This window comes from Macaca mulatta, chromosome X, assembly GCF_049350105.2.
Source record: "Macaca mulatta isolate MMU2019108-1 chromosome X, T2T-MMU8v2.0, whole genome shotgun sequence".
NCBI lineage: Eukaryota > Metazoa > Chordata > Mammalia > Primates > Cercopithecidae > Macaca > Macaca mulatta.
The window spans coordinates 82,471,454-82,543,542 of NC_133426.1; the positions used below are offsets into that span (position 1 = coordinate 82,471,454).

Genomic DNA, 72,089 nt, shown 5'->3' on the forward strand with positions numbered 1-72,089 from the left:
AGAACCCTAAAGTTGATTGTAGTAATGACTATACATAAAAAAAAGTGCAAATATATTAAAAGCCATTGAATTCTACACTTTAATGGGTAAATTTTATATCTAAATCATATCTCAATAAAGCTAGTTGCCAAAAACAAGTTATTCATGAATGTTAATTGTAACATTATATGTAATAGCCAAAAGTGGACCAGTCCAACAGATAAATAAAATATCCTATGTCTACATAATGGAACATTATTCAGCTATAAAAACTGAAATTTTTGGCTGGGCATGGTGACTCATGCCTGTAATCTCAGCACTTTGGGATGCTGAGGTGGGTGGATCACCTGAGGTCAGGAGTTCGAGACCAGCCTGGCCAACATGGCAAAACCCTGTCTCTACTAAAAATACAAAAATTAGTCGAGCATGGTGGTGCATGCCTGTAATCCCAGCTACTAGTGGTACTGAGGCAAGAGGATCGCTTGAGCCTGGGCAACAGAGCGAGACTTCATCCCCCAACAAAAAAAATGAAATTTTAATATATGTTGTAAAATTGATGAATCTCAGAAACATTATGTTTAGTTTAAAAAGTCAGACACAAAAGACCACTTATTGTATGATTCCATTGACATAAAGTATTCCATAAAGGCAAATCTAGGGACATAAATTAAATGTAAATGAGATCTAGGTATCTTATTGGGAATAGGAAAATGTTCTATGATGTGATTAGGGTGATGGCTTTGACACTATGTAACTTTTCTAAAAATTACTATCCAAACTATGTAAAGAATATACAAATATTAAAACTTAATAATAGAGACAAATAACACAATTTAAAAATAGGCAAAGTATCCAAATAGATATTATCCAAGAAGATATACAAAGAAGTATTACTTTATACCCACTGAGATAGCTAATATCCAGAGACTGACAATAACAAATGCTGGTGTGGATGCAGTGAAATAAAAAGTCTCATTCATTGCTGGTGCAATGGTGCAACCAATTTGAAACAGTACTACAGTCTTTCAAAATGTTAAACATAGAGTTACCTTATAACACAGCAATTCCACTTCTAGGTAAACTCAAGAGAAATAAAAACATGTCAGACTAGAATTTAAGAATGAATGTTTATACCAACATTATCCATAGTAAACAAAAAGTAGAAACAGCTCAAATTTCCATCAGCCAGTGAATGGATAAACAACTTGTAGTATATTCATACAGTGGAATAAGAAACAAAGTAATGATCTGTGCTACAACATGGATGAAATCAAAAAACATTTTGCTAAGTTAAAAAAGCAAAACACAAAACTCTACGTACTGTATGATTTTACGTATAAGAAATCCTAGAAAAGGAAAAGTTATGGAGACAGAGAGCCAATCATTAGTCATTACTGGGCATTGGTGAAGACAAAGATTGACTAAATAGAAAAGAACTTTTGGGGGTGTTTTAAATCTGGTTATAGTGGTGGTTGCACAATTATATATATTTACCAAAACTCATTAATATATACATAAAATGAGTGGGTTTATTGTTTGTAAATTATACCTCAATACAGTTGTAAAACAAAAGTTTGTGGTCATAATACTAAATTATTTTTGTAGTGTTGTTATACAGGATTCATAACCTAAAAGGTTTAGGAATTTTTCCAGATTAAAAGACACCAAGAAGATATGAGATATTTGAAATATATGATCATGAACAGTACAAAGAATCTGTTATCAATATTATCGTCAGGTCAATTGAAAAAATAAAATACCATTGGTAATATAAAGTGTTAAATGTCCTAAAGTTGAAAACTGAACTGTGCTTATTATATAGTTGACTGCCCCGTTTTTGAAAATAATAAAATTAGTTGAAAGTTATGAAGTCTGACGTACATAACTTAATCTCAAATGGTTCAGCAAAGATAGATAGATGATAGACAAAGAGAGAGATATAGCAATATGTAAATAGAAAATAATAAACAAATGTGGCAAGCTCTTAAACAGTCAGTATGAAAAAAGAGAATATGAGAGTCATTTGTACTATTCTAGCATCTTTTCTGTAATATTTACATTACTTCTAAATAATAATACATAAAAAGTGTATGAAAATGGAATGTGTAATGACAAATTGGAAAAGGACTTACAATAGAGAATTTACGATGAGAAAGCACAATTGCTAAAAATGCATGGAAATGCTTAATCGCACTGTTAAAGATATGCAAATTAAAACAAAGAACATGAATTTATTTTTACCAAACACTCAAAGATTTTTTTAAAATAATAATCACCAATGCCAGCAGGGATAAAATGATCACATTCATACACCAATGGTGGAAGTAAATAGTTAATTGCTTCAAAATATACATTCCATAAAGATGGGAATTTTTGTTGATTTTGTCCACTTCTATACCTCTAGAGGCTAGAGCAGTTCCTAGCAAGTGATAGGGACTCCATAAATATTTGTTTAATAAATTAATAGTTTTTTCACAAGTTAAAGGATCAAGTAAAAAAATAAGAATAAAAAGGACTTCGGGCCGGGCGCGGTGGCTCACGCCTGTAATCTCAGCACTTTGAGAGACCAAGGCGGGAGGATCACGAGGTCAGGAGATCGAGACCACGGTGAAACCCTGTCTCTACTAAAAATACAAAAAAAAAAAAATTAGCCGGGCGTGGTGGCGGGTGACTGTAGTCCCAGTTACTCAGGAGGCTGAGGCAGGAGAATGGCGTGAACCCGGGAGGTGGAGCTTGCAGTGAGACGAGATCACGCCACTGCACTCCAGCCTGGGCGACAGAGCAAGACTCCCTCTCAAAAATAAAAAAGAATAAAAAGGACTTCGATAAAATAATTAACAACCCTGGTTTAATAGCTACATGGAGATCTTGATACTAAATAAATACAGAATGCAAATTTAGACAACAAAAAATGTATGTGTATGTGTGCATTATGTATCTGCGTGTATGAATGCATAGAAAAACATAAAAATACACATTGAACTATTGAACTATCAACACTACTTGCCTGGATGGGGGTATGGAGAAGTGGGTTTGGTGAAGGAGAAACTTTCTTTTATGATTTATTCCCTAACTTTACATTTTTCTGTATTATTTGAATTATTTAGAAGAAGCATGTTTCCATGTATAATTGTACAATTAGAAACACAAACAAGAAAATAGAGGAACACAAAAAGAGCCAGAAGGAAATATACCAATAGTTGGTATTAATGAGATTTGAGATCATGGACAATTTTTGTCTTCTTGTTTTCTTTTTGCTTTTATATATCGTCCAATGTTCCAACAATAAGCATGTATTACTTAAAAACATTTCCATAAAGTGTATAATGGATTACAACAGTAAGACATGTTAACCATTCCATTATATGAGGCAGTTAATGAGCCTTTATTTTCCTCACGCATTGTTAAATCACTTTCTAGTCACTATGAGGAAAATAGAAACTACTAGAAATATGTTTAAAAAGAAATATTCTGCAATCACATAGAACAAGTGGTGAAATATTACTGGATAATATAAAGAAGTTAAATCAATAAAGGAAAAAGCTACATTCTTGAATCAGAAAACTAATCATTTGGAAGATGTTACTTCTCAAATTAATATATAGATTTCAAACAACATGAGTTTTAAAAATCCTTAATGAGGGAAGGGTTGAAAAAGTAATTCAGAATTTAATCTGGCATTCCAGCCTGGGCGACAGAGCAAGACTCTGTCTCAAAAAAATTTTTTTTTATCTGGACAAATATAAAAATTATCAGTAATTTATAAAAATATTAGATATGCATTATCTTAAAAATTTTAATTGAGTTATTTTAAAGGATATTAAGAAAAGTATTTATTGAGATAGAGAGGGTAACAATACTAATTTAATTAAAAATTAAAAAGCAAAACTGGACAAAATATATAATTTTAACCTCAAAATGTCCCACCAAAACACCAGCATAGAATGGGGAGACATATCAAAATTTTAATAGTGGTAGCCTCTGAATGTTGCTTTCTCTTTTACATTTCTGAAATTTGTAATTTTTTTAATGTTATTTTTATAATGGCTAAAAATTATCTTTTAAAACTCCTAACAGAAAAATGAACAATAGAAATTAAAATATAAATTAGAGGGAAAAAACAGCCAATAAAAACATGTAAAGGTAAAGTCAAGCCAACAATTTTAAAAGACCTTTTTTTTATTTTTTATTTTTTATTTTTTATTATACTTTAAGTTCTAGGGTACATGTGTACAACCTGCAGGTTTGTTACATAGGTATACATGTGCCATGTTGGTTTGCTGCACCCATCAACTTGTCATTTACATTAGGTATTTCTCCTAATGCGATCCCTCCCCCAGCCTTTAAAAGACCATTTTTTAAAAAATATTAATCTTTTTCATCTCACAATTTGGCAAACACATTTTAACAGCATATTTTTCAAGGTAGGTTTCCAGCATTCAAAGCAGCAGAAATACTCCCACTCCTTTTTCATTCTTTTTTTTCTTTTCTTTTCTTTTTTTTTAACACAAAGGGTGGAGTAGGACTTTTTTTGTTTGTTTCTTTGTTTTTTGGGGGGATGCTCTGCTGCCATCTACAGAAAACTATGTAAAAAGCAACTAAGAAATTATTTCCTTAACCTAAAATCCACTGCAGCAGATATGCCCCAAATAAACAAGAAGTTGAAAATACTTGAAATATTTCTCTTGGGACTTTGGTTTCTCTGTAGCTACAGAAATAAAATGGAGGAGGTGAGTAAGAGGAAGATGGCTGAAAAGAAGCCTCCACCATTCATCCACACAGATGGAACATCAAATTTAAAAACTGTCCACACAAAAATACACATTCATGACAGCAAAAAATCAGGTCCGAGCTTGGTCACAGTAGGATAGAGCACCAAGAGATAGAAGCCGGACACAGTGACTCACTCCTGTAATCTCAGCACTTTGGGAGGCCGAGTTGGGCAGATCAATTGAGCTTAGGAGTTAGAGACCAGCCTGGGCAACGTAATGAAACCCTGTCTCTACAAAAAATATAAAAATTAGCCAGGCATGGTGGTACATGCCTGTAGTCCCAACTACTCATGAAGCTGAGGTGCGAGAATCACCTGAGCCTGGGGATTTTGAGGCTACAGTGAGCCATAATTGTGTCACTTCACTTCAGCCTGAGTGACAGAATGAGGCCTTATCTCAAAAAAAAGAGGGCCCTCATCGTCCCAAATTCCAGACCTTCACTCTTAGACTGCATTTCTAGACCTTCTCTGGAACAAAGAAGAGCCCACTACCCTGATGGGTAAATCCCAAGGCTGGTAGCATTCACCACGAGGTCACTGAAGAGTTCTTGGGCCTTAAGTAAACATTGGTGGTCACCTGGCAGTACTCTCCATGGGCCTGTGGTGGTGACAGCCATGAGGAGAGGCTCCTCTGTCTGTGAAAAACAAAAGGGGAAAGTGAGGACTTTGTCTCATGGTTTCAGCGCCAGGTTAGCCACAGTAGAATAGAGCTCCAGATTAATTTCTGAGGTTTTTGGCTCCACACCTTGGCTCACAGACTGCATCTTAGGACCCAGTAGAGGCCCGGGAGAACTCACCACCCTGAAGAGAAAAACACAAACCTGGCTGTCTTCATCACCTGCTCATTGTAGAGGTCCAGAGCCTTGAGCAAACATAAGTGGTAGCCTGGCAGTTGTTACAGCAGGCCTTGGGCAAGTGCAATACTGGCTTCAGTTCTGACCCAGTGTATTCCAGTGGTGGTGGCCACAGATATGCTTGTGTCACCCCTCACCCACTCCAAATAGCTCAGCAGAGAGAGAGAGAGAGACACTACTTTTGTTTGGAAGAAAGTAAAGGAAGAGAACAAAAGTCTCTGCCTGATACTCCAGAAAATTCTTCCAGATCTTAACAAAGACCAACAAGGTGATACCTCTACAAGTCTGCAAAAAACACAGTGTCACTGGGCTTGGGGTTCCTCCTAATGCAGATACATCTTAGATCACAACATGCAAGTCTCTTCAAATACCTGGCAAACCTTCCCAAGAAGGATGGTACAAAGGAGCCCAGATTGTGAAAACTATAAGAAATACCTAACTCTTCAATGCCCAGACACAGATGAACATCTACAAGCATTAAGATTATCCAGGAAAACATTACTTCACCAAATCAATCAAACACAGCACTGGGGACCAATCCTAAAGAAATAGGGATATGTGATTTTCAGACCGAGTAATCAAAATAGCTTTTTTGAGAGAACTCAAATAAATTCAAGGTAACACACAGAAAAAAAATGTAAAAAAGAAATTGAAATAGTAAAAAACATATCCTGGAGTCGAAAAGTGCAAATGACAAAGAATGCATCAGAATTTCTTAAGAGAATTCATCAAGCAGAAGAAAGAATTAGTGAGCTTGAAGACAGGCCACTTGAAAATACAGTCAGAGGAGGCAAAAGAAAAAGAATAAAAAACAACAAAGTATGCCTGCAGCATCCAGTAAATAACCCCCAAACAGCAAATCTAAGAGTCATTGGCCTTAAAAAGGAGGTAGAGAAGGAGTAAGAGTAGAACGTTTATTCAAAGGGATATCAGAGAACTTCCCAAACCTAGAGAAAGATATCAATATTTAAGAACAAGAAGGTTATAAACACCAAGAAGATTTAATCCGAAGAAGACTACCAAAGGCATTTAATAATCAAACTCCCAAAGGTTAAAAGTAAGAAAGGATCGTAAAAGCAGCAAGAGAAAAGAAACAAATAAGATACAATGGAGCTCCAATACATCTGATAGCAGACTTTTCAGAGGAAATCTTACAGGACAGGAGATAGTGGCATGACATATTTGAAGTGCTGGAGGAAAAAACCCTTATATTCTTGAATAGTATATCTGGCAAAAATGTCCTTCGAACATGAAGGACAAATAAAGACTTTTCCAGACAAATGAAAGCTGAAGGATTTCATCAATATCAGGCCTACCCTACAAGAAATGCTAAAAGGAGTTCTTTAGTGAGAAAGAAAAGGTCATTGGTGAGAAAATAAGAAATAATCTGAAGGTACAAAACTCACTGGTAATAGTAAGTACACAGGGAAACAGAATATTGTAACACTGTAATTGTGGCATGCAAACTCTTAAGTAGAAAGACTAAAAAATGAACCAATTGAAATAATAACAATAACTTTACAAAACATAATATGAAAAGATATAAAAGAAACAACAAAAAGTTAAAAAGCATGGGGATTAAGTTAAAGTGTAGAGTTTTTTATTTTACTTTAAGTTCCGGGATACATGTGTAGAATGTGAAGGTTTATTTCATAGGTATACATGTGCCATGGTGGTTTCCTGCACCCATCAACCCATCATCTAGGTTTCAAGCGCTGCACGCATTAGGTATTCATCCTAATGCTCTCCCTCCCCTTGCCCTCCACCCCTCAACAGGCCCCAGTGAATGATGTTCCCCTCCTTGTGTCCATGTGTACTCATTTTTCAACTCCCTCTTATGAGTGAGAACATGCAGTGTTTGGTTTTCTGTTCCTGTGTTAGTTTGCTGGGAATGATGGCTTCCAGCTCCCTCTTATGAGTGAGAACATGCAGTGTTTGGTTTTCTGTTCCTGTGTTAGTTTGCTGGGAATGATGGCTTCCAGCTTTATCCATGTCCCTGCAAAGGACATGAACTCATAAAGTGTAGAGTTTTTATTAGTTGTATTTTCACATGTTTGTGTGTTTGTTTATGCAATTAGTGCAAATTTTAATCAGTTTTTATAAATTGGTTTTAAGATAACATTTGGAAGTCTTACGATAAACTCAAATCAAAAAACATACAAGGGAAACACAAAAAATAAAAAGAAATAAATCCTACCATCAGAGAAAATCACCTTTACTTAAAGGTGATCATAAAGGAAGGAAAAGAAGATCACAAAGCAACCAGAAAATAAATAACAAAATGGCAGGAGTAGATTCTTACTTATTAATAATAACATTGGAGGTCAATGGACTAAACTCTCCAGTCAAAAGACATAGATGCCTTAACGGATTTGAAAAAACACTCAACAATCTGTTGCCTACAGGAAAAACACTTTACCTATGAAGACACACACAGACTTAAAAAAATAGAAAAACATATTTCATGCCAATAGAAACAAACAGAGAGCAGGAATGGCTATACTTATATCAGATAAAACAGATTTCATGATGAAAATTATAAGAAGAGATTAAAGAGATAATAACACCAATAACATTATCACTATATAATGATGAAAGGGTCAGTTCAGCAACAGGATATCAAGTGTAAATATATGCACACTCAACACTCAAGTACCCAGATATATAATGCAAATGTGATTAGAGCTAAAGAAAGAGACTGACCCCACTACAATCATAGCTGAAGACTTTATCACCTCACTTTCACCTTTGGACAGATCTGTCAAACAGAAAAACAGAGATATCAGATTGAATCTGCACTATACACCAAAAGGACCTAATAGATACTTACAGAACATTTCACCCAACAGCCATAGAATACACATTCTTCTCTTCAACACATGAATTATTCTTAAAGACAGACCATATATTAGGTCACAAAACAAGTCTTAAAACATGCAAACAAATTTAAAATAGAAAGTCTTCTCTGACAATGACGAAATAAAACTAAAAATAAAAGAAGAAGAATTTTGAAAACTATACCAACAAATGGAAATTAAACAATATTCTGAATGACCACTGGGTTGGTGAAAAAAATTATTTGCTTCAAGGAAATTTTCAATTTGCTTCAAGGAAATTTTCAATTTCCTTGAAGCAAATAATAATGGAAACACAATACATCAAAACCTATGGGATAAAGTGAAAGCAGTACAAAGAAGGAAGCTCCTATATCAAAAAATTTTGAAAAACTTGAAATAAACAGCCTAATACATCTTAAAGAATTAGAAAGGCAAGAGCAATCCAAACCCAAAATTGTAGAAGAAAAGAAATAATAATAAAGATGAAAGCAAAAGTAAAATATAAATGAAGAAAACAATACAAAAAAATCAATGAAAGAGAAAGTTGGTTTTTTGAAATGTTAAACAAAATTGACAAAACTATAGCCACACTAAGAAGGAAAGAGAGAAGACAAAGAAATAAAATTGGAGATGAAAAAGGAGACATTACAACTGATACTTCAGAAATTCAAAGGACCATTAGTGGCTTCTATGAGCAACTATATTCGAATAAATTGGAAAATCTAGAGGATATTGATAAATACATAGGCATGTACAACATACCAAGGTTGAACTACGAATAAATTCAAAACCTGAACAAACCAATAACAAGTATCGAGAGAAAAGCCATAATAAAATGTCTCACAGCAAAGAAAGTCTGGGACTCCATGGATTCACTGCTAAATTCTACTATAAATTTAAAGAACAAATTATACCAATCCTACTCAAACTATTCTGAAAAATAGAGAAGAGACTACTTTCAAATTAATTCTCTGAGGCCAGTGTTGTGGTTTTGTTTTGTTTGTTTGTTTGTTTGTTTGTTTGTTTTGAGACAGAGTCTTTGCTCTGTCACCCGTGCTGGAGTGCAATGGCGCGATCTCAGCTCACCGCAACATCTGCCCCCCTGGTCAAGCGATTGTACTGCCTCAGCCTCCCCAGTAGCTGGAATTACAGGCGCAGGCCACCATGCCCAGCGAATTTTTATATTTTTAGTAAAGATGGGGTGTTGGCATGTTGGCCAGGCTGGTTTCAAACTCTGACCTCTGCTGATCCCCCACCTCAGCCTCCCAAAGTGCTGGGATTCCGGGTGTGAGCCACCGCACGCGGCCAAGGCCAGCATTACTGTGATACCAAAACCAGGAAAATACACATAATAAAAAGAAAACTACAGGCTAATATTACTGATGAATATTGATGCAAAAAATCCTCAACAAAATACTAGCAAACTGAATTCAACGACACATTAAAATGATTATTTATTATGACTGAGTGAGATTTATCCCAAGAATGCGAGCATGGTTCAACATATGCAAATCAATCAATGTGACACATCATGTCAGCCTAATGAAGGACAAAATTCATAGGATCATTTCAGTTGATGCTAAAAGAGCATCAGCATCCCTTTATGATTTGAAAAACCCTCAGAAGTCCGGGCGCGGGGGTTCAAGCCTGTAATCCCAGCCGAGACGGGTGGATCACGAGGTCAGGAGATCGAGACCATCCTGGCTAACTTGGTGAAACCTCGTGTCTACTAAAAAATACAAAAAACTAGCCGGGCAAGGTGGCGGGCGCCTGTAGTCCCAGCTACTCGGGAGGCTGAGGGAGGAGAATAGCGTAAACCCGGGAGGCGGAGCTTGCAGTGAGCTGAGATCCAGCCACTGCACTCCAGCCTGGGCGACAGAGCGAGACTCCATCCCAAAACAACAACAACAACAACAACAAAAAAAAAAAAAAAAAAAAAAAAAAAAAACCAAAAAAAAAAAACCCCTCAGAAAACTGGGTATAAATGGAATGTGCCATAATAAAATAAAAGCCATATATAACAGACTAGTATCATACTGAATGGGTATTAACTGAAAGCCTTTCCTGTAAGATCTAGAACAAGACAAGAATGACCACTTTAACCACTGTTATTTAACATACTACTGGAAGTCTCAACTAGAGCAATCAGACAAGAGAAAGAAATAGGCCTGGCGCGGTGGCTCAAGCCTGTAATCCCAGCACTTTGGGAGGCCGAGGCGGGCAGACCATGAAGTCAGGAAATCGAGACCATCCTGGCTAACACGGTGAAACCCCCTCTCTACTAAAAATACAAAAAATTAGCCAGGCGTGGTGGCGGGCGCCTATAATCCCAGCTAGTCAGGGGGCTGAGGCAGGAGAATGGCGTGAACCCAGGAGGCGAAGCTTGTAGTGAGCCGAGATCGCGCCAGCCACAGCACTCCAGCCTGGGCGACAGAGAAAGACTCCACCTCAAAATAATAATAATAATAACAACAAAATAAAAATAAAAGGCATCCAAATTGAAACGGAAGAAGTCAAAATATCCTTGTTTGCGGATGATATGATCTATTATTTGAAGAAACCTAAACACTCCACCAAAAAGTATTCGTTCTGGTACACAAACTCAGTAAAGTTGCAGGATACAAAATCAACATATAAAAATCAGTAGCATTCCTATATGCCAACAGCAATCAGAGAAAGAAATAAAGAAAAATTCACATTTACAATAGCTACAAATAAAATTAGATACCTAGCAATAAACTTAACCAAAGAAGTAAAAGTTTTCTATATTGAAAACTATAAAACACTGATGAAAGAAATTGAAGACAATACAAAATAATAGAAAAAATATTCTATTGTTTATGTAATGGAAAAATCAGTGTTGCCAAAATGTTCCTACTACTCAAAGCAATCCACAGATTCAGTGCAATCTCTATCAAAATACCAATGGCATTCTTCACAGATATAAAACAAAATAATTCTAACATTTATACAAAACTACAAAAGAATTAGAATAGCCAAAGCAATTTTGACCAATCCTGAGCAAAAAGAACAAAATTGAAGGAATTACATTTTCTGACTTCAAATTATACTTCAAATTAACTTCAGATTAAACCAAAACAGTATGTTACTGTCATAAAAACAGATACATAGAAAAATGGAACAGAATACAGAACTCAGAAACAAATTTGTACATCTACAGTGAACTCATTTGCAATGAAGTTGCCAAGAACATACATTGGGAAAAGAACAGTTTCTTCAATAATTACTGCTGAGAATACTGAATATCCATATGCAGAAGAATAAAACTACACCCCTATCTCTCACCACATACAAAAATCAAATCCCAATGCATTGAAGACATAAATCTAAGACCTCAAACTGTGAAAGTATACAAGAAAATACTGGGGAAGCTCTTCATGACATTCACCTGGGCAAAGATTTCTTGAATAGTACCCCACAAGCACACACAACCAAAGCAGAAACGAACAAATAGAATCACACCAAGTTGAAAAGCTTCTGCATGATGAGGCAAACAATCAACAAATTGAAGAGACAACCTTCAGAGTGGGAGAAAATATTTGCAATCTACCCATCTTACAATGGATTAATAACAATAACATATAAGAAGCTCAAACAACCCTATAGGAAAAAATTAATAATCTGATTTTAAAATGGGCAAAAGATCTGATTAGGCATTTTTCAAACGAATACATACAAATGGCAAACAGGTATATGAAAATGTGCTCAACATCCTTAATCATCAGAGAAATGCAAATGAATACTACAATGAGATACCATTTCACTCCAGTAAAAAATGGCTTTCATATAAAAGACAGGACAATAGAAATGCTGGCGAAGATATGCAGAAGAAAGAACCCTCATAGACCGTTAGTGGGAATGCAAATTAGTATATCCCCTACAAAGAAACAGTTTGGAGGTTCCTAGAGCTGCAATATAATCTAGGAATTCCAGTGTTATGTATATACCCAAAAGAAAGAAAGTTTGTTTATCAAAGTGATATCTACACTCACATTTTTATTGGAGCATTATTTATAATACCCAAGATTTGGAAGCAACATAAGTGTTCATAAAGTTAAAAATGTGGTACATATAAACAATTAAGCCACAAAAAAGAAGGATATTCTGTCATTTGCAACTACATGGATAGAACTGGAGGACATTATGTTAAACAAAATAAGTCAGGCACAGAAAAAGAAACTTCACGTGTTCTCACTTATTTGTTGGAGCTAAAAATTGAAACAATTTAACTCATGGAGATAGAGAGAAAATGGATGGCTACTAGTGGCTGGGAAGGGTGTTTGGGGTGTGCAGCCGAAGTGGGGATGGTTACCAGATACAAAAAATGGTTAGAAAGGATAAATAAGACCTAGTATTTTATAGCAAAACTGAGTGACTATGGTCAATAATAATTTAATTGTATATTTTAAAATAACTGAAAGAGTATAATTGGATTTTTTGTAACACAAAGGATAAATTATTGAGGTAATAACCTATTTCTGCTGATGTTATTATTACATATTACATGCCTGTATCAAAATGTTTCATGTGTCCCATAAATATATACACTTACTATGTACCTACAAAAATTAAAAATAGAAACATTTAAAAATAAAATGGAGATGGTGAGGTAGGAGGTCTTAGACCTACATTGCAAATATTCAGTTCTCAAATTAATGCAGGATGGGTATTGATAAAAGTAGGAAAAAGTCCATGAAGAATATAAATCAGCTCCTGGGCCATAAAACAAAGTTCAATAATTTTGAAAGAATTGAAATTATACAGAGCACATTGTCTAATCAGAATGGAAAAAAACTAGAAAACAACAGATAGAGAAAAAGAAAATCCCTCAGAGCTTGGAAAATAGACAACACACTTACAAATAACCAATGATCAAATAAAAAAATCTTAAAGGAAATCAAATATGAGGAGAACTTAATGAAAATATAGATGCGGCATATCAAAATATATGGGATTCAACTAAAGTCGTTCTGAGAAGACAATTTACAGCACTAAATCCTTATATCAGTAAATAAGAAAGTTCTCAAATCTATAATCTAAGTGTCTAACTCCAGAAACTGGAAAATCAAGAGCACAATAAACACAAAGAAAGCAGAAGAAAGCAAATAAAGAGCAGAAATTAATAAAATTGAAAACAGACTTAGCTGTAAAAAAAAAAAAAAAAGAAATACTGTCATTTGCAGCAACAGGGATAGGATTGAAGGTCATTATGTAACGTGAAATAAGCCAGGTGCAAAAAGACAAATGTCACATGTTTTTTTCTTATATGTGGGAGCTAAAGATGTGCATCTCATGGGGATAGAGAGTAGAATGGTCATTACCAGAGGCCAGGAAGGGACGGAGGGAAGAAAAGATGAAGAAAAGTTGTTTAATGGGTACAAAAATACAGTTACATAGAAACAATAAGTTCTGGTATTCAATTATATGGTAGGGAAAATATAGTTAACAAGAATGTATTGTATATTTCAAAATAGCTAGAAGAGAAGAATTGTAATGTTTCCAACAGAAAAAAAAAAGATAAATGTTTGAGGGATGAATATTGCAATTATCCAGATTTGATCATTACACATTGTCTACAGGTTTCAAAGTATCACATGTACTCCCAAAATATGTACATCTATTATATGTCAATAAAAAAGAAAATATAAAGGAAATCAATTTTAAAAGGCTACTCCTTCAAAAAGATGCTTTATATTTATAAATCTATTGCAAGACTGACAAAAATTAAAAGAGAAAAGATAAATTATCTTAGACATAATACAAAGGATATCACTACAGATACTAGAACCATTATAAATATAATAGAGGTAATACTATGATTAATTTTAAACACAAAATTTGATAATTTAAAACAAATGAAATAATTCCTCAAAAACCACAAACCATAAAACTCAATAAAGATGAAATAGACAACTTGAATAGTTCAGAGCTAAGGGTAGCCATTTGTCATGAAAACCATGTTTCACTAAATGCAGAATATTAACAAAGAGATAGAAAGTATGAAAAAGGAACCAAAAAGAAATTCTGGAATTTAAAAGTAGAGTAATTAAAACGAAAAATACACTAGATGGCCTCAACAGTGGATTTGAGCCACTACAATGTGAATGAACCTTGAAACACTTATGCTAAGTGAAAGAAACAAGACATAAAAGGAAACAGCTTATAAGAGTCTATTTATATTATACATTCAGAAAAAGCAAGTCCATAGAGGCAGAAAGCAGACTGGTGGTTGACAGGGTGTAGGGACAAAGAAGAATGAAGAATGACTATGATATGAATTGGGTGTTTTGTCTCCTCCAAATCTCATGTTGAAATGTGACCTCTAATGTTGGAGGATCACGGGGAATCAATGTTTGAAACATGGGGGTGGATCCCCCATGAATGACTTAGTGCCATCTCCTTGGTAAGGAGTGAGTTCTCGCTGTTAGTTCACATGAGATCTGGCTGTTTAAGACTGACACCTCACGCTTCTCTTTGTTGCCCCCCTCTCTTGTCCTTCTCTTGCTATATGATTCTCTGGCTCTCCCTTCACCTTCTGCCATGATTGTAAGCTTCCTGAGTCCCTCATCAGAAGCTGAAGAGACGTTGGTGCCATGCTTGTACAGCCTGCAGAACCATGAGTCAAAATAAACCTCATTTCTTCATAAATCACCCAGCCTCAGGTATTGCCCTATAGCAATGCAAATAAACTAATACAGAATACTAATGGGTATTGGATTTCTTTTAGTGGTGATAAAAATTTCTGAAATTAGATAGTGGTAATAGAAGGACAACCTTGTAAATATGCTAAACACTCTACTGAATTGTATACATTAAAATGGTGAATTCTATAGTATGTGAACAATATCTCAATAAAAGAGAAATACCACTATTGAAATAGCTGGCATAAAATTAGTGATAACATATGTTGATGAAGATGTGGAAAACTGGATCACTCATACATTAGTAGTTGGAAGGTAAAATGCCCCAGTAATTCTTGAAAATTATTTGGCAATTTCTTATAAAACTAAATACATGACAACTATATGACCCAACAATTGCACTATGGGGCATTTATTTTGAAGACAATAAAACGTTTTTCCCCACAAAAACCTGTACACAAATGTTTAGAGCAACTCTATTCCTAAGAGCCCTAAACTGGAAACAACACAGATTGCTTCTTCGATGAGTGAATGCTTTTTTTAAAAAAAACTATGGTACACATACCACGGAATACTAACCATCAATAAAAACAATAAACTATTGATATAACCAACTTGGTTGAATCTCAAGACTACTATGCTGAGTGAAAAAGTCAACTTCCTAGTGTTACATACTGATATGGTTTAGCTCTGTGTCCCCACTCAAATCTCACCTTGAATTGTAATAATCCCCATGTGTCAAGATCGGGACCAGTTGGAGATAGTTAAATCATGGAGGTGGTTTCCCCCATGCTGTTCTCATGATAGTGAGTGAGTTATCACGAAATCTGATGGTTTTATAAGAGGCTTCCCCTTTGCTCAGCGCTCATTCTCTCTCCTGCTGCCCTGTGAAGTGGTGCCTTCCACCATGACTGTAAGTTTCCTGAGCCCTCCCCAAAACTGTGAGTCAATTACACCTCTTTCTTTTATAAATTACCCAGTCTTGGGTATGTCCTTATTGCAGCATGAAAATGGACGAATACACATACTCCATATATATACTCCATTTATACAACACATTTGACATGTCAAATTTATAGAGACGGTGAAGAGATTTGTTGCTGCCAAGTGTTAGGGACAGGGGCAGGAAGTAAAAGGAATGGAGGCAATTATGGTTATAAAAAGTCAACACTTGGGGAATCTTTGTGGTGATGGAACTGTTCTATATCTTGACTATGGTGGTGAATTCACAAGCCTACATATGATAAAATTGTTTAGAACTAAATAGATACACATTCACAAATGAGTACTATACATATATAATTTTAAAAATCTGAATTAGATTAGTGGATTACATTAACATCAGTTTGCTGGTTGTGATATTGTACCATAGCTTTGGAAGATGTTATCATTAGGGAAATCTGGATAATACATGTTCTCATAAAACTGCATATGAATCTACAATTGTCTCAAAATTTAAAAATTGTAGAAAAATTACGCATAACTTAAGAGATTCCTAAGCAAGTCAGGTTATAATTCATTGGAGAAAAAAAAGTTACATTCAATTCCATAAAATTAATAATTTTAAATGGCAAAATATTCAACCCAATTTTTAAAATATACGAAGGGTATCAATTATCCATTCACAGATTAACAAATTCAAAACGCCCAGGAAGCATATGAAAAGGTGCTCATTCTCACTAATAGAGGAATACGAATTAAAGCTAAACTTAGATGTTCTTTCTAACCCTTATTATTGGCAAAACGTTTCAAGTGTGATAATATTTAGCTCTGAAGGTAAGGTGGGTCTTGGTGAAAATGAGTATTGTTACATCTTTGTGTATGTATATGTAAATAATCTGGTAATGTTAAATACTAATACTATAAATACTCTTCCACATAGCAACCCTATGACTTGGAATTTATCCAAAAAAATGAAGAATGTTTATTGTAACATTATGAGTAGTAGAAAAACAAAAAAGGTAGAAACAAAGTGAATGTTAATAAATGGGGAAAGGATTGAATTAAACTGAGGAATAGCCATACCGTGGAGTATTTTCTGTGGCTATATGATGACTTTGAGAAATTGCTAAGAAAGCAAGGCAAGTCATGGACACAGCTCAGATTATAAAAATAGCTTATAAGAATTTTGTGGCTATTTAAAAGAGTGAATACTCTTATCAGTTGACTTTGAGAAAATTCTAAGAGAGTAAAGGAAGTCATGGACACAGCTCAAGTTATACTAATGGTAACCTGGAACTTCCTGAAGACAGGAAGCACTAGCAGAACATTTGTAACTTCTTGGCTCATAGACCAAATGTAAAGCTTTAAGTATAGAATAACTCTGGCTTGCACGAGTTGGTTTAGCAACACATACTTATTATATTCCTACTTTCCTAGAAATTAGTTCTCACCCACAGATAATTATAAGGCATAACTTAGCATTTTTATAAGACATGCCACTCTGCTGGTGTTGGACTTCCTGTGGCAGATTTGGGGAAACCCATTTACTATCTGTGTGGCCCTGGGCTAGATACTTAACCTCTCCCTCACGTGTAACATAGGGACAATAGCAGTATCTATCTCATAGGGTTCTTCTGAAGATTAAATTAGTCAATATGTGCAACATGCTTAGAATCGTGCCTGAGACAAAGTAAGCACTAAATAAATATTGATGTCTGTTTTATTATTATTTCCACCCAGATGATTAAAATAGGATTTTTACTCAATTGCCTTCCTTTTGGAAGGAAGCCTCTCCTTCCTTCAATCTCTGGTCATATCTGGTAGGGTCTATGTAATGAGGATAGTATTGTTAAGGGGAAAGAGACCAGCAGTCACAGATTCCAAGGGAGACGCTGGACCCCTAGTCCAAAGCCTGCTTGGTTATTCTTCTTTGTCTGATTGTCTATTTAATTGATATCCCTTCCCTTCTATTTCCTATGAGATTTCTAATGTGTACTGTGTAGTAGGAGAAAAAAGGTGTCCTAACAGTGAAGGATCAAGGGGTCTAGTTCCAATTCAACAAACATATGGACTGATAAAGAGAAAGATAGCACAAATTACCTATAATATAATTTCTAAAGCAGAGAGGGAATTAGGGGTTTAGGAAAGTCTAGCAGAAGTGAAGTCTACAGCTTTAAATATTTTCCCCATGTTGCTGATCTCCTAAGCAACCATAAGCCCCACACTCTGGGATGTATTATAAGATTGGTATAGTGGTTTCAAGGATGGAATTGGGAAAATTTCTTGTGATGCAAGTCTGACTATTCCTGGGTGGTCTAGGTAGGCAGGTTTGTTCTTTGAATGTATACAGAGACTAACATTTTCTTTCCCTCCTTATTCATCTTAGTCTTGCCCCTTACCAATATCCTGATATAGGGACCTAAAGTATAACAGGCAAAACACAAATTTCCTAGCCTTTGAAAACTAAAAAAAAATTGTTTTCTACAGATATGTGAAGTGCTCTAGAACTGAAGGCTCTATTAATCATTCTACACAGTGTTGACTATTGCCTTTGTTAAAATTTTTAATGATTTAACAAATAAAAAAGCATTATTCTATTACAGCTTAATTTGTCATTTTAAAAAATTACTTCTGAGATTAAGCATTTTCTTCCACTGCTTATTGTCTATTTGGCTGTCTTTTCAATTGAAATGCCTACTTTTATCCTTAGTCAATTTTTCTATTAGGGTTTTTATGGTCTAATAAAATTTATTACCTCCTCCACATTAAACTAACATGTCATTATTGTTGAGAATTTGAAAAATTCACCAACGCAGAAGCTAGAGTGAAAAATAACTCATGATCACTCACTATTATTATTTTGGTGGATTTCTTTTTTTTTTTTAACTTAACAAACTCTTAAATTTAATTTTCTAGAAAATTACAAATAAATAACTGGAGAGAATTTTCTACTGTAAGATGTAAAATATAGGTCTAACTAAGAGTGTTATCCTGAAACCCGGAAGATAAAGTAATCATTTATATAATTAACTACAACAAAACTAATAAGTAGAAAATTTAAGTTTATACTAGTACTAGTTAATGTCTATTTAGTTTTTTTGAACATTACTTCCCATTTTAGACAATGTGTATATTTAAATGTCATTCTATTGTTATTTCTCCCTAAATGGTTATAAAAACTCCTCATAAGGAATGACCTAAAAATAACAAGGTAATATAAACCACTTAGGGTTAAGACAATGTATCATAATGATATTATATAATACTATTGATTTGTTGTGACTCCACATCTTCTACATTTCAATTACTGTAAAGTTGTGTCATCAGGTTTTTAATATTTTGCATGAGAGGTGTTGATAATAAGCACTGGAGTGTTTCTAAATATCTCTAAATGAATAGATTGTCTTCTTTCTATTTCACTCTTTAAACAACAATTTAAATAAATCAATTTTTTTTATTATTATTACACTTTAAGTTCTAGGGTACATGTGCATAACGTGCAGGTTTGTTACATATGTATACTTGTGCCATGTTGCTGTGCTGCACCCATCAACTCGTCAGCACCCATCAACTCGTCATTTACATCAGGTATAACTCCCAATGCAATCTCTCCCCCCTCCCCCCTCCCCCCTCCCCATGATAGGCCCCGGTGTGTGATGTTCCCCTTCCCGGGTCCAAGTGATCTCATTGTTCAGTTCCCACCTATGAGTGAGAACATGCGGTGTTTGTTTTTCTGTTCTTGTGATAGTTTGCTGAGAATGATGGTTTCCAGCTGCATCCATGTCCCTACAAAGGACACAAACTCATCCTTTTTGATGGCTGCATAGTATTCCATGGTGTATATGTGCCACATTTTCTTAATCCAGTCTGTCACTGATGGACATTTTGGTTAATTCCAAGTCTTTGCTATTGTGAATAGTGCCGCAATGAACATACGTGTGCATGTGTCTTTATAGCAGCATGATTTATAATCCTTTGGGTATATACCCAGTAATGGGATGGCTGGGTCATATGGTACATCTAGTTCTAGATCCTTGAGGAATCACCATACTGTTTTCCATAATGGTTGAACCAGTTTACAATCCCATATTTTGGTGGATTTCTATGGTGTTTTTTTAATATAATTTTCTCTATTGGCATATAGTTCAGATAATTACACATACATGCACCCATATACATAATGAAATGGTGGCCATATTTTATAGATTTGTATGTGATGTTTTGAATTAATGAACATTTTTTCATCTCTTAAAAAATTCTTCCAGAACATACCTCAACATAATAAAAGCCATGCATATATGGCAAACCAACAGCCAACATAATACTGACTGGTGAAAATTTGAAAGAGTTCCCCCTCAGAACTAGAACATGACAAGGATGCCCACTTTCACCACTTCTACTTAACATAGTGCTGGAAGTTCTAGCCAGAGCAATCAGACAAGAGAAAGAAATAAAGGGCATCCAAATAGGAAGGAAGGAAGTCAAACTATCTCTGATTGCTGATAATATTATTCACAGAATTAGAAAAGAGCAATCCTAAAATTTAATGGAATCAGAAAAAAGCACAAATAGCCAAAGCAAACCTAAACAAAAAGATCAAATCTGGAGGCATCACATTACCGGATTTTAATTATATTACAAGGTTACAGTAACCAAAATAGCAGGGTACTAGTATAAAAGTAGATACAGAGAGCAATTGAACAGAAAAGAGAACTTAAAATAAATCTAAATACCTGCAACCAGATGATCTTCGACAAGGCATACAAAAACATAAATTGAGGAAACAATACCCTATTAAATAAATGGCGCTGTGAAAACTGGATAACCACATGTAGAAGAATGAAGCTAAATCCCCATATCTCACCATATACAAAAATCAACTGAAGATATATAAAACATGTAAATCTAGGATCTGAAACCATTAAAATTATAGAAGAAAGCCTAGGAAAAACTCTTTTGAATATTTGCCTAGGCAAAACATTTATGATTAAGACCTCAAAAGCAAGAGGGTCCAAGATGACTGATTAGAAACAGCTGTGGTACATGGCCCTCAGGGAAAGGAATAAAAGGAGCAAGTGAATTTAGCACCTTCAACTGATATATCCGGGTTCTTGCATTGGGACTGACTAGGCAAACAGCTCGATCCATGGAGAGCAAAGAGAAGCAGGGTCGGGTGATGGTCCACCCAGGAGCAGCATAGAGCCAAGTGAACCCTCAACCCCAGCCAAGGGAAGTGGTGAGTAACTGAGCGATCCCACCCGAGAAACCATACTTCTCCCATGGATCTTTGCAACCCACAGATCAGGAGATCCCCTTGTGAGCCCACACAACCAGTGCCTTGGGTCCAATACAGGAGCTGTGCAGAGTCTCGCCAAAGTGGCCACTCGGGCACACACAGAGACCCAAAAGTTTTGCACACACCAGCCCCAGGATCCACGGCAATGTGGGAGATCCATCCATGCATGTTCCCAGGAAGGGGTCTAAATCTAGGGAGCCAAGTGACATTGTTCTGCAGTCAGCTCATGAGTTGAGACTCACTGGCTTGGAATTCTGGCCAGCCGGTGGCAGCAGGCTGGAGTCTGCCTGAGTTGGGACCAAGCTCCTGGGGGGAAGGGCAGTCGCCATCTCTGCAGTTCAGTAGACTCAGTCGTTTCAGCCCACCAGCTTTGAAGAATACAGGCAGTCTAGACAAATACGTGTCCCCCCAGCACAGCACAGCTGCCTTGCCAGATTGTGGCTAGACTGCTTCTTTAAATGAGACCCTGATCCATCCCTCCCCAGTGGGCGAGACCTCCTTGCAGGGGCTTAGCCACTCCAGCAAGGGTTCTAGAGACAGAGCTCTGAGCCCTAGTGGACAGGAGCAACCACAACCTCTGTAGTTCAGTAGACTCAGCCATTTCAGTCTGCCAGCTTTGGAGAATACACACGATCTGGATGAGGAACGGTCCCACCCAATGCAATGCACCTGCTCTACCAAAGGGCAGCCAGACTGCTTCTTTGGAGGGGTTCCTGATCCTGTTTCTCCTGGCTAGGTAAGACCTCCCAGCAAGGGTCTCCAGCACCTTCTAGAGGAGAGTTCAGGCCAGCAACAGGTCAGTTCTCCTCTAGGTTTGAGCTGCCAGAAGAAGAAGCAGGCTGCTATCTGTGCTGTTATCTTTGCCTTCACTAGTGATAGCAAGCTGTTATATTTGCTTTCACTGGTGATACCTCCAGGTATGAGAAAAACTGAGGCAAGCAGGGTCTGGAGCAGACCTCAAGCAAACCACAGCAGCCCTATGGAAGAGGGGCCTGACTGCTAAAAGAAAACCAAATAAACAGAAAACAACAACAACATCAACAATAAAGACTTCACAAAAACCTCATTCAAAGGTCAGCAACCTCAAGGATCAAAGGGAGAGAGAAGCCCACAAATATGAGAATCAATGCAAAAGCTCTGAAAATGCAAAAAGTCAGAGGGCCTCTTCTCCTCCAAATGACCACAACACCGCTTTAGCAAGGGAACAAAACTGAGCTGAGGATGAGATGGCTGAATTGAAAGAAGTAAGCTTCAGAAAGTGGGTAATAATGAATTTTGCTGAGCTAAAGGAGCATGTTGCAATCCAGTGCAAAGAAGCTAAGAATCATAATAAAACAATGCCAGAATGGATAGTCAGAATAGCCAGAGTAGAGAGGAACATAACTGACCTGGTGGAGCTGAAAAACACATCATAAGAACTTCACAATGCAATCACAAGTATTATTAGCAGAATAGACCAGGTGGAGAAAAGAATCTTAGGGCTTGAAGACTATCTTTCTGAAATAAAACAGGCAAACAAAGAATACAGTAAAAAGAATAAAAAGGAATGAACAAAACCTCCGAGAATTATGGGATTATGTAAAGAGACTGAACTTACAACTGACTGGAGTACCTAAAACAGATGAGGAGAATGGAACTAAGTTGAAAAACATACTTCAGCATTTCATCGTGGAGAACTTCCCCAACCTAGCAAGGCAGGCCAACATTCAAATTCAGGAAATGCAGAGAACACCACTAAGATACTGCACGAGAAAATCAACTGCAAGACACATAATAATCAGATTCTCCAAGGTCGAAATGAAAGTAAAAATGTTAAGAGAAGCCAGAGAGAAAGGCCAGGTCACCTAAAAAGGGAAGCCTATCAGACTAACAGCAGATCTCTCAGTGGAAACCCTACAAGCCAGAAGAGATTGGGGGCCAATATTTAACATTCTTAAAGAAAAGAATTTTCAACCCAGAATTTGACATCCTGCCAAACTAAGCTTCATAACTGAAGGAGAAATAAGATTATTTTCAGACAAGCAAATGCTTAGAGAATGTATCACCACCAGGACTGCCTTGCAAATGCTCCTGAATGCGGCACTAAATATTAAAAGAAAAAACCATTACCAGCCACAGCATAAACATGCTGAAGTACACAGACCAGTGATACTATGAAGCAACCACATAAACAAGTCTGCAGAATAACTGGCTAACATCATGATGACAGGATTACGTGCACACATAACAATACTAACCTTAAATGTAAAATGGGCTACATGCCCCAATAAAAAGAAACAGGATGGCAAGCTGAATAAAGACATACATAGGCTCAAAATAAAGGGATGGAGAAAAATTTACAAAGCAAATGGAAAACAGAAAAAAGCAGGGGCCACAATCCTAGCTTCTGACAAAATTCTTCAAACCAACAAAGGTTAAAAATGACAAATAAGGGCATTATATAATGGTAACAAGTTCAATTCAACAAGAAGAGCTAACGATCCTAAATATATATGTACCCAGTACAGGAGCACTCAGATTAATAAACCAAGTTCTTAGAGACCAACAAAGAGACTTAGATTTCCAGAAAATAATAGTGGGAGACGTCAACATCCCATTGTTAATATGAGACAGATCACCATGACAGAAAATTAACAAAAATATTCAGGACCTGAATGCAGCTCTGGATCAAGTGGACCTGATAAATATCTACAGAACTCTCCACCCCGAAACAAGAGAATACATATTATTCCACATGGCACTAATTCTAAAATCGACCACATAATTGGAAGTAAAACACTCTTTAGCAAATGCAAAATAATGGAAATCATAACAAACAGTTTCTCAGACCACAGCACAATCAAATTAGAACTCAATATTAAGAAACTCACTCAAAACCACAAATGTACATGGAAATTAAGCAACCTGCTTCTGATTGACTCCTGGGAAAATAATAAAAATCAAAAAGTTCATTGAAACCAATGAGAACAAAGAGACAATGTAGCAGAATCTCTGGAATGCAGCTAATGCAATGTTAAGAGGAAAATTTATAGCACTAAATGCCCACATCAAAAAGATAGAAAGATCTCAAGTTAACAGCCTGACATAACAACTAAAAGAAATAGAGTACCTAGAGCAAACACACCCCAAAGCTAGCAGAAGACAAGAAATAACCAAGATCAGATTGGAACTAAAGAAGATAGAGACATAAAAACCCCTTCAAAAATCAATAAATACAGGAGTTTTTAAAAAATATATAAAATAGACCACTAACTAGTCTAATAAGGAAGAAAAGAGAGAAAAATCAAACAAAAACCATCAGAAATGATAAGGGGTTTATCACCACTGACCCTGCAAAAATACAAACAACCACCTGAAAATACTATAAAAACCTCTATGCACATAAACTAGAAAATCTAGGAAAAAAAATGGTTAAATTCCTGGACTCATACACCCTCCCAAGACTAAATCAGAGATAAATGGAATCCCTGAATAGACAAATAACTTGTTCTGAAATTGAGGCAGTAATAAATAGCCTACCAACCAAAAAAAGTCCAGGACCAACAGATTCATAGCTGAATTGTACCAGCGGTACAAAGAAGAGCTGGTACTGAGAGACAAGACTAGCTGGATTTCCTAGACCAACTAAGAATTCCTAAGCCTATCTGGAAAAGGTGACCACACCTACCTTTAAGCACAGTGCTTGTAACTCAGCTCACACCCAACCAATCAGGTAGTAAAGAGGGCTTACTGAAATACAAATTAGGCCAAAGCAGGAGGTAAAGAAATAGTCAAATCATATATCGCCTGAGAACACAGGGGGAGGAACAACAATTGGGATATAAACTCAGGCATTAGAGCAGGGAGGGGCAACCCCCTTTGGGTCCCCTCCCATTTTATGGGAGCTCCATTTTCACTCTATTTAAATCTTGCAACTGCACACTCTTCTGGTCCGTGTTTGTTATGGCTTGAGCTGAGCTTTCACTCGCCATCCACCACTGCTGTTTGCCACCGTCACAGACCTGCCACTGACTTCCACCCCTCCGAATCCAGCAGGGTGTCCACTGCACTTCTGATCCAGAGGCGGCGCCCATTGCTGGTCCCAATCGGGCTGGAGGCTCGCCATTGTTCCTGCACAGGCTAAGTGCCTGGGGTTCATCCTAATCGAGCTGAATAGAGCTGTAACACTCACCGCATGGCCCAAGATTCCATTCCTTGGAATCTGTGAGGCCAAGAATCCCAGGTCAGAGAACAAGAGGCTTGCTGCTATGTTGGAAGTGGCCCACGACCATCTTGGGAGCTCTAAGAACAAGGACCACCCCCGGACCAACCCCGGTAACAGTACCATTTCTACTGAAACTATTCCAAAAAATTGAAGAGGGGGAACAACTCCCTGACTCATTCTATGAGGCCAGCATCAGCCTGATATGAAAACCTGGCATAGATACAACAACAAAAAGAGGAAACTTCAGGCCAATATCATTGATGCACATCAATGCAAAAATCCTCTATAAAATATTGGCAAACTGAATCCAGTACCACATCAAGGAGCTTATTCACGACCATCAAGTTGGTTTCATCCTGGGATGCAAGACTGGTTCAACATATACAAATCAATAAGCATAATTCATCACATAAGCAGAACTAAAGACAAAACCACCTGATTATCTCAATAGATGCAGAAAAAGCTTTCAGTAAAATTCAACCTCCTTTCATGTTAAAAACTCTCAACAAGCTAGGTATTGATGGAAATATACCTCAAAATAATAAGAACCATTTATGACAAATCCACAGCCAATATCATACTGAATGGTCAAAAGCTGGAAGCATTCTCCTTGAAAACCAGCACAAGAGAAGGATGTCCTCTCTCACCACTCCTACTCAACATAGTATTGGAAGTTCTGGCCAAAGCAGTCAGGGAAGAGAAAAGAATAACGGGTATTCAAATAAGAAGAGAGGAAGTCAAATTGCCTCTGTTTGCAGATGACATGATCCTATATCTAGAAAAACCCATCATCTCATCCCGAAAGCTTCTTAAGCTGATAAGCATCTTCAGGATACAAAATCCATATGCAAAATTCACTAGCATTCCTATACATCAACAATAGGCAAGCAGACAGCCAAATAATAAATGAACTCTAATTCACAATTGCTACAAAAAGAATAAAATACCGGCTGAGGTTGGGGGCTCACTCCTTTAATCCCAGCACTTTGGGAGGCCGAGGTGGGTGGATCAAGAGGTCAGGAGTTCAAGACCAGCCAGGCCAAGATAGTGAAACCTATCTCTACTAAAAACACACACAAAAAAATTACCAGGCTTGGTGGCAGGCACCTGTAATCTCAGCTACTAGGGGGACTGAGGCAGAGAATTGCTTGAACCCAGGAGGCGGAGCTTGCAGTGAGCCGAGATCGCGGCACTGCTCTCCAGCCAGGGCGACAGACCGAGACTCTGTCAAAAAAAAAAAAAAAAAAAAAAAGGAATAAAATACCAAGGAATATATTTGACAATTGAAGTGAAGGACCTCTTCAAGAACCACAAACCACTGCTCAAGTAAGTCAGAGAGGACACAAACAAATAGAAAACATTCCATGCTCATGAGGAGGAAGAATCAATATCATGAAAATGGCCATACTGCCTAAAGTATTGTATAGATTCAATGCTATTTCCATTGAGCTACCACTGACATTCTAGACAGAATTAGAAAAAACTATTTTAAAATTTAGATGGGACCAAAAAAGAGCCTAAACAGCTATAAACAATTCTAAGCAAAAAGAACAAAGCTGGAGGAATCAGACTGCCTGACTTCAAACTATTCTACAAGGCTACAGTAACTAAAACAGCATGGTACTGGTACAAGAACACATAGACCAATGGAACAGAATGCAGAACTCAGAAATAAGACTGCATACCTACAACCATCTGTTCTTCAACAAACCTGACAAAAGCAATGGGGGAAATGTTGCCTATTTAATAAATGGTGCTGGGAGAACTGGCTAGCCATATGCAGAAAATGTAAACTGGACCCCTTCCTTACATCATATACATAAATTAACTCAAGATAGATTAAAGACTTAGATGTAAAACACAAAACTATAAAAACCTAGAAGAAAATCTAGGCAAGACCATTCAGGACATAGGCACAAGCAAAGGTTTTATAATAAAAATGCCAAAAGCAATTGTAACAAAAGCAAAAATTGGCAAATGAGATCTAATTAAACTAAAGAACTGCTGCACAGCAAAAGAAACTGTCATCAGAAAGAGCAGACAGCCTACAGAATGGAAGAAAAGTTGTGCAATCTATGCACCTGACAAAGGTCTAATATCCAGAGTCTACAAGGAACTTAAACAAATTTACAAAAAAAAAAAAAAAAAAAAAAACTAAAAAGTGGGCAAAGGACATGAACAGACACTTCTCAAAACAAACATGTGGCCAAGAATCATGGAAAAAAGCTCAACATCACTGATCATTAGAGAAATGCAAGTCAAAAATGAGATACCATCTCATGCCAGTCAGAATGGTGACTATTAAAAAGTCAAAAGAAACAGATGCTGGTGAGGTTGTGGAGAAAAAGGAACACTTTTACACTGTTGGTGGGAGTGTAAATTAGTTCAACCATTGGGGAAGACAGCGTGTGGCAATTCCCCAAAGACCTAGAGGCAGAAATACCATTTGACCCAGCAATATCATTACTATCTATACACTCAAATGAATATAAATCATTCTGTTATAAAGATACATGCACATGTATGTTTATTGCAGCACTATTCACAAGAGCAATACATGGAATCAACCCCATTGCCCATCAATGATAGACTGGATAAAGAAAATGTGGTACATATATACACCATGGAATACTATACATCCATGAAAAGGAAGGAGATCATGTCCTTTGCAGTGGCATGGATGGAATTGGAAGTCACTATCCCCAACAAACTAATCCAGGAACAGAAAACCAAACACTGTATGTTTTTACTTATAAGTGGGAGCTGAATGATGAGAACACGTGGACACATGGGTTGGGGGGAAATACACATCTGGTCTGTCAGAGGGGGTGTGAGGGGAGGGAGAGCATCAGGAAGAATAGCTAATGGATGCCGGGCTTAATACCTAGGTGATGGGATGATCTTTGCAGCAACCCACTGTGGCACACGTTTACCTACGTAACAAACCTGTGCATAAGGCACATGTACCACTAAACTTAAAATAAAAATTGAAGGAAAAAAGAAAAGAGAAATTAAAAAGACCCCAAAAGCAAATGCAACAAAAAGAAACATAAATAAATGGGACCTAAATTAAACTAAAAAGTTTCTGCCCTACAAAAGAAATAATCATCAGAGTAAACACACAACCCACTGAATGGCAGAAAATATTTGCAAACTATGCATCCAACAAAGGACTGATATCTAGAATCCACAAGGAACCCACACAAATCAGCAAGAAAAAAAAAACCCAAATAATCCCATCAAAAAGTGGGCAAATGACACAAATCCTATCAAAAATTGGGCAAATGACACGAATAGACACTTCTATAAAGAAGATATACAAATCACCAATAAACATATAAAAAATGTTCAGCATCACTAATTATCAGGGAAATGAAAATTAAAATCACAATTAGATACCACCTTACCCTAGGTACATTGAATATTATTAAAAAGTCAACAAAACAATAGCTGTTGGCATGGATATGGTGAAAAGCAAACACTTTTACCCTGTTGGAAAGAATGGAAATTAGTACACCCTCTATGGAAAACAGTATGGAGATTTCTCAAAGAAGGAAAAGTAGATCTAACATTCAATCCAGCAATCCCACTACTGGGTATCTACCCAAAAGAAAAGAAGACATTATATCAAAAAGACACTTGCAAATGTATGTTTATCACAGCACAAATCACAATTGAAAACATATGGAACCAACCTAAGTGCCCATTAACTGATGAGTGAATAAAGAAAATGTGGTATATATACACACACACAAACAAACACACACGATGGAATACTACTCAACCATAAAAAAATAATAATAATAATGTATTTTGCGGCAACATGGGTGGAGCTGGAGGCCATTATTCTGAATGAAGTAACTCAGGAATGGAAAGCCAAATACCTTATGTTCTCAATTATAAGTGGATACTAAGCTATGGGTATGCAAAGGCAGACAGAGTAGTATAATGGACACTGGAGACTCAGAAGCAGAGATGGTGGGAAGGTGTAGGGAATAAAAAACTACATATTTGGTACAATGCACACTACTCAGGTGTTAGGTGCACTAAAATCAGACTTCACCACTATACAATTCATGCATGTAACCAAAAACCACTTGTGCCCCAAAAGCTATTGAAATAATATATAATAATAAAATTCAAAAATTCTTCCAGAACAGTATTTCTAAAGGTTGTCAAATAATTCACCTGCCGAAGATCCATATCCTATCATTTATTTGCTCACTGTCTTATCACACATTTAGCTATTCGTATTTCATTATTATTAATAAAGTACAATGACTATCATTTTCTACATAATTATTTGGGAATGTACTTTAGTTGGTAAGATCAACTACACAATAAGGATATCAATTTTGTATCACGTATATTGCAAAGTTTTCCAACTTTATCATTGTCTTTTTATTTTATTTATTTATTTATTTATTTATTTATTTATTTATTTATTTTTGAGACGGAGTCTTGCTATGTCACCCAGGCTGGAATGCAGTGGCGCTATCTCGGCTCACTGCAAGCTCCGCCTCCCAGGTTCACGTCATTCTGCTGCCTCAGCCTTCCCAGCAGCTGGGACTACAGGCGCACCCCGCCACGCCTGGCTAATTTTTTGTATTTTTAGTAGAGACGGGATTTCACCGTGTTAGCTAGGATGGTCTCGATCTCCTGACCTCGTGATCCGCCCACCTCGGCCTCCCAAAGGGCTGGGATTACAGGCGTGAGCCACTGCGCCCGGCCCATTGTCTTTTTAACATAAAACTTACTGAAAAGGTAATATATTTCATGTATCAGAAACCAAATAGAAGAATTATAAAGTATCTCTTCCAACTTAATCTCCCATATACCCATTTTCCACCTTCTCCACCCACACAGTTAACTATTTTTATTCATTTATTCTGTAAACTTTGTGTGTGTTTACATAAGGAGATAGTCCCCACCCACTTTTTCTTACAATTTGTAGCATATGATATACACTTTTTAAAATTTTATTTTGTTTTTTATTTTTATTTTTATTTTTTTTTTTTAAGACGGAGTTTCCCTCTCGTTGCCCAGGCTGGAGTGCAGCACGTGATCTCGGCTCACCGCAATATCCGCCTCCCCAGGTTCAAGCTATTCACCTCCCTCAGCCTCCCGAGTAGCTGGGATTACATGTATGCGCCACTATGCCTGGCTAATTTTGTATTTCTTTTTTTAGTAGAGACAGGGTTTCACCATGTTGGTCAGGCTGGTCTCAAACTCCCGACCTCAGGTGATCCACCCGCCTCCACCTCCCAAAGTACTGGGATTACAGGCATGAGCCACTGCGCCAGGCACAATATACACTTCTTGAGTCACTTAAAATATATCTTATTGGTCTTTCCATGTCAGTACATCGAACACTTCCTTGTTCTTTTTTATAACTTCATTGTATGGTTGTACCATAATTTATTTAATGTGTCACTCTGATGATCCACATTAAGGTTTTGCTCTTACAAACAATGCTGCAGTAAACAACCTGGCACATATTTTTTTTAAAAAAATATATAAATACCGGCATGTCTGTGGGATAAATTTCCAGAGGTTAATTTGTTTTGTTAGAACCTTATGCATTCATAATTTGATAGACTCCCTAAATTGCCTTCAACACGTGTGCCAAATTATACTGTCACCAACAATGTGTGAAAATTTCCCATAGCCTTGCTAACAGTATTTTATCAAACTTTTGGGTGAATTCTTTTGTAATTACAATTGGTGAAAAATTAGTCACATAATCTTTGATTTTTATTAATGGGTTTCCAGCTTAAAATGGTCTTTAATAAGCAGTCTTGATGTTGCCTTTCTCGGTTTCTGACTAACATACAAAAGATCCAGAAGAGGAGGAAAGCTTGCAGTAACTCTGAAAAGTAAGACTGAGAAGGAACCCATTGCCAGAATATATGAAATATTCCCATAAATTCTAAAGTGAGTGATGTAGTACTCAATTATTGAATACTCACTATATGTGGAGGAACATATATCTGTTTGTGTACATACACACACACGCACACACACACACACACACACTTCACTCATTTCTCCCTTGGGACTCTTCACAATGATCCTGTGAGTATGTGAAATTATGAGCCATATTTGACAAGTGAAGAAACTTTGTCTCGGAAAACTGAAGTGACTGACTTGCCTAAGACCATGTAATAAGAGGCACATCTGAGGTTCAAACACAGGCCTGCCAGACTCCAAAGTATAACAGAATTCTTTTCAGTATTTCACAGGCTTTATCCCTCTCACACTTTGATTCCTGGCTCAGCAACAGAAAAGTTATACCAGTTAGAAAATTTGCCATCTCCCTCAAAACTTTGTAAGCACTGATATCTGAGGTAGTTCAAAATACCTTTCCTTTTTCTATTCCTTCCCACAGATAGTATCTTCCTTTCTATATCAATAAAGAAACTAGAACTTGGAAACTCCAAGTGTATGTGCAAGATAGGAGGATAGATGCAGAAGTGACAATAGGGTTGCAGCTGACAGCCCATTGCATTCTGGCAAGTGGAGAAGATAACCCAATATAATAATAATAGTTAATATAGATTGAGCTTTTACAGTGGTCAGGGACTTTGCTAAGTGTTTTCCAGGCATTAGTTTATTACAACAGCTTCTTGGGGTAGGTACTATTATTATCCCCTCATTCTAGATGAGGAAATGGAAGCTTGAGTAAGTGAAATTACTTGCTGGGATGTTTGTAAAAAGATCTTCCCTCTGGAAGTCAGGAGGCTTCTGTGATACTGCTGCTAGTTTTCTTTATAATTTTGTATAAATGTCTGTCCCTTTCCTTGCTTCAGTGTCTGAACCTGGAATTTTTTTATGTGGTTTCTGAGACTCTAAGGTCATTGGGGTGGAATTTGGAAGGGTGGTCAAGTATGAATAGGACTAGAAGGGAACACAATTTTTTTTTGCTCAAGACATTAGTCTCAGCTGTACCTCCATATGTCTTTGCCCTGCTTTATCCCTTCTTACTTGTTCTCCTGCTCATGGCACTCATTCTCTTCCCTAGTTGTAGATTTAAGTTAAGTCCAATAGGAACTTGACACACTCAGAAAATGGAGGAAAACCCAAGGGGTTGCTACTTTTGGGACCATTGTCTGAGCTTTTTTTGGTTATTGCCACCTATCACAGTTTAAGAGATGTGGAAAGCCACTCATGACTGTCAGAGGCTGTGTCAAGGAAACAATATTCTGGTAATGATTTTTATTTACCATGAATGAGGGTTTGGTTTCCTCTTCTGGTGTCTACTTGGACTTCCCTAAGAATTAGTTACCTTGGTTCTTGGGCTTGGCATCAACCCACAGGGCATGGAGCCAATCAAGTACCATAAGTCCTGTAGAGATTTAAATTTCCTGCTGGCAGCATTTCTGGCACGGGCTTATGTTTTCCTATGGTTACTTAAGCCCTTTATTAATACACTCTGAGTTTCTCTCATGGTTTGGCTCCTCAAGAAGTCAGGCAGTAGTGTTCAAGATAGGGAGAAGGTATCAGGTCAAGACAGAAATATTTGGCAGCTTTGGGGATTTTCTGTTTCCACTCTTAAGGTGTTCCCTGAATAAGAGCTGTAGAGTCATCTGGGGCTGACTTCTTTGAGGCCCCAAAGAGTCTGACCTGGGCTTCAAGGAATCTGAGACCTATAGTGTGCTCAGCCATGAACTACCTGGGTGACCTTAGGCAGACGACTTCACTTCCCTGAATCTCTGTTTCCTCAAACCTCTTCCATCTCAAACATTCTATAATTCATGAAAGCTGAATAGTAGTGGAAATTCTGCTCAGGATGATAATGATTTGAGCAGAGAAATGAGCAGGCTGGGTAAAGTGTGACCTTCCCAGGGTACATAAAATGTTTTTCCAATTAAAAGCACATTTCCAAAATCAGTTCCCAATTAGTAGAGCTGCTGTGTGTTAGCCTTGTGATGGGGCTGCATAAATAGCAATTCAGAATACAGGAAGAAGGTGGCCAATAGGCCCACTCTGCTTCTTACCTGTAAGGAGTATGGTGCTCAGAGCTGAGCTTCACATTTTAGAGAGGACACCATGAGGCTGGAACTATTTCAGGGCCATAGCTAAGTTGATGAGGGAACTCTGAACTATGCCATATGAGGAAGAGCAGAATAGCCTGAGGATAAGTAACCAAGAGAAGACCTCCAGCAACATCTAGGCCCCTGTTTTTGGCTGCTATGGGGAAGAGGGTGTATGAGTTTGTTTTCTGTTGCCAATCAAAGTGCCTGAAATTGGATAATTTATAAAGAAAAAGAATTTATCTCCTACAAGTATAGAGGCTGAGAAGTCCAAGGTTGGGGGCTCTATCTGGTGAGGGCCTTCTTGCTGGTGGGGACTCTCTGCAGAGTCCTGAGGTAGCATTAATGAAGGGCATAAGGAACCCCAGAAAAACATCACATGGTGAGAGGGCTGAGTGTGCTTGCTCAGGTCTCTCATCCTCTTCTTATAAAGCTACCAGTTCCACTGCCATGATGATCCATTAATCCATTAATCCATTAATGGATTAATCCATACATAAGGGCAGAGACCTCATGACTCAAACACTTCTTAAAGGTCCTATCTTTCCATACTGCCACATTGAAGATTAAGGTATAATACATACAGTTTTGGGGATACATTCAAACCATAACAGAGGTGTGTTGTGGGGAAAATGGGGAGACTTCAAACCTGACTCAATAGCTATAGTGCAGTAAATAGATGCTACCAAGCGACAGATTTCACACCAAAGTGTAGGAAAATTTTCAGAGTAAAATCAAAGTTTTATGTGGAATTAGATGGTTATAGATATATAAACCAGAAGAAGATAATCTGAATTTCAGCTGGAGGAAATTTTGGACAAAAGCCTGGATCTGTCTAAGGGCATGGTCCTTGCACTGTTTGACCTCTAGGGAGAAATACAACTGAATTTGTACAAATGGTGGGTGCACCAGGTAGCAGATGAGAGTGTTGTGACAAAGTGAGCTACGTAACCATGTGTGGGAGTTCTAATGCATCTCTCTCTTAAGTATGTGAAAGCCCTAAGAAAACTTCAATAAATACTCCTGAGACTTCATTGGGAGGATAGAGATCGAGGTCTTCAAATATTGCATGGGAGAGAAATAAGAGGGATATTACAATTTCAGAGACCTCTCCAAAATTCCAATAATATAAACTTTTATGTTTAACTTATGGGTTTAATTAATCTCCACATCTCAAATATCATTAATTCTAGAATACAGCAAGGCATGTCACTTCACAGTTAGTACAAAAGTGCCTATCAAATCACATCAAATAGAAAATCCCAAATGATTGTGTCTCAGTGATATTCAGCATTGTTATGGCATACAATAATCCCTCAGGCTACTTAGGTAGTTCTTTCACTAGAAATACATATCACAAGCATGTCCTTGTGGACTTATTTAGTGTGGCTGCCATTAGTTTTGTGTCCAACACATAAAACTTATGTGTTGCCTTACCAGCCTAGATGAATAGAACACTTACTGACATATTACTGATCTGCTTGACTTCTATGCAAGGCCTTCTTGGGAGACTCTGGAGTTTTTAGTTGAGCTGTTCTACATATGGGCCTGGGTTTTGCCCATGTTCGCCTCAGCTTACCTCTAAGCAGAACATAAGGATCACAGTTCCCACATAGGGAATACCCTGGGGAAAGAACACATATTCTAGGACCTGGGACTCAGGATACTGAGACAGACTCTTCACTCAGATGCCTAGAACACAGGAGATGGCAAACTTAGGCTGAAATAAGGCAGCCTACATTTTTTTGGTATGACCTCATTCTGCATCTGTTAAAACTTCTTTTGGCTACAGTGACCAAATGGATGGTCATTGACCTGCAGGCCTGTATTAGACAGTTCAGGCTGCTATAACAAAGCAAAGTGGGTGACTTATAAGAAACAGACATTTATTTCTCACAGTTCAGGAGGCTAGAAGTCCAACATCAGTGTTTTGGTGAAAATCCTCTTCCAGGTTGCAGACTGCTGACTTCTCATTGTATACTCACATGGTTGAAAGAGAGAGCTAGCTAGCTCTCTGGCCTCTTCTTATAAAAGCAGTACTCTCATTCACAAGGGTGCCACCCTCATGACGAAATTACTTCCCAAAGACTCCACCTACAAATACCGTTACACTGAGAATTAGATTTTAGCATACAAATGCTGATGGAATATAAAAACTCAATCCAAAACAAAACCTCACCAAAGTATTGCTGCTGAGTCACTTAGAAAACCTTTGTCTGACTGAGTTCACCTTTTTTATTCTTTCTGCAAACTGGGTAGTAATTTGGAATGTTGTAGAGATATGCATATTAGTTTTTGCCCAGAGCTAAGGTGTGAGATAGATCACCCAAAGTAAAAGAAGAATTTAGAATAAAAGCAAGATGCTCAAGTACTCCAAGTTCATGAGCCACATATTTCAGAAGAAAAATTGCAAGGTCATTCCAACACAAAGTGAAACCTACACCGCATCTGAATCAGGAGACATGCAGCTAAATTCCAAAACTAGTTTAACGATAATGGAAAGCAAGGCAAAGATAAGCTGTCCCTAGACTGATTAGGCTGATAAATCAGGCTTGTCTTGAATAACAAAGCTAAAGGAAAGAAGACGAGAAAGAAACATACCTAAAGTGATTTAAAGCCAGGATGTGATATAAAACAATTTATATACACTTATTGATAAATCAAATAGGAGACGTTTCCCAGGTAGTAAAAGGAAGAGTAGAGAAGAAAGTGTATATATATATATATAAGTATATATAAGTCAATTGTAGTTGGTGCCCACTAGGACTTGCTTTGGATAGAAATAAATAAGAAGGCAAACACTGAGAGGGTTCAAACTGATCAGGCTAGAGAAAGATGCAAAAAAAAGTTTCACAGATTCTCATTAATACAGGACATGTAAGATGAAAATAAACAAAGATAATCATTTTTGTGAAAAGACCCAGTAGATAATCTCACAGCTTCTTTTTCCGGCAGAAAATATGGATGTGCTAGGATTGAAGGTACTTGTCATCACCAATCTAATGGGCTCAACTGGGACAAGTGATTGCATTTTTTTCTCAGATGGTGGGCTACATAACAAGAATTTAGCATTAAACAGACAGGTGTGCCAGTGTTGCTGCTAGTAGAAAGTGCACCAATATACACGCTACTTCAGGATAAGATTGGCAGACATGCTTTGGTCCACCATTGGCATGCAAAAGGGACGAACAAACGTAGAGAACCATCATATCTTGCCACCAAGAACAAGATTTAAGGAAAGATCTGTGGCCGTGGTCATGTATGATGTAGCTCAATCACCCCAGAAACAGAAGATGTTATGAAAAGTGTAAGCTGATTCCAGTTTGGCTCCGGCAGAGTGAGGGCAGAAGAGAGGACAGCATGTTGGAAGGGAATCCAGAGAGTTAACCAGAGATTAAATCCTGTTGGATCTTACCAGACAAGGACTGGGCTTTTACTCTGACTGAGATCAGAAGCCATTGCTGGGCTGGGACCGGAGGAGACACACGGCTCACAAAACACGTCTATACAGAGAATTCAAACTTCTGAACAACATATTGGATGAAGGAATCAAGTCCAAATTAAAATGAGGAAGTCTAATCAGATGACGAACTTGAAAACAAAGAGCATGCCATTGAGCACTAGTTGGCCACAGATGTGGATTTAAGTTTTCTAGCTGCCAAAATGTAAAGAAGGAAACATGATCTGCTGCAGGACTCAATAGTATCCCTGAGATCGTATCTGACAAACTGCTCAGAAGGGACACCTGTGCTTTTCCCTGAGATGACTGTCTCCCATCGTCAGATGTCAGATTCTGGATCTATTTTGACAAGAGAGCTCAAAGGATTTCTTCACAGATGGAAATGAGGGGTGAGTAAAACGGTGGTGTGAAGGATCACCCTCAAGTCTATAGCATGAACAATTGGAAGGATAAGAGTGGCCTTAACTGTGAGGGATGGGGTGAGGGGGGACGCTGCAGTGGGAGGAGGTTTCTAGGGGAAGATGGGAGAGTTCGATTTTTGACTTGTTAATTTGGGTTGACTCTTAGGCAATTTTCTCAGCGAATTAGAAAGGAAGGTCAGAAGCCAAATGTGAGGAGTGGGGAGGCAGTGTTGGAGGCTTGCCGAGAGAAAATAAGTTGTGAAATGGAAGGGTGAACGGAGTAGTAACTGGAAGATTTGGACTACAAACCTGGCAGAAAGATGTTTTGGTTTAAATAGATAGAGACACTGAGTGTTTCCAGATCAGACAATGTTCATTCTTTATGATCCAGCCAGAAAACTGTGGCTTTTGCTAGCCTTTCCCACCTCAGAACACAGGTTTCCCCTTGCTGGTGAGGGTGGCGTGGAGAGATCCGAGTGAGGAAATAAGTTATAAGAAATAAGTGTTAACGCTTATTTCTTCAGTCACGCCGGAGAGGCACAGATAGGCCGAACACGTAACAGGATAGAACACAATCCACCCGGACTTCCGCCTTATGCACAACTGCACTTTGAGTTTTGCTCATAGAGATAGAGCTCACACAATTAGGTAATTGGGCCCAAATCTGAAAGTGAGAAACAAGCCAGAAAGGACACTCAGAGGATGAAAAGGGAAACCAGTAAGTCCCACTGTTTTATACGCCAATGTCATCATGGTTTTACCTTCATGCTGAGCCACAGAATTCCTTAAACTATCACAGCCCTGGTCACTTGTGCCAATTCTATAAGGCCTCCAAAACTACATAGGAGATACTGTATCGTGGGCCCATTCCAAACTCTTATTCGGAATTAAAATTCCACGGGCTTTCCATTGATAGCACTGGAGGTCTGTCTGTGACACGCTGCTCCATTACAGCAAAGCAAAGCCCCATAATGACCTAATAATCTGGAAGGATAAGATCCCAGGACCCATAGAACAAGGAGGCCATAGGGAAGGCAGATCACAAAGAAGGAAACCAGACTTCCCCACCCCTCTGGGCTCCTGGGGGGGGGGGGGTCAGTGGAAAAAGCCCTTTAACCTAAGTGCTCAAGGCCCTAACCTAACAGCTTTTGTTGTTCACGCTGGAGCGCTGGCACTTCCTGACCCCGCTTAGCACTTCTATTAGAATTTTGTACTCTGATGCTAGTTTTCAGAGTATAGGAGCAACTGCAGGGAATGAAGCAGCAGACCTATCTATATTTTGTGGTGATCTAAGTCTCTGTTAATAAGCCTGAGACAAGGCAAAACCAGGAAGAAGCCCTGACCCTTATCAAGGTCATCAAAGCCACACAGGACCTTTCCTAATGTCTTCAACTGTCATTTTTGAAAGAAGCCGAATCTGACCACCAAATATAAATGGGTATAACATCCACCGCATTTCTTTGTCATATTGTTACAGGAAAGGGGTCTTGATCCAGACCCCAAGAGAGGGTTCTTGGATCTCCCGCAAGAAAGAATTCAGGGGAGTTCACAGTGCAAAGCAAAAGCAAGTTTACTGAGAAAGCACAGTGGTGAAAGGACAGCTACTCCATAGACAGAGCGGGACGTTCCCAAAAGTAAGAGGAGGAACGCGTCCACCCTAGGTACAATGCTTGTTATATGAGGAGATGTGCTCTGCTCCAAGGGTTTGTGATAGAGGATTAATTTCCTTAATTACTATGTTTTGCAAGAATCGGTGTTATTATCTTTAAAGCAAAGTTAGGAATGCCTTTCTTCTCCAGATATCGGGATATCTGGACACTCCAAGTCTGGGTCTGTTTAGTAAACGTTATTAATTTGTTCCCTTAACCGTCAACATCTAGAGGCTGGGAATACCTAACTTTCTGGGAATGCAGCCCCGGAAGCCTCAGCTTCATTTTCCTAGCTCTCACTCAGAATGGAGTCGCTCTGGTTCAAACGCCTCTGACAATATCACCCCCGTTTTCTTTTCTCACTATCACTTACCACTATCTGAAATTAAGTAGCTAATTTATTTGTTTACTGTCTGTCCCCACCCACTAGAATGAGAACACCGCCCTCGCATCCTTACGTGTGTCTGGCACACAATGGGTGCTCAATGATTATCTGTTTCATGGATGAACGGATTTATGGATGGCTGGGTGGATGACGCCCTTAGAATGGCTGCCAGGGCTAGCTGGCTTTCTGTTTCTTCCACTCAAGCACCCAAGCCCTGACCCACAAAGTAAAGGAACAGGCGCAACTTCTGGCCAAATAGCTTCAAGGCAGAAACTACGCAGCTGGCTTGGGAATTCCGTACAACGCGAATGCGCATGCACAGGCAGGACTGAGGTGTCCATGTTCGCATTACTCCCGGAGGTGACTCCCCCAAAGGGTCCGAGGACTAACGTCTTTCTCTTCCTCGCCCTCATTCCTCCCAGTAACCGTCCGCTACCAAAGAAACCGTGCACAAAATAAACTCGGGCGGCGGGTAGAAAGGAGCGAGCCGAATTCCGTACACCCATGATCAACACGCCCACACCTCCCATCAGGCACGGCGCTGCCGCCTCCCCGAAGAGGCGATGGAAGCGGGGGGACGGGGCAGGGGCGGGGGCACCGGGGCAGGAGGAGGGGAAAGGAGGGGGGCGGGAACGTCCTGCTGTTACTGCTGTGGCTTCCGGGGCGGGACTTCGGAAGACCGCCCGCCTCCCAATTGCAAATCGACTTCCGGGGCACCCCCACCGGCCGCGCTGTGGGTTCTCTGCTCCGACTTCTGTCGCTTTTCCCTTCCCGTTTATCTTGTTCAGGTCCCTCAGTGGGCTGCTCCGGATCTAAAGAGCAGAAATTGGGCCGCAAAGAGAACGTCCTCCCAGACTTTCTCCGTCGCGGTGAAATTATGTCCGTTTGGTGGCAGTATGTACTCACAGATGCCTGCAGCTCTGCTCTTACCCCGCCCTTCGCGTTTAGAAAAAAAGCGCTTTCCTCAGAGTCAAAACAAAGTTTCTTTCCGCTGTGGAGACACAGCTTTTAAGGTGGCCTGCTAACTCCCGCTTTTTCTTTTCAGAAATCTCTGTGCCAATCTGATGGACAGAAGAGCGACAAAAAATATTTTTAACGTGAGATTCTTTGGTGACTAGCCTGCTTGTAAACTTTCTGACATATGCCCTTTTTTTCCCCCCCATAGGGCTGTGAACCCCTGATATGTGAGACGTGTCCCTGTCAATTTAGAAAGTTTATTTTGTCAACGTTAAGGACGCGCCCATGACAGCCTCAGGAGGTCCTGAAGACATGTGCCCAAGGTGGTCAGGGCACAGTATGCTTCCATACGTTTTAGTGAGACATGAAACATCAATCATTTTATATAAGATGTACACTGGTTGGGTCTCTAAAGGTGGGACAACTTGAATTGGGGAGGGGACTTCCTGGTTATAGGTCCATAAAGACACACTGGTTGCATTCTTTTCAGTTTCTGATTAGCCTTCCATAGTTTTCAAATTGGAAAATACCCAGTTAATGTCATAACTGTTATTTAGTTTGCCATAACTTTAGATTCTAAATTATAACAAGTTTCGTTTAAAATCATTTATCTCATTACGTTTACCTACTTAATAGTTTACCTAGATTATTTATGAAACTGCGATAGTCATTTTATTTTCTTTTCAACCATTTTATAGACTGAATTTCAGGTGTTTGCCTAAGAACCTTAAGATTAAATATATGGTTATTTTACTGAATAATTGGATATTTAGCGATTTTCATTAATCCAATATTAGTGTATTTTTATCAGAAATTACACAAGCAAAAATTCTGTTTTTGCCGGATTTATAGTTTTGTAACCCTCATGCCAAATTTTGATAAGTATGAAATTGCTTGATTAATAAATGCAGGCAAAAATGTATGCTGGCAATTTTTAAGAAATTTCTGTTATTAGTTTACCAATAATTTTTAAGCAAGCATATGATAGATTTTACTTAAGTCATGTAAACATGAAAAGCATTTGGGCTTATTGTTTATGAGTACAGTGTGGTACCTTGTGGCCAGAAACACAACAAAATACATATACATACACATACACACACACACTTATACAGCTGTTCCCGGTCTAAACTGAGGGTCAGCCTACTTATTCTTGCGACTCAGTAATGAGATGCAGATGAACTGGGAAAGAAGAGCATTTTTATAAGCTCGGAAAACTTTGTAATTTTGAGTTGGTCTGGCGATATTTTTGAGACCACCTCCCTGTGGAGAGACTATCGTGAGACCAACTCAAAATTACAAAGTTTTCCAGAAGTTATATACCTTCTAAGCGTTATGTTTACGTGTAACTGTGCATTCATCTAAAGACATAAGTTACTAACTTCTAATCTACAACTAAGTTCTCAGTTTTGGAAACCTTCCTCTGAAGCCTCAATAAATTTACTTAATCTAGATGGGTCCAGGTGTTTGGGGTAATTACCCTTATCTTGTCTGCTGCTAAATCATGGAGGTTTTAGAAGTTCCTTTAGACCACCAGTAAAGCTTGTTTGTGGAGGTCTGGGGAGTTTCTTCAGACCTCCAATAAAAACTTGTTTAATCCTAAAGGGATCCTCTTAAGAATTCCTTTATCTTGTCATGCTTCAAGACCCAGGAGGACCTAGGCAAAACTCTTGCTGGGCTTTTGTTAAATCCCAGCCTTTGTATAAGGGCACTTTCAGCTTTTAATATTTAACCAGTCAGTCAGTGTTGAAACAGTTGTTAAGGAGGCCTCCCTGTTCAGCTGTTAGTGAGACCTGGCGTGCCACACAACCAAAAATCCTATAGCTTTTACTTCAGAACTCTAGTCATGAGATATTAATACAAACTCATTGGTTTACAAAAACAATAACAAAATGAAATGGATGGATGCAAATGGTGGATTTTATCTCAGTAGAAACGTAACAGCACACTTAATGCAGGCAGAAAAGAAAGCAGAGCCATTCACAGAGAACTTAGGAAGTTTATACTCGCAGGCGGACCTTTGGGATCTGAATTTTCCTGCTATAATTGTGCACAAAAGGACCACAGTATGTCAATTTTACACAAACACTTGCAAGAAGAGGCGCCATAAAACCAACGAAGTGCCTGAAAGGGGGTCATTCCTGTTTTTCCTTTTTCTTAAATTTACTTTTTGAAGGAAGGAACTTAGATGTGGCCTAAGGTTTCAGTGGCCTGGGTCCAAGTATCCTGGTTGTGGGCGGGACTCCACAGTGTGTCACCAAGCAGTAATTTCCGCCTTATGTGTCTCATTTTCTCTCTCTGGAGGTCTAGCACCTAAGGGAGGGGTCAAAGCAGAGTGGCGAGCTCTAATAGGCAATTCCTGGATGAGCTTTTTAAAACTATTTTGTTGTAGGTTCCCTGTAGGGCTGCTGGTTGTCACGGGGGTCAACACCTCCAGACACTCCCACTCAGCCCCCAGTCAACCAGGGGTGCCTTTCTGCTGGGAGGAGTAAAATGCCCTTTCTCTTTGGAGGTCAGGAAACTCAGTCTCTCATTTATGTATGAAAACAATAGTACAGCTCCTCACGCGGAAGCACACAGAAAACAAGAAGATTAATTTGGGAAGGAAAAGCAATGGAGAAGACACTTTACAATGCATCGCCGAATTACAATTCGGATCCTAAACAATAACTTCCTGAGAGGGGAAAAAAGGGGGGGGGGGGCAGCTTCCTGTAAACTGTCTTCAGCCACTTGTAATTTTGTAGCTCTCATCTACCATTACACACGCCAAGATCAAATCCTCTCACAGTACAAGGTCCTTTCCAGACCCAACCAGTGTACATCTTATATAAAATGATTGATGTTTCATGTCTCACTAAAACGTATGGAAGCATACTGTGCCCTGACCACCTTGGGCACATGTCTTCAGGACCTCCTGAGGCTGTCATGGGCGCGTCCTTAACGTTGACAAAATAAACTTTCTAAATTGACAGGGACACGTCTCACATATCAGGGGTTCACAGCCCTATGGGGGGGAAAAAAGGGCATATGTCAGAAAGTTTACAAGCAGGCTAGTCACCAAAGAATCTCACGTTAAAAATATTTTTTGTCGCTCTTCTGTCCATCAGATTGGCACAGAGATTTCTGAAAAGAAAAAGCGGGAGTTAGCAGGCCACCTTAAAAGCTGTGTCTCCACAGCGGAAAGAAACTTTGTTTTGACTCTGAGGAAAGCGCTTTTTTTCTAAACGCGAAGGGCGGGGTAAGAGCAGAGCTGCAGGCATCTGTGAGTACATACTGCCACCAAACGGACATAATTTCACCGCGACGGAGAAAGTCTGGGAGGACGTTCTCTTTGCGGCCCAATTTCTGCTCTTTAGATCCGGAGCAGCCCACTGAGGGACCTGAACAAGATAAACGGGAAGGGAAAAGCGACAGAAGTCGGAGCAGAGAACCCACAGCGCGGCCGGTGGGGGTGCCCCGGAAGTCGATTTGCAATTGGGAGGCGGGCGGTCTTCCGAAGTCCCGCCCCGGAAGCCACAGCAGTAACAGCAGGACGTTCCCGCCCCCCTCCTTTCCCCTCCTCCTGCCCCGGTGCCCCCGCCCCTGCCCCGTCCCCCCGCTTCCATCGCCTCTTCGGGGAGGCGGCAGCGCCGTGCCTGATGGGAGGTGTGGGCGTGTTGATCATGGGTGTACGGAATTCGGCTCGCTCCTTTCTACCCGCCGCCCGAGTTTATTTTGTGCACGGTTTCTTTGGTAGCGGACGGTTACTGGGAGGAATGAGGGCGAGGAAGAGAAAGACGTTAGTCCTCGGACCCTTTGGGGGAGTCACCTCCGGGAGTAATGCGAACATGGACACCTCAGTCCTGCCTGTGCATGCGCATTCGCGTTGTACGGAATTCCCAAGCCAGCTGCGTAGTTTCTGCCTTGAAGCTATTTGGCCAGAAGTTGCGCCTGTTCCTTTACTTTGTGGGTCAGGGCTTGGGTGCTTGAGTGGAAGAAACAGAAAGCCAGCTAGCCCTGGCAGCCATTCTAAGGGCGTCATCCACCCAGCCATCCATAAATCCGTTCATCCATGAAACAGATAATCATTGAGCACCCATTGTGTGCCAGACACACGTAAGGATGCGAGGGCGGTGTTCTCATTCTAGTGGGTGGGGACAGACAGTAAACAAATAAATTAGCTACTTAATTTCAGATAGTGGTAAGTGATAGTGAGAAAAGAAAACGGGGGTGATATTGTCAGAGGCGTTTGAACCAGAGCGACTCCATTCTGAGTGAGAGCTAGGAAAATGAAGCTGAGGCTTCCGGGGCTGCATTCCCAGAAAGTTAGGTATTCCCAGCCTCTAGATGTTGACGGTTAAGGGAACAAATTAATAACGTTTACTAAACAGACCCAGACTTGGAGTGTCCAGATATCCCGATATCTGGAGAAGAAAGGCATTCCTAACTTTGCTTTAAAGATAATAACACCGATTCTTGCAAAACATAGTAATTAAGGAAATTAATCCTCTATCACAAACCCTTGGAGCAGAGCACATCTCCTCATATAACAAGCATTGTACCTAGGGTGGACGCGTTCCTCCTCTTACTTTTGGGAACGTCCCGCTCTGTCTATGGAGTAGCTGTCCTTTCACCACTGTGCTTTCTCAGTAAACTTGCTTTTGCTTTGCACTGTGAACTCCCCTGAATTCTTTCTTGCGGGAGATCCAAGAACCCTCTCTTGGGGTCTGGATCAAGACCCCTTTCCTGTAACAATATGACAAAGAAATGCGGTGGATGTTATACCCATTTATATTTGGTGGTCAGATTCGGCTTCTTTCAAAAATGACAGTTGAAGACATTAGGAAAGGTCCTGTGTGGCTTTGATGACCTTGATAAGGGTCAGGGCTTCTTCCTGGTTTTGCCTTGTCTCAGGCTTATTAACAGAGACTTAGATCACCACAAAATATAGATAGGTCTGCTGCTTCATTCCCTGCAGTTGCTCCTATACTCTGAAAACTAGCATCAGAGTACAAAATTCTAATAGAAGTGCTAAGCGGGGTCAGGAAGTGCCAGCGCTCCAGCGTGAACAACAAAAGCTGTTAGGTTAGGGCCTTGAGCACTTAGGTTAAAGGGCTTTTTCCACTGACCCCCCCCCCCCCAGGAGCCCAGAGGGGTGGGGAAGTCTGGTTTCCTTCTTTGTGATCTGCCTTCCCTATGGCCTCCTTGTTCTATGGGTCCTGGGATCTTATCCTTCCAGATTATTAGGTCATTATGGGGCTTTGCTTTGCTGTAATGGAGCAGCGTGTCACAGACAGACCTCCAGTGCTATCAATGGAAAGCCCGTGGAATTTTAATTCCGAATAAGAGTTTGGAATGGGCCCACGATACAGTATCTCCTATGTAGTTTTGGAGGCCTTATAGAATTGGCACAAGTGACCAGGGCTGTGATAGTTTAAGGAATTCTGTGGCTCAGCATGAAGGTAAAACCATGATGACATTGGCGTATAAAACAGTGGGACTTACTGGTTTCCCTTTTCATCCTCTGAGTGTCCTTTCTGGCTTGTTTCTCACTTTCAGATTTGGGCCCAATTACCTAATTGTGTGAGCTCTATCTCTATGAGCAAAACTCAAAGTGCAGTTGTGCATAAGGCGGAAGTCCGGGTGGATTGTGTTCTATCCTGTTACGTGTTCGGCCTATCTGTGCCTCTCCGGCGTGACTGAAGAAATAAGCGTTAACACTTATTTCTTATAACTTATTTCCTCACTCGGATCTCTCCACGCCACCCTCACCAGCAAGGGGAAACCTGTGTTCTGAGGTGGGAAAGGCTAGCAAAAGCCACAGTTTTCTGGCTGGATCATAAAGAATGAACATTGTCTGATCTGGAAACACTCAGTGTCTCTATCTATTTAAACCAAAACATCTTTCTGCCAGGTTTGTAGTCCAAATCTTCCAGTTACTACTCCGTTCACCCTTCCATTTCACAACTTATTTTCTCTCGGCAAGCCTCCAACACTGCCTCCCCACTCCTCACATTTGGCTTCTGACCTTCCTTTCTAATTCGCTGAGAAAATTGCCTAAGAGTCAACCCAAATTAACAAGTCAAAAATCGAACTCTCCCATCTTCCCCTAGAAACCTCCTCCCACTGCAGCGTCCCCCCTCACCCCATCCCTCACAGTTAAGGCCACTCTTATCCTTCCAATTGTTCATGCTATAGACTTGAGGGTGATCCTTCACACCACCGTTTTACTCACCCCTCATTTCCATCTGTGAAGAAATCCTTTGAGCTCTCTTGTCAAAATAGATCCAGAATCTGACATCTGACGATGGGAGACAGTCATCTCAGGGAAAAGCACAGGTGTCCCTTCTGAGCAGTTTGTCAGATACGATCTCAGGGATACTATTGAGTCCTGCAGCAGATCATGTTTCCTTCTTTACATTTTGGCAGCTAGAAAACTTAAATCCACATCTGTGGCCAACTAGTGCTCAATGGCATGCTCTTTGTTTTCAAGTTCGTCATCTGATTAGACTTCCTCATTTTAATTTGGACTTGATTCCTTCATCCAATATGTTGTTCAGAAGTTTGAATTCTCTGTATAGACGTGTTTTGTGAGCCGTGTGTCTCCTCCGGTCCCAGCCCAGCAATGGCTTCTGATCTCAGTCAGAGTAAAAGCCCAGTCCTTGTCTGGTAAGATCCAACAGGATTTAATCTCTGGTTAACTCTCTGGATTCCCTTCCAACATGCTGTCCTCTCTTCTGCCCTCACTCTGCCGGAGCCAAACTGGAATCAGCTTACACTTTTCATAACATCTTCTGTTTCTGGGGTGATTGAGCTACATCATACATGACCACGGCCACAGATCTTTCCTTAAATCTTGTTCTTGGTGGCAAGATATGATGGTTCTCTACGTTTGTTCGTCCCTTTTGCATGCCAATGGTGGACCAAAGCATGTCTGCCAATCTTATCCTGAATAGCGTGTATATTGGTGCACTTTCTACTAGCAGCAACACTGGCACACCTGTCTGTTTAATGCTAAATTCTTGTTATGTAGCCCACCATCTGAGAAAAAAATGCAATCACTTGTCCCAGTTGAGCCCATTAGATTGGTGATGACAAGTACCTTCAATCCTAGCACATCCATATTTTCTGCCGGAAAAAGAAGCTGTGAGATTATCTACTGGGTCTTTTCACAAAAATGATTATCTTTGTTTATTTTCATCTTACATGTCCTGTATTAATGAGAACCTTTCATCTTAGCATATTTATATTGCCTGCTAGAAAAAAAATCTGTTAAACCACCTACTTGTTGCCATTCATCTCTGCTTTTGTCTTTGCATCTGATTCCAACACACTTTCATGTTGTATGTAGTTAGACACGCATGAGAGGGACAGGAGAGTGCTTTCTCCCCAGCATCCACCAGGAATGTCACTTGATTGGGTGATGGTTCAACAATCATCACATTGTCTGTCTAAAAATAGTAATTTGGCACCTGGAGTCAGGGAGAGATAATCTCCTGCTGATCTACAGCTGTTAACATTAACGTGGTTAACTGAATGCCAGGGAGAAACAAAAAGGGCTTCCAATAAAATCAGGTATTGTGGGAGTGAGCTCAAGCATGTGAATTAAAAGACAAAATGACAGAGTATGACCTTCCTATTGACACTTCACCAGAAAGGTGAAGAAAGCCTCAGGCGGGAATCTGTATAACTTCCTAAACCCACTATGCATGCTCGCCTCCCAAGGGTAAGGAGGGTACTGTGCATGGGGCAGCCTACCCTAAGGGAAGAATCATGGGAAATGAGCCAGTCTATAAAGTTCTAGGATCAAGGTTAAACACCACACTTGACGTTCATTTGCCCACTTGGGCCTCTTCCAAGTGTACTTTCTTTTATGTTCTAAACGCTTTTTAAAAAAATTTCCACTCCTGCTCTGAAACTTGCCTTGGTCTCTTTTTCTGCCTTCTGCCTTCTGCCTCTCAGTGGAATTCTTTCTTTTGAGGAGGCGAGAATTGAGATTGCTGCAGACCCGTATGAATTTGCTGCTGGTTGTAGCTCAGATACCTTACCCCAGTCACATTCACGGTTCCTTTCTCCTGACTAAACTGTTTTGGCTGTCTACTCCCTGTTTGTAATATCTCCAGCAACCTTATCTGGGTTTTAGAAATGCAGTATCAAATGTACCAATGGCTAGACTTTCAGCGGCACTGTGACACTTCTAAGACATCGCTATCTTGAAAAATCCAACCTATTGATATCACACATCTACAATTATCTGATCTTCGACAAACCTGACAAAAACATGCTATGGGGAAATGATTCCCTATTTAATAAATGGTGCTAGGCAAACTGGCTAGCCATATGCAGAAAACAGAAACTGGACCCCTTCCTTATACTTTATACAAAAATAAACTCAAGATGGATTAAACACTTAAATGTGAAACCTAAAACCATAAAAACCCTAGAAACAGACCTAGGCAATACCATTCACGACACAGGCCAGGACAAAGACTTTATGACTAAAATGCCAAATGCAATTGCAACAAAAGCCAAAATTGACAAATGGAATATAATTAAACCAAACAACTTCTTCACAGCCAAAGAAACTATCATCGGAGTGCACAGGCAACCTACACAATGGGAGAAAATTTCTGCAATCCATCCATCTGACAAAGGTCTAATATCCAGAATCTACAAGGAACTTAAACAAATTTAAAAGAAAAAAACAAAGAAACCCATCAAAAACTGGGCAAATTATATGAACAGACACTTCTCAAAAGAAGACATTTATGCAGCCAACAAACATATGAAAAAAAGCTCATCACCACTGGTCATTAGAGAAATGCAAATCAAACCACGATGAGATACCATCTCATGCCAGTTAGAATGATGATCATTAAAAAGTCAAGAAACAACAGATGCTGGTGAGGCGTTGGAGAAATAGGAATGCTTTTCCACTGTTGGTGGGAGTGTAAATTAGTTTAACCATTGTGGAAGACAATGTGGCGATTCCTCAAGGATCTAGAACCAGAAATACCATTTGACACAGCCATCCCACTACTGGGTATATACCCAAAAGGATTATAAATCATTCTACTATAAAGACACATGCACACATGTGTTTACTGCAGCACTGTTCACAATAGCAAAGACTTGGAACAAACCCAAATGCCCATCAACAATAGACTGGATAAAGAAAATGTGGCATATACACACCATGGAATACTATGCAGCCATAAAAAAGAATGAGTTCATGTCCTTTGCAGGGACATGGATGAAGCTGGAAGCCATCATTCTCAGCAAACTAACACAGGAACAGAAAACCAAATACCATATGTTCTCACTCATGAACTGAGCCCATGGTTTTTCTGTCTATAGTCACTGTTTTCTCCTTCCCTTCATTGGCTTTGTTTACTCTGTCTCAATGCTCCCTTTCTTCTTTCTTTCTTGTTTTACTTTCTTGTAGTCACAGAGCAGTTTTTCATAGAAACATAAAACATTTTTAAATACTATTTAAAATGAACAATGAGAACACATGGACACAGCGAGTGGAATATCACACACCAGGGCCTGTCGGGGGGTGAGGGACAAGGGGAGGGAGAGCATTAGGACAAATACCTAATGCATGCGGGGCTTAAAACCTAGACGAGGGGTTGATGGGTGCAGCAAACCACCATGGCACATGTATACCTATATCACAAACCTGCATGTTCTGTACATGTATCCCAGAACTTAAAGTAAAATAAAAAAATAAAGAAAGAAAAAATAAAAGGAAAGAAAAATCCTGCCTATTGGGCTCATTTATAGAACCACTTAAAAACCGCCCTTGTCAAGTAAAAACTTTCCAATAAGTAACCCCTTAGCAATGCAGAATTCTGGTATACACATTATAGGATTTCATCAGTGTACAGGTGCACCAGGTAGCCTTGGGGTAAAGATAGATTAAAGATCATGAATAATTACCTGCATTTCAGTGATAAGGCCCAGAAAGCTTCTCTTGCTTCCTTTTACCTCAGTGAATGCCCTCAGGCAATGCTTCTGGAGCCAGCTTACTCAATCTTTTCTCACCAGTAATGCCAGCCCTTTATTCCAGATTTTGTTGTTATATTTAACCCATCATATGCACTTGAAATCTTGAGAAAACTTGGAAAGTAGGGGAAGGTTTTCACAATAAATGAAAAGGTTGCCATAATTCTACAACCAATATATAATGACTCTTAGTTCTTTAATTTACTTCCCAATTGACTATTTTCTATCGGAGTAAAATAATGTTGTATGCATGCTACTATGATGATATTAAATGGTGTCACTTGCTACATTTCAGGTATTGTTGGGTATGTGTGGTTACTATCATAAATGACTTTCCTGCTTTCTTTCACTCACCCATCTTTCACAGAAAAAGATACTTAATATCAAAGTTAATCAGGTAATAAAAATTTTAATCATGGTGAGATACTATTTCTTTTCTGTCAGATAACTCTTTGATTTGGGAACTAAAAAGGGTACTAGAAAATGACATCCTTAGGAAGTAATATCCAGGAAGCTCAGCTTGGCCCACTACATAACACTGTGGCTGTTTGAGGAAAGTGATGATTTTTGAAGAGAGGACTACATTGCCTTCTCAGGTGTGTCTCCTTTGCCCAGCTCCCATGGGATCAAATATGAATCCAGTGAGGGCTACAAGTTATATTTATGAGTTCAGAAACAGTGCAAGTCACTTGGCACAGCCTAAATAACTCCATCTCAAAGCAGTTGGTCAGTGCAACTGGTGGGCCTGTGGTCAAAACAAAGGTTACTCTTGTGCCACCAGCACGAAGGAGCCATTCTTAGAGAAGTCTGGTTATTCCTTGGTCCAGAGCCCTGAATTATCCTGTAGATGTGTCTGAATCAGAACAGAGTAAATACCAAGTCATCAGGAAAAGCTCATCACTACTCTCATTCCTCTCTCTCCTCTGGCTGCTCACCTAGTGAGCTCTGCAGCAATATACTTAGTAGCCCCAGCCAGGGTGTGATGGCCACCAATGTTATCACCAGGCTTAGACAGAGGAAGGCTTGATGTTATATTCTGACATACAGTGCCATATCTTTACCTGAGAATGGAATGGAATGACAAAGGAGATCTGAATTATGGGTGTGAGAAAAGTTTCAGACAATTCTGAGTGAAAAATTAGTCCAATTCCTAAATGACCAAATTGTTCTGATTAGTTTGAAAAAAAGCACAACTGAGGCAGAAACTTTTCTGCATTTCTAGCTGAGAAAATTTAAAGATGGGGCTTGAATTACCAAGTGTTAATAGTATTTAAAAATGTTTTATGTTTCTATGAAAAATTGCTCTGTGACTACAAGAAAGTAAAACAAGAAAGAAGGAAGAAAGGGAGCATTGAGACAGAGTAAATAAAGCCAATGAAGGGAAGGAGAAAACAGTGACTATAGAGAGAAAAACCATGGGCTCAGTTCATTTTCCTCTTTAAAATCCAGAGCTGCCTGCCTCTAAAATTCAAAGTCTTGTCTATAACATCCTGGTGTTGTGCTTTCTGAGTGGGGCTTTCAGAACGTCCCTTGGGGAAAGCCTATGATGCACTGCAAAGAGATGGGCATGTCTGGGGTCAATGCGCATCCAATGTGATAGTCCCAACTCACCACAGTATCAAGGAGTTGCAGCTAGACCCACAAGTACTAGGCTAACATATGCCTATTTCTCCCCCATGCTCAACCCAGGTATCTCCCTTCACAGATGTGGAACAAAATAACCTTTGCAGAAAATAATATTAGAGCTTAAACCTGACCTATGTCTGGAAAGTCCATGGCATTCTGAGTGATCTATAATTTACTGAGCATTTGGTATATTCTAGTCCCTGTGCTAAGAGCCCATACATTCATGTCTTATATAATTCCATCATTAAAATAAGCACATAAGTCAAGTGTGGCTGTAATCTTCACTTTCAAAGTGAGGAAGCCAAAACTCTGCATTTAAGAGACTTGCCTAAGGCCACATAGATAATAAAACTCAGTTGCCTCTGAAATAAAAGATGACATAACTTTAACCACAAACCATCATGGCCCTAAGACTGAGTATGAGAGTCAGGTTGGTAACTTCCAAGGAGGAAGTGAATTTAAATCTATCCTGATTCCAGATCATTTGTACTGCCCCTGGTATAGTTGGAGAGGTGTCACTCTTTTTCTTTTCTTTCTTTTCTTTTCTATTTCTTTTTTCTTTTTCTTTCTTTCTTTCTTTCTTTTTTTTTTTTTTTGAGATTGGGTCTCACTCTGTTACCCAGGCTGAAGTGCAGTGGCATGATCTCGGTTCACTGCAACCTCCACCTCCCGGACTCAGGTGATCCTCCCACCTCAGCCTCCCAAGTATCTGGAACCACCACACCCAGCTAATTTTTTGTATTGTTAGTAGAGATGGAGTTTTGCCATGTTGCCCAGGCTGGTCTCGAACTCCTGAGCTCAAGTGACCCACCCGTCTTGGCCTCCCAAACTGCTGGGATTACACTCTTTTTCTTAAGTGCATTCATGCATATGTGCACACACATACTCATATACTAACACAGACTGGTATGGGACAGTCTGAGTCTCATGTGATCCATAGTCAGCAGTTAACAATAGTTATTTCTGTACCCTTACCTATGGAAGATATTCAGTCAAAAGTGATACCTGCTAAGGTTTTCATGGGAACTTAACGTATCAGGAGCTTTTAACCTTAACCTTAAGATGTATTCACTTCAGGAGTCAAGCGTGTTCCAGAATGCTCACAGGATAGGTTTCATGTCTTTGTCTTCCAGTAATGCTTTGAATGTATTGTCATTAATCCATTCATGCCACAAAAAGTCATGGCACTCCTCTAATATGTGTCAGCCACTGTGCTATTCCTTGGAATCGCTATCATTATAATTACTACTGTCTTTTTTTTTTTTTTTTTTTTTGTAATGGTCAGTTTTAGTATAACAATATATCTCACTAGGATGAGTGCATTATGAGAGGGTACTGTACATTTTTCATCACTACATGTCTAGGTCTTAGACACATATGGGCATAGCTCTGAGTAGGCAATCAACAAATATTGGGGATTGAATGACAAATTTAATGGGGTGTATAGTGTATGTAAGAAATAAGGAAAACAGGAGCCCTGGCTGGCAAGATGGCTGAGTAGGAACAGCTCCAGTCTGCAGCTCCCAGTGAGATCAATGCAGAAGGTGGGTGATTTTTGCATTTCCAACTAAGGTACCTGGTTCATCTCACTGGGACTGATTGAACACTGGGTGCAGCCCAAGGAGGGTGAGCCGAAGCAGAGTGGGGTGTCACCTCACCAGGGAAGTGCAAGGGGTCTGGGAGCTCCCTCTCCTAGCCAAGGGAAGCCATTAGGGACTGTACTGTGCACTTCGGCCCAGATACTGTGCTTTTCCTACAGTCTTCACCACCCACAGACCAGGAGATTCACTCTGGTGCCCATGCCACCATGGCCCTGGGTTTCCAGCACAAAACTGGGCAGCCATTTGGGCAGACACTGAGCTAGCCGCAGGAGTTTTTCAAACCCCAGTGGTGCCTGGAATGCCTGCAAGACAGAACCGTTCACTCCCCTGGAAAGGAGACTGAAGCCAGGGAGCCAAGTGGTCTGGCTTGGTGGGTCTCAACCCCACAGAACCCAGCAAGCTAAGATCCACTGGCTTGAAATTCTCGCTGCTACCACAGCAGTCTGAGCTCGACCTGGGATGCTCCAGCTTGGTGGGGTGAAGGGTGTCTGCCATTGCTGAGGCTTGAGTAGGTGGTTTCACCCTCACAGTGTAAACAAAGCCTCCTAGAAGTTCCATCTGGGAGGAGCCCAGCACACCTCACTCAGCAAGGCCACTGCAGCCAGACTGCCTCTCCAGATTCCCTCCTCTCTGGAGGGCGCATCTCTGAAAACAAGGCAGCAGCCCCATTCAGGGACTTATAGATAAAACACCCACCTCCCTGAGACAGAGCACCTGGGGGAAGGGGTGGTTGGGGGCACAGCTTCAGCAGACTTAAACGTTCCTACATGGCAGCTCTGAAGACAGCAGCGGATCTCCCAGCACAGCGTTCGAGCTCTGATAAGGGACAGACTATCTCCTCAAGTGGGTCCCTGACCCCCATGTATCCTTACTGGGAGGCACCTCCCAGTAAGGGCCGACAGACACCTCAAACAGGAGAGCTCTGGCTGGCATCTGGCAGATGCCCCTCTAGGAAGAAGCTTACAGAGGAAGGAACAGACAGCAATCTTTGCTGTTCTGCAGCCTCTGCTGGTGATAACCAGGCAAAAAGGGTCTGATGTGGACCCCCAGCAAACTCCAGCAGACCTGCAGCAGAGGGGCCTGACTGTTAGAAGGAAAACTAACAAAGAGAAAGTAATAGTGTCATAGTCAACAAAAAGGACGTCAATTCAGAGACCCCAGCCTAAGATCACTGACTTCAAAGACCAAAGGTAGATAAATCCACGAAGATGGGGAGAAATCAGCACAAAAAGGCTGAAAATTCCAAAAACCAGAATGCCTCTTCTCCTCCAAAGGATCACAACTCCTCTCCAGCAAGGGAACAAAACTGGATGGAGAATGAGTTTGATAAATTAACAGAAGTAGGCTTCAGAAGGTGGGTAATAACAAACTCCTCCGAGCTAAAGGAGCATGTTGTAACCCAATGCAAGGAAGCTAAGAACCTTAAAAAATGTTAGATGAATTGCTAACTAAAATAACCAGTTTAGAGAAGAAAATAAATGACCTGATGGAGCTAAAAAACACAGCACAAGAACTTTGTGAAGCATACACAAGAATCAACAGCTGAATGGATCAAGTGGAAGGAAAGATATCAGAGATTGAAGATCAACTCAAAGAAATAAAGTGAGAAGACAAGATTAGAGAAAGAAGAGGGAAAAGAAACAAACAAAGCCCCCAAGAAACATGGGACTATGTGAAAAGACCAAATCTGTGTTTGATAAGTGTACCTGAAAGTGACAGGAAGAATGAAACCAAGTTGGAAAACACTCCTCAGGATATTATCCAGGAGAACTGCCCCAACCTAACAAGGCAGGCCAACAATCGAATTCAGGAAATACAGAGAACACCACAAAGATACTCTTCAAGAATAGCAACCCCAAGACACATAATCGTCAGGTTCACCAAGGCTGAAATGAAGGAATAAAATATTAAGGGCAGTCAGAAAGAAAGGTTGGGCTATCCACAAAGGGAATCCCATCAGACTAACAGTGGATCTCTTGGCAGAAACCCTGCAAGCCAGAAGAGAGTGGGGGCCAATATTCAACATTCTTAAAGAAAAGAATTTGCAACCTAGAATTTCATATCCAGCCAAACTAAGCTTCATAAGTGAAGGAGAAATAAAATCCTTTACAGACAAGCAAATGCTGAGAGATTTTGTCACCACCTGGCCTGCCTTACAAGAGCTCCTGAAGGAAGCACTAAACATGGAAAGGATCAACCAGTACCAGTCACTACAAAAATGTACCAAATTGTAACGACCATCGACACTATGAAGAAACTGAATCAACTAATGGGCAAAATAACCAGCTAGGATCACAATGACAGGATCAAATTTACACATAACAATATTAACCTTAAGTGTAAATGGGCTAACTGCCCCAATTGAAAGACACAGACTGGCAAATTGGATAAAGAGTCAAGACCTATCACTGTGCTGCATTCAGATGCATCTCACGTGCAAAGACACACATAGGCTCAAAAGAAAGGGATGGAGGAATATTTACAAAGCAAATGGAGAGCAAAAAAGAAAGCAGGGGTTGCAATCCTAGTCTGATAAAACAGACTTTAAACCAACAATGATCAAAAAAGACAAAGATGGGCATCACATAATGGTAGAGGGATCAATGAAACAAAAAGAGCTAACTATCCTAAATATATATGCACCCAAATACAGGAGCACCCAGATTCGTAAAGCAAGTTCATAGAGACCTACAAAGAGACTTAGACTCCCACACAATAATAGTGGTAGACTTTAACACCTCAGTGCCAATATTAGAAAGATCAATGAGACAGAATATTAACAAGAATATCCAGGACTTCACTCAGCTCTGGACCAGGCAGACCTAATATATATCTGCAGAACTTTCCACCCCAAATCAACAGAATATACATTCTTCTCAGTACCACATTGCACTTATTCTAATACTGACCATATAAATGGAAGTAAAACACCCCTCAGCAAATGCAAAAGAACATAAATCATAACAAACAGTCTCTCAGACCACAGTGCAATTAAATTAGAAGGTAGGATTAAGACACTCACTCAAAACCACATAACTACATGGAAACTGAATAACCTGCTCCTGAATGACTACTGGGTAAATAGCAAAATGAAGGCAGAAGTAAAGATGTTCATTAAAAACAATGAGAACAAAGACACAACGTACCAGAATCTCTGGGACACAGTTAAAACAGTGTTTAGAGGGAAATTTATAGCACTAAATGCCCATAAAAGCAAACAGGAAAGATCTAAAATCAACACCCTAACATCACATTTAAAACAACTAGAGAAGTAGGAGCAAATAAATTCAAAAGCTAGCAGAAGTTAAGAAATAACTAAGATCAGAGAACTGAAGGAGATAGAGACACGAAAAACCCTTCAAAAAAAAATCAATGAATCCAGGAGCTGGATTTTTGAAAAGATAAAAAATATAGACCACTAGCCAGACTAATACAGGAAAAAAAAAAAAGAGAAGAATCAAATAGATGCAATAAAAACTGATAAAGGGGATATCACTGCTGATCCCACAGAAATACAAACTACTATCAGAGAATATTATAAACACTGCTATGCAAATAAACTAGAAAATCCAGAAGAAATGGGTACGTTCCTCAAAGCATACACCCTCCCATGACTAAACCAGGAAGAAGTCGAAACCCTTAAGAGACCAATAACAAGGTCTGAAATTGAGGTGGCAATTAATAACCTACCAACCATAAAATGTCCAGGACCAGACACATTCACAGCCAGATTCTACCAGAGGTACAAAGAAGAGCTGGTACCATTCCTTCTGAAACTATTCCAAACAATAGAAAAGGAGGGACTCCTCCCTAACTCATTTTATGAGGCCAGCATCATCCCAATACCAAAACCTGGCAGAGACACAACAAAAAAAGAAAATTTCAGGCCAATATCCCTGATGAACATCGATGCAAAAATCCTCAATAAAGTACTGGGAAACCAAATCCAGCAGCACATGAAAAAGCTTATCCAACACAGTCAAGTCAGCTTCATCCCAGGGTTGCAAGGCTGGTTCAACATAAACAAATCAATAAACGTAATCCATCACATAAACAGAACCAAAGACAAAAACCACATGATTATCTCAATAGATGCAGAAAAGACCTTCCATAAAATTCAACAGCCCTTCATGCTAAAAACTCTCAATAAACTAGGTATTAATGGAAGATATCTCAAAATAATAAGAGCTATTTATGACAAACCCACAGCCAATGTCATACTGAATGGGCAAAAACTGGAAGCATTCCTGTTGAAAACCGGCACAAGATAAGGATGCCCTCTCTCACCACTTCTATTTAACATAGTATTGGAAGTTCTGGCCAGGGCAATCAGGCAAGAGAAAGAAATAAAGTGTATTCAATTAGGAAAAGAGGAAGTCAAATTGTCCCTGTTTGCAGAGGACATGAATGTATATTTAGAAAACCCCACCATCTCAGTCCAAAATCTCCTTAAGCTGATAAACAACTTCAGCAAAGTGTCAGGATACAAAATCCATGTACAAAAATCACAAGCATTCCTATACACCAATATAACAGATCAACGGAGAGCCAAATCATGAGTAAACTCCAATTCACAATTGCTACAATGAGAATAAAATACCTGGGAAAACAACTTACAATGGATGTGAAGCACCTCTATAAGGATAACTAAAAACCACTGCTCAAGGTAATCAGACAGGACACAAACAAATGTAAAAATATTCCATGCTCATGGCTAGGAAGAATCAATATCATCAAAATGGCCATACTGCCCAAAGTAATTCATAGATTCAATGCTATGCCCATCAAGCTACCATAGACTGTCCTCACAGAATTGGAAAAAAACTACTTTCAATTTCATATGGAACCAAAAAAGAACCCGTATAGCCAAGACAATCCTAAGAAAAAACAACAAAGCTGGAGGCATCACACTACCTAACTTCATACTATACTATAAGGCTGCATTAACCAAAACAGCATGGTACTGCTACCAAAACAGATATATAGACCACTGGAACATAACAGAGGCCTCAGAAATAACTCCACACATATACAACCATCAGATCTTTGACAAAACAAGCAATGGGGAAAGGATTCCCTATTTAATAAATGGTGTTGGGAAAACTGGCTAGCCATATGCAGAAAGCCGAAACTGGATCCCTTCCTTACACATTATACAAAAATTAACTCAAATGATTTAAAGACTTAAACGTAAGACCTAAAACCATAAAAACCCTAGAAGAAAACCTAGGCAATACCATTTAGGACATAGGTATGGGCAAAGACTTCATGACTAAAACACCAAAAACAATGGTAACAAAAGCCAAAATTAACAAATGAGATCTAATTAAATTAAAGAGCTTCTGCACAGCAAAAGAAACTATCATCAGAGTGGACAGGCAACATACAGAATGGAGAAAATTTTTTGTGATCTACCCATCTGACAAAAGGCTCATATCCAGAATCTACAAAGAACTTAAACAAATTTACAGACAAACAAACAAACAAACAAAAAAACCAACTTCGTCAAAAAGTGGGCAAAGGATATGAACAGGCACTTCTCAAAAGAAGACATTTATGCAGCCAACAAACATATGAAAAAAAGTTGATCATCACTGGTCATTAAAGAAATGCAAATCAAAACCACGATGAGATACCATCTCATGTCAGTTAGAATGGCGATCATTAAAATGTCAGGAAACAACAGATGCTGGAGAGGATGTGGAGAAATAGGAACGCTTTTCCACTGTTAGTTGGAGTGTAAATTAGTTCAATCATTCTGGAAGACAGCGTGGTGATTTGTCAAGGATCTAGAACTAGAAATACCATTTGACCCAGCAATCCCATTACTGGGTATATACGCAAAGGATTATAAATCATTCTATTGTAAAGACACATATGCATGTATTTTTATTGCAGCACTATTTCCTACTTTTGCTATCTCTCTTCATTCATGAAGTTTCTTTGGAGATAGACCTAGCTTATCCTCCAGGAAAGTATTTTGCATAAGGCCAGTTACTCAGTACTCTTAAGTTTCTCTAAACTGAAAATAATTTTTAAAGTGCCTGGGTTCCCTGAAACATTAAAAATAAGACCCATTAACCATATGATTAATTATATGATCCAGTGATCCTAATTCTGGGTAAATATCCAAAAAAAAAAAAACAAAAAAAACCAAAAAACAAAAAACAAAACCGAAAGCAAGGTCTCACAGTGATATTTGTGCACTCACGTTCATAGCAGCATTATGCACAATAGCCAAAAGGTGAAAGTAACCCAAGTGTTTATCAATGAATAAATGGATAAACAAGATGTGGTATTTACATACAATCTTTTTTTTTTTTTTTTTTTTTTTTTTTTTGTGAGACAGTCTCACTCTGTCACCCAGGCTGGAGTGCAGTGGTGCGATCTCGGCTCACTACAACCTCTGCCTCCCAGGTTCAAGCAATTATCCTGTCTCAGCCTCCCAAGTAGCTGGGATTACAGGCACCCGCCACCATGTCTGGCTAATTTTTTTGTGTGTTTTTAGTACAGATGGGCTTTCACTGTGTTAGCCAGGCTGGTTTCGAACTCCTGATCTCAAGTGAGCCGCCTGCCTCAGCCTCCCAAAGTGTTAGGATTACAGGCATGAGTCACCGCACCCGGCCTTAATGGAATATTATTCAGCTTTAAAAATGTAGGAAATCCTGTCATATGCTACAAAGTGGATGAAACTTGAGGACATTATTCAGTCCCCAAAAGAAAAATACGGTATGACTCCAGTTATATGCAGTGTCTAACGTAATTAAATTCATAGAAAATAGAATGGTGGCTACCCGGGGCCAAAAGGAGAGGAAAGTGGAGAATCGTTCTTTAATGCATACCGAGTTTCAATTTTGCAAAATGAAAAAGTTCTGGAGATCTGTCACACAACAATGTAAATATACTTAACACTACCTAAGTGTACACTTAAAAATGATTAAAATGGTAAATTTTTATATTATCTGGTCTTTACCCCGATTTTTTAAAAAAGTCCCTAGACCTCATGTTTCTTTCTAGCTGCACCTGTTTTGGAAGAACTTTCCATGATCACTAACATCTCTTTTTTATCTCCCACTCCCTCTTCAACCCACTACCATCTGACTTCTGCCCTTGTTCAGGTTGTCAATGACCATTCTACTAAACCTGCTCTTGCTAAGGTTGTCAACCTCCCTATATGTTTATGCTTAGTATACTCAACTGAGAGTACTGGGTTCTGCTCACCACTTATTTCTAGAAGCTCTTACATCCTTTGGTTTCTGTGAGGCTTCGCCTTGTTCTTTGACAGACAACTGACAACTTTTTTTTAAGTCTTTTTTTTTTTTTGCTGCCTTTTTTCCTTCATAAATGCTTGACCTGCTGCTTTTTGTGTCTTTACAGTTCTTTATAGATTTCTTATGAAAGCTCAACTAAACCTGAAGTACCAACTATCAAATTTATCTCCGATCAGATCTCCCTCTGCCTGGTCAATTCTATCTGAATGCCCCATAGGCTCTTCTAAACTTAACTTCTCAAATTAAACTCATCATCTCTCCTCTGTGTTCCCTTGCTCAACGATATTTATCCCCAAATCCTATTCTGAAATCTGGGAGTCATAGTAGAATCCTAATTCTCCTTTATGCTCTACATGAAATTAGTCAAAAAGTTCTATTGATTATAAGCCCCATTAATTCTCAAAATTCATCTCAACTGTCACTGCTTTAGTTTAGATTTTCATCACCCACTGCCTTCAAGCTGGTGTCTCTGTCTCCAATTTCGTCTTCCTCAAATTAATCTTCCATGTTGTGTTACAGAGATCAGAAAAGTTAAGTCTGACCATGAAGCTGGCCTACTTAAAAATCTTCAGTAGCTTAGTGTTGCTCTAAGGGTAAACTCTCTACTCCCTAACATTCAGCATACCAAAGGCCCTGTGCTCCCTCGATGACTCCACTCTGGATTCAGCTATACTGTTTTTGTAATTCCCAGCAAGGTGCCATTAATGGCTTTGTTTGTGCTCTTCCCTCTGCCTGGACTGTCTTTCCCCGTCTGCTTGGCTAAGCTCCCTTCATAATTTGGCTTAGGTATCACCCATTCATGCTCCCACAACATCCGATGCTATGCTGTGAGCACTACTGTGTCCGGTCCCTCACTATATCTAGTTCTTCCAAGGCAGGTACTAAATTCTTCATCCCTGCACTCCGCCCCCTAGCACCATGCCTTTTCGTGAATCACTCCCTGGTTGTGGGTACTGGGGTGTATGTGTATGCGCATGTGCGTATATGCGCACTTGAATGGAGAGTGAATTTGAATTTTGGCTGGGCACACGGCACAGTGAAGACACGAAAGGGGCACTATTTTAACTCAACCTTTTCCCGTGATCACCACCGAAATTACTGATCAGTCAATCACCTCAGATCTCTCAAGCAGTCCAGCCTACGCACCAGTACTCCACCTCTGCGCCTGCGCGGGGAGGGTAAGGCGGGGCCAGCAACTTCCTCGCGGGGAGGGAGAGTGCACAGTGGAGCCGCCAGTTGAGAAAGACTCTGATCCGGCTCAGCTTTCCAATCAGCTGCGGAAGGAGCCACGCTTTCTGGTTTGCAACATGGCGGCCACCAGTGGAACTGATGAACAGGTGAGACGCTGCTCTGGGGTCGGGTGAGTGGGGAGGTCGAGCCAGGTGGAGCCTTTTTTTTTTCTTTTTTGAGACAGGGTGTCACTCAGTCGCCCAGGCTGGAGCGCAGTGGTGGGATCACGGCTCACTGCAGCCTCGACCTCCGGGATTCAGGTCTTCCGCCCACCTCAGCCTCCCGAGGAGCTGGGACTACGGGCCCGTGCCACCACGCCCAGCTAATTTTTTTTTGTATTTTTTGTAGAGACGGGGTTTCGCCATGTCACCCAGGCTGGTCTTAAACTCCTGGGCTCAGGCGATCCGCCCGCCTCCAGCCTCCCAAAGTGCTGGGATTACAGACACGAGCCACCGTGCCCGGCCTTGGGTGGAGCCTTGAACTCTTTTTCCCCCTTTCTAGGTTTCCGGGGAGTTGGTGTCTGTGGCACATGCGCTTTCTCTCCCAGCAGAGTCGTATGGCAACGATGTGAGTATGACTCACCCACAGCTCCCACCCACTCAGCTAGCCTGGGATCTCTGCAGGACCTGCCGCTAAGTTACAACTTCATGTCCTGATAATCTACCGCAGACCCTCTCCGCTTACACCAGAAACCGCACCTGCGTTCAATTCGTTTTAATCTTAGTACGCAAACGCAGGACTAACGCCTGTGAAAGTGGTTCCCCAAGTTGGCCACGCTTTAGAATTACTGGGGAGCTTTTAAACGTCCCGCTGCCTAGATTGCTGTTCATACCATCTAAATCAGAATGTCTGGGGAATGAGAGCCAAGAATCAGTATTTTTAAAGGGTCTCTGAGGGATTCCATTGTGCAGCAAAGTTGGACTGGCTTATGTGTGTCTGGTTTAGAAAATTACTGAGAAAGTATATGACGTATTTTCCAAAACAAGACAAGGGGATGTGAGAATAGTGAAAACACCCAAATAAGAATGTGATACATATAATGAGTGGGTCAGGCCATAAGATCCAAATAATTTAGCTGAAGGAGAAATCCCTAAGGGGTCAAGGAAGTAGAAGACTTGACTGAGGAAATGGAGCTTTAACTGTATCCTCCAAGTGTAGGTGGACAAAGGACATGGACTGGCAGGTAGGAAAAGTGCATGGTCTAAGGCATGGAGATAACAAATGCAAATGGCTTTTTCTGGAGTCAGTGAAATAGCTCGGTCTCGTTGGAATGGGAGATTCCAGTGGAACAGGTGGGTGCTTGGTAAGACTTACTGTAACCTTGATCTGTTTCATGTGCTAATTCATTTCTAGGTGTTACAGTATGGGGAATTGGCTGGCAAACAAAAATGATTACGACATGCTTCAATCTTAAAAATGAAAAGTAATTTTCATCTTGATTCTTTGTTCACCCAACAACTCAGTGGAATTGATGGGTGTATTATTTCAGTTTTACAATGATTTAACTCAATCCCGAGAAGGTGATTTGTCTACTGCTTTATTTAGTCTCCCAGCTTTCACTAGCAGCTGGGAAGAGATAGGCAGTGGCTCACTGTGTTCATTACACTGTGTAGGTAGCTTCTTTTGGTTGTCATACGGACAAAAGAATTATTGTCCAAATTTATTACTCCAGTTTTTATCATTTGACAGTAACATCAAGTTTGGTAGCCCTCTTGAGCATTAACTAGACATCCACATACTTCCTTAATTTGTTATTCAGTAGTAGGATGGGGAGATTTATGACCTGGCATTCTTCACTCCTTTGCAGCCTGATATTGAGATGGCTTGGGCCATGAGAGCAATGCAACATGCTGAAGTCTATTACAAGGTGAGTTGTCTGTCTTCATCATTAAGCAGAATTAAACATGTAATTATAGCATATGATGCTCTGCTTATCACTATTCTCAGCAAGTTAAACAGTTGTGTTTTGGAGATAGTTTTTATTAATGTAAGTTCTTACCCACAGACAACAGAGGAGTGAAGGCAAATTTGTTTCTACAATGAGTTCTGCTGCTTTACCCAGTGTTGTAATGCTAACTGACAAGAGGGCGTCTGGCCCATACATAGTAGGCACTTAATAAATGTTTGTTGAATGAACGAGCAATCCATGGAGGGCAATAGCCAGGCAGTACTATGGTTAAATAAGCCAACTGCCAAATTGGTGGAAGGGATTGTAATAATATGTTATGGCCTTAAACTGTCATGATTTCATCCAGGATGTAGGCTGTCGACACTTCTTGAAGAGATCTTCTGCCCTGAGAACCATAAAGGTTTTCTGGCGGGAATGGGGAAGATAGAAGTATAGTAAATTACAAACTAGCATCTGTATGTTGTCTTACTGTTTGGCAGCTGATTTCATCAGTTGACCCACAGTTCCTGAAACTCACCAAAGTAGATGACCAAATTTACTCTGAGTTCCGGAAAAATTTTGAGACCCTTAGGATAGATGTATTGGACCCAGAAGAACTCAAGTCAGAATCAGCCAAAGAGGTAAAAATTCTCTTTCTTAAATATTACTTAGCATTTAACCAACAATTTTTGATTGTGAATATGTTTTTTTACATTTAAGCTCTTTTTTTGTTTAAGAAAAATATGTGAAGAACCAGAACTACTTTTCTAGTTTTAATCAACTAAGTTAGGAAATGAATGTTTTTCCAGTTTATGGACTTTTCATGTTGTTGAGTCTATTTTTTTCTCCTTTTTGTCTTGGATATTTTAAATCTCCACCCATCAGCCCTTTCAGAGGAGGATGGATCAGTTTATTTAAGTCGTATAGCCAGAAGACTTGGATGGGGAGTGGCAAATAGGGTATAGGAAGGTGTTTGATTCTCTGGATTTAAGTTCATGTGATTACAGGCCATGGATAACTGGAAAACTTTTGTTTTTCATTGCTTATGTGATTATCCTATACTTTGATAGGATACTAACACTTTTACAGTTAGGAAAAAAAATTTTTCCTTGAGAGTAAACCCTTGGCTAATGAAGAATCTAAAGTTTTTTTTTTTTTTTTTTTTTTTGATATAGGGTCTCACTCTGTTGCCCAGGCCATCTCAGCTCACTACAACCTCCACCTCTCAGGCTCAAGCAGTCCTCCTGCTTCAGCTTCCCTAGTAGGTGGGACTGCAGGTATATGCTACCATGCCCAGCTAATATTTTGTATTTTTTGGTAGAGGCGGGGTTTCACCTTGTTGACCAGGCTGGTCTTAAACTCCTGAGCTCAAGCGATCTGCCTGCCTCGGCCTTTCAAAGTGCTGGGATTATAGGCGCGAGCCACTGCACCCAGCCAAGAATCTACACTTTTAACTTCTAGCAGGCAGTTAGTGATCTTTGTCTTTGGAAAATTGTCACTACTGAATGGACTTCTTTATTAAAATCATTTGTGTTTTAGTGGGGATAGATGACCATTTTGGGCTGAACTGACCAGTAACTTCAAAACAAAACAATTTACTTAAGAAATCATATTTTAATTCTGCAGCAAAGGATTTATGTATTTTTCAAGTAAAATATTGTTCATCTTGGGAAATACCAGTCTAAAGACACAGTAGGTAGCACAAAAACGCATTGCTAGTTTCACTGTGAAACCAACAATCACCTCATTCCTAGTCTCACAGTGATTATTTTCCTTACTGGGGAAATGGAAGTCCCTCTCCTGGCCTTAGTACATCAACCTCTTGCATTTGTCAGCTAAAGCATTGTATTTGCCTTTATAGAAGTGGAGGCCATTCTGCTTGAAGTTTAATGGGATTGTTGAAGACTTCAACTATGGTACTTTGCTGCGACTAGATTGTTCTCAGGGCTATACTGAGGAAAACACCATCTTTGGTGAGTTTCTTCCCTCTGGAATTGTTTCTCTATAAGGAGACTGAACAGTCTGGTTTTACTGATGAATCAGTGACACGTATAGTTAGGTCACCTTATCTTGTTTCATCTTTAAAGATCTTGTTGCTATTTTTTACGTAACTTGAAGATAGTTAAGTATTTTCAATCTCATTAATATGAGATTGGAATTAAAGGTCTCTGAAGTTTATGACTATACTCGAATGGTTTGCATGTTATTTCAATTTTGTCAGATTTCCAGCATATTTAGGGAGCAGGCCAGGCACAGTGTCTCATGCCTTGTAATCCCAGCACTTTGGGAGGCTGACATGGGCGGATCACTTGAGCTGAGGATTTTGAGACCAGCCTGGGCAACATAGGGAGATCCCATCTCTACAAAAACATTTAAAAAATTAGCCTGGTGTAGTTGTAGTGGTGAGTGTTTGTAGTTCCAGCTATTCAGGAGACTGAGGCAGGAGGATTGCTTGAACCAGGGAAATTGAGGCTGCAGTAAGCTGTGATTGTGCCACTGCAGTCCAGCCCTGGTCATCAGAGTGAGACCCTGTCTCAAAAAAAAGAGATTTAGGGAATAAACTGAGAGTAGGATGATAATCAATTCTGTTCATTTTTCAGCCCCCAGGATACAATTCTTTGCCATTGAAATTGCTCGGAACCGGGAAGGCTATAACAAAGCTGTTTATATCAGTGTTCAGGACAAAGAAGGAGAGAAAGGAGTCAACAATGGAGGAGAAAAAGGAGCTGACAATGGAGAAGAAGAGAACACCAAGAATAGAGGAGAGAAAGGAGCTGATAGTGGAGAAGAAAAAAAGGAAGGAATCAACAGAGAAGACAAAACTGACAAAGGAGGAGAAAAAGAGAAAGAAGCTGACAAAGAAATCAACAAAAGTGGTGAAAAAGCTATGTAAGGTATACAGGGAACAGCACTCTAGAAGCTTTGACTTAATTGAGTCTACAAGTGCCACGGTGCTACTTGCATAGACCCCTTTGGTAAAATGTAAATTCATGTACAATTGAAGGATACTCAGGAGGACATCTTTCTAGTCTAACAGTCAGGAACTGCTCTGGTCATTCCCTTGTATGAACTGTTCTAAAGACTATTAGTGGGGTGTTAATTGATTTTTCCTGGTATACTGTTGCTTGGATGACACCACTGGTCAAGTAAGAAATTTGTAAATAAATTTCTTTTGGTTCTTATTATCTATATCTGTGACTGATTTTAAAAAGGTATTTGACACTTGAAATTTTTTTCAAATATATAATCTCATCACCATGTCTTATATATAATAATTTACTCCTGTTTCTTACTGCATCTCACTGTTTCCTGTAGTAAAGTTCTCTAAACTTGTTAAGTTATACCCGGTGTTGGGATTAGAAGTCCTTATGTAAGAATTGACTCTTAATCTCTGAGTGACTATAACTCCCTGATTTCTTTGCTATATATGACTAAAGATTTGATAAATATCTGCAACCTGAACCTGTCAGACTAGTGAATGCAGCCCAGTTCATATTAGAAGAATTAGAAGAGCAAGAGACTGGACATGCTTCAGTATTTGCTTTTCTTTTGGTAGCCAGAATGTTGCCTGAAAGCTAGCAAAAAAAAAAAAAAAAAAAAAAAAAAAAAAGAGGAAAACCAGAGTGGCTACGCTTTTTTTTTTTTTTTGAGACAGAGTCTCACTCTGACTTCCAGGCTGGAGTGCAGTGGCGCGATCTCAGCTCACTACAACCTTGGCCTCCTGGGTTCAAGTGATTCTCCTGCCTTAGCCTCCCAAGTAGCTGGGACTACAGGCAAGTGCCACCACACCCAGCTAATTTTTTGTATGTTTAGTAGAGACGGGTATTCTGTGAAGAAAGTGGATGGTAGCTTGATGGGGATAGCATTAAATCAAGAAATTACTTTGAGCAGTATGGCCATTTTCACTATATTGATTTTTTTCTCTCCATGAGCATGGAATGTTTTTCCATCTGTTTGTGTCCTCTTATTTTCTAGAGCAGTGGTTTGTTGTTCTCCTTGAAGAGGTCCTTCACATCCCTTGTAAGTTGTATTCCTAGGTATTTTATTCTCTTTGTAGCAATTGTGAATGGTAGTTCACTCATGATTTGTCTGTTTGTCTATTTTTGGTTTATTGGTGATTTTTGCACATAGATTTTGTATCCTGAGACTTTGCTGAAGTTGCTTATCAGCTTAAGGAGATTTTGGGCTGAGATGTTGGGGTTTTCTAAATATACAATCATGTCATCTGCAGACAGAGACAATTTGACTTCCTGTCTTCCTATTTGAAAATGCTTTATTTCTTTCTCTTGGCTGATTGCCCTGACCAGAGCTTCCAATACTACGTTGAATAGGAGTGGTGAGAGAGGGCATTCTGGTCTTGCGCCGATTTCCAAAGGGGATGCCTCCAGCTTTCATCCATTCAGTATGATATTGGCTGTTGGATTATCATAAATAGCTCTTATTATTTTGAGATATGTTCCATTTCCATCAATACCTAGTTTATTGAGAGTTTTTAGCATGAAGGAGTGTTGAATTTTATGGAAGGTCATTTCTGGATCTAATGAGATAATCATGTGTTTTTTGTCATTGGTTCTGTTTATGTGATGGATTACGTTTATTGATTTGCATACATTGAACCAGCCTTGCAACCCCGGGATGAAGCCGACTTGATCGTGGTGGATAAGCTTTTTGATGTGCTGCTGTATTCGGTTTGCCAGTATTTTATTGAGGATTTTCCCATCGATGTTCCTCAGGGATATTGGCCTAAAATTGTCTTTTTTTGTTGTGTCTCTGCCAGGCTTTGGTATCAGGATGATGTTGGCCTAATAAAATGAGTTAGGGAGGAGTCCCTCTTTTTCTGTTGTTTGGAATAGTTTCAGAAGGAATGGTACCAGTTCTTCTTGGTACTTCTGGTAGAATCTGGCTGTGAATCTGTCTGGTCCTGGACTTTTTTTGGTTTCTAGGCCATTGATTACTGCCTCAATTTCAGACCTTGCTATTGGTCTATTCAGGGATTCGACTTCTTCCTGGTTTAGACTTGGGAGGGTGTATGTGTCCAGGAATTTATCCATTTCTTCTAGGTTTTCTAGTTTATTTGCATAGAGGTCTTTTTAGTATTCGCTGATGGTAGTTTGTATTCCTGTGGGATCAGTGGTGATATCCCCTTTATCATTTTTTATTGCGTCTATTTGATTCTCTCTCTTTTCTTCTTTATTAGTATGGCTAGCAGTCTATTTTGTTGATCTTTTCAAAAAACCAGCTCCTGGATTCATTGATTGTTTGAAGGGTTTTTTGTTTCTCTGTCACCTTCAGTTCTGCTCTGATCTTAGTTATTTCTTGTCTTTAGTTATCTTTTGAATTTGTTTTATCTTCTCTAGTTCTTTTAATTGTGATGTTAGGGTGTCGAGTTTAGATCTATCTATCCTGCTTTCTCTTGTGGGCATTTAGTGCTATAAATTTCTCTCTAAATACTGTTTTGGCTGTGTCCTAGAGATTCTGGTATAGTTGTGTCTTTTTTCCCATTGGTTTCAAAGAACATCTTTATTTCTGACTTCTTTTTGTTATTTTCCCAGTAGGCATTCAAGAGCAAGTTGTTCAGTTTCCATGTAGTTGTGTGGTTTTGAGCGAGTTTCTTAATCCTACCTTCCAATTTGATTGCACCGTGGTCTGAGAGACTGTTTGTTATGATTTTCATTCTTTTGCATTTGCTGAGGAGCTTTTACTTCCAATTATGTGGTCAATTTTAGCATAAGTGTGATGTGGTTCTGAGAAGAATATATTTTCTGTTGATTTGGGGTGCAGAGTTCTGCAGATGTCTATTAGGTCTGCTTGTTCCAGAACTGAGTTCAAGCCCTGAATATTCTTGTTAATTTTCTGTCTCATTTATCTTTCTAATATTGACAGTGGGGTGTTAAAGTCTACCAGTATTATTCTGTGGGAGTCTAAGTCTTTGTAGGTCTCTGTGAATTTGCTTTGTGAAACTGAGTGCTCCTTATTGGGTGCATATCTATTTAGGATAGCTAGCTCTTTTTGTTGCATTGATCCCTTTACCATTATGTAATACCCTTCTTTGTGTCTTTTGGTCTTTGTTGGTTTAAAATCCGTTTTATCAGAGACTAGCATTGGAACCCCTGCTTATCTTTGCTTTCCATTTGCTTTGTAAATATTTCTTCATCCCTTTATTTTGAGCCTATGTGTGTCCTTGCACGTGAGATGGGTCTCCTGAATTACGCATACTGATGGGTCTTGACTCTATCCAATTTGCCAGTCTGTGTCTTTTAATTGGGGCATTTAGCCAGTTTACATTTAAGGTTCATATTTTTAATGTGTGAAATTGATTCTGTCTTTATGATGCTGGCTGGTTATTTTGCCCGTTAGTTGATGCAGTTTCTTCATAGTGTCGATGGCCTTTACAATTTCGTATGTTTTTGCAGTGAGTAGTACCGGTTGATCCTTTCCATGTTTAGTGCTTCCTTCAGGAGCTCTTGTAAGGCACGCCTGGTGGTGACAAAATCTCTCAGCACTTGCATGTCTGTAAAGGATTTTTTCTTTTTCACTTATGAAGCTTAGTTTGGCCGGATATGAAATTCTGGGTTGAAAATTCTTTTAAGAATGTTGAGTACTGCCTCTCTTCTGGCTTGTAGCGTTTCTGCAGAGAGATCCAGTGTTAATCTGATAGGTTTCCCTTCGTGGGTAACCTGACCTTTCTCTCTGGCTGCCCTTAACATTTTTTCCTTCATTTCAACCTTGGTGAACCTGACGATTATGTGTCTTGGAGTTGCTCTTCTCGAGGAGTATCTTAGTGGTGTTCTCTGTATTTCCTGAATTTGATTGTTGGCCTCTCTTGCTCGTTTGGGAAAGTTCTCCTGGATAATATCCTGAAAAGTGTTTTCCAACTTGGTGCCATTTTTCCCATCACTTTCAGGTACACCAATCAATCATAGGTTTGGTCTTTTCACATAATCCCATATATCTTGGAGTCTTTGTTTACTTCTTTTCATTCTTTTTTCTCTCATCTTGTCTTCACACTTTAAATTGATCTTCAATCTCTGATAGCCTTTCTTTTGCTTGATCTATTTGACTATTGATCCTTGTGTATGCTTCATGAAGTTCTCGTGCTGTGTTTTTTAGCTCCATCAGGTCATTTATGTTCTTCCCTAAACTGGTTATTCTAGTTAGCAATTCCTCTAAACTTTTTTTCAAGATTCTTAGCTTCCTTGCATTGGGTTAGAACATGCTTCTTTAGCTCAGAGGAGTTTATTATTACCCACCCTCTAAAGCCTACTTCTTTCAGTTTGTCAAACTCATTCTCCATCTAGTTTTGTTCCCTTGCTGGGGAGGAGTTGTGATCCTTTGAAGGAGAAGAGGCATTCTGGTTTTTGGAATTTTCAGCCTTTTGTGCTGGTTTTTTCTCCTCTTTGTGCATTTATCTATCTTTGCTGTTTGATGTTGGTGAGCTTTGGATGAGGTTTCTGTCTAGACGTCCTTTTTGTTGATGTTGATGCTATTCCTTTCTGTTTTTTAGTTTTCTTCTAACAGTCAGCCCTCTCTCCTGCAGGTCTGCTGTAGTTTGCTGGAAGTCCACTCCAGACTCTTATCTGCCTGGATATCACCAGCAGAGGCTGCAGAACAGCATAGATTGCTGCCTCTTCCTTCTTCTGGAAGCTTCATCCCAGAGGGCACCCGCCAGATGCCAGCCGGGGCGCTCCTGTATGAAGTGTCCATCAACCCCTGCTGGGAAGTGTCTCCCAGTCAGGACGCAAAGGGATCAGGGACCCACTTGAGGAGGTAGTCTGTTTCTTAGCAGAGCCTGAGCGCTGTGCTGGGAGATCCACTGCTCTCCGGAACTGTCAGGCAGGAACTTTTAAGTCTGCTCAAGCTGCACCCACAGTTGCTCCTTCCCTCAGGTGCTCTGTCCCAAGGAGATGGGAGTTTTATCTATAAGCGCCTTACTGGGGCTGCTGTCTTTCTTTCAGAGATGCCCTGCCCCGAGAGGAGGAATCTAGAGAGGCAGTCTGGTTACAGTGACTTTGCTCAACTTCAGTGGGCTCCACCCAGTTCAAATTTACCGGAGGCT

General features: G+C 39.5%; 1 protein-coding gene and 1 long non-coding RNA gene across 8 annotated transcripts in view; one reads left to right on the forward strand and one right to left on the reverse strand.

Moving 5' to 3' along the window:
* Positions 1–4,445: 4,445 nt before the first annotated feature.
* Positions 4,446–47,209, reverse strand: LOC144338767 (uncharacterized). Its single transcript, XR_013413139.1, has 2 exons — positions 46,645–47,209; positions 4,446–5,385 (listed from the first exon to the last, which is right to left on the reverse strand). It is a non-coding gene; the product is annotated as an uncharacterized LOC144338767 (long non-coding RNA).
* A 14,817-nt stretch (positions 47,210–62,026) lies between these two features.
* The window catches only part of PBDC1 (polysaccharide biosynthesis domain containing 1), a 21,129-nt gene continuing 11,066 nt past the window's right edge, over positions 62,027–72,089 (forward strand). For 2 of the 7 annotated variants that reach the window (XR_013412570.1, XM_077987802.1), the window contains exons 1-7: positions 62,147–62,252; positions 62,647–62,712; positions 63,953–64,012; positions 64,534–64,674; positions 66,634–66,927; positions 68,009–68,053; positions 71,571–72,089. The exon at positions 71,571–72,089 is cut by the window's right edge. Coding sequence is in view for 6 of the 7 variants with exons in the window: in XM_077987802.1 (XP_077843928.1) it covers positions 62,223–62,252; positions 62,647–62,712; positions 63,953–64,012; positions 64,534–64,674; positions 66,634–66,927; positions 68,009–68,053; positions 71,571–71,804 (870 nt within the window). In the remaining variant the exon portion in view is untranslated. Of the gene's footprint in view, positions 62,253–62,646; positions 62,713–63,170; positions 63,287–63,904; positions 64,013–64,533; positions 64,675–65,894; positions 66,007–66,633; positions 67,225–68,008; positions 68,054–71,570 lie in introns of those variants that run through there. The other 5 variants (XM_077987803.1, XM_077987804.1, NM_001194106.1 and 2 more) reach the window with 5 other exon arrangements.